Source organism: Neomonachus schauinslandi, chromosome 6 (assembly GCF_002201575.2).
Source record: "Neomonachus schauinslandi chromosome 6, ASM220157v2, whole genome shotgun sequence".
Classification (NCBI taxonomy): domain Eukaryota; kingdom Metazoa; phylum Chordata; class Mammalia; order Carnivora; family Phocidae; genus Neomonachus; species Neomonachus schauinslandi.
Genome location: NC_058408.1, coordinates 42910460 through 42982072, shown reverse-complemented (window position 1 = coordinate 42982072; position 71613 = coordinate 42910460). Strand labels below are relative to the sequence as shown.

The 71613-nt window shown below is 46.2% G+C and overlaps 1 protein-coding gene across 1 annotated transcript; it reads left to right on the top strand.

Moving 5' to 3' along the window:
- Positions 1 to 22043: 22043 nt before the first annotated feature.
- RGS8 (regulator of G protein signaling 8) lies at positions 22044 to 43305 on the top strand. The gene is made up of 5 exons (XM_021682575.2): positions 22044 to 22069; positions 24778 to 24879; positions 25719 to 25783; positions 41408 to 41574; positions 43007 to 43305. The coding sequence occupies exons 1-5, from the start codon at positions 22044 to 22046 to the stop codon at positions 43187 to 43189; spliced, it is 543 nt and encodes a 180-aa protein (XP_021538250.1). The 3' UTR covers positions 43190 to 43305.
- The last annotated feature ends 28308 nt before the right edge of the window (positions 43306 to 71613 follow it).

Sequence of the window (71613 nt, the reverse complement as noted above, 5' to 3'; positions counted from 1 at the left end):
AGACTAGGTTTGGAGCAACCACAATTGAAAAACAAAAGATGGGCTTATTAAGTCATCATTGAGAAACGCCTTGGGATGTCTATGAGTTATCTTCAGGACTAGCTGGTAGATTCTTAAATTAGATGGGTTTTGACAAAGGAATGAAGGCAGAGTAAGGAAAATGAAAACTAGAGAAGAAGCCAAGATTGTTTTGTTCCTGGGAGTATTCCTAGCAATGGTATCCTTAGCACAGTGCCTGGCCTATAGGAGGTGCTAAATAAACATATGTTGATTAAATTAATAAGTAAATCATCTCTCTTGTAGAGGTTCATTTGTTCATTCATTCATTCTTTCAACAAATTTTATATTGAGTATATATGGGTACAGGTTGCTCGTAAGTGAGTAGATGCAGGTGCACAAATCTATGGAAGTTTTGAAATTCCACATCTACCAGACACAGGTTGTATATAAGTGGTTTACCAAACATGTATCTTAAGCATGTGCACAACATGTACATTGCACTGTAGTGTGTTCTGCTGTTTATGTCCAATGTTTCATATCTAAAGGACAGGGTGCAGACTGGGAAATGTCTCTTCTGTTCAGGTAGTAACTATCTTATTCTTTCATTTGCTTCTGCATTGTTTAGTGACCACTTCTGTGTACTGGGCCATTCATGTTAGATATCAGTCTTGGAGAGAATGCTTTTTAAATGCCTATTTAAGAGTGATTGTAAGCAGCATTGCAGTTTCTCAAAATTGAGACTTTGTCCACAGAGTCCCCTCAGTAGGATTCCTGATCTCCATTAGCTGCGCCATTCTGAGTGTGCTGGAATGGAGGAAGATCATTTTCCCTCAGACTGTTCTGGGAAAATGTGAGTTGGCGGCTATTTGTTACAACATGTCCATTTTTGTGGTGCTGCAAATTTATCTCACTTGTATCTGCTGCAGTGATAAGGATCAGAGCCTGCTCTAGTATAGGCTTCCAGGTCAGGCTGGAAAAAGACTAACCCCTTTAGCAGAGGTTAGGAATGCTAAAATATCCCCTAGGTGTTCTACTACATAATTGTTTTGTATATGCAATGTTGTAGGCTAGTGGTTCCCAAATCAAGTCCATCCATAGGTGCCAAAGATAAATCACTGGTCACAGAGAAATGAAAGAAAAAAATAACACAGTGTAGTGTGTGTGTGTGTGTGTGTGCATGTGCGTACATGGGCATTTGCATGTGTTTAAATATTTCTTTATATTAATATTTACGTACCTAAATGTGGTGCAGGGTTGCCAACTGTACTTTTATGGGAAGAATTATCTTTCCTTCTGAGATTATGTCCTGTATGTTTTTGGCATTGAAATTATCTTTATTTTATAAAATGATGGCAATGGTAGATAACTTTTTAATGTTCTTATTTGGAAAAATAAAAGTTTGACGACTTTGTGGTTGCCATTTGGGAATTTTATAAACGTAACTGGGCCATGATTTACAGGTCTGGAAATCACTGAAATGCTACACTAGGGACTGTGATGGGCAAAGAAGGATGACTATTTGCTCTCCGAGAGTAAGCAATTCCTGTGGAAAAATTAGACAGTTCGGCAAAATCGCCTGCACAAAGTTAACTTCCAAAGCTGTGTTTGATAAGTGATAGGCGGGTAAATTAATATACCCATTATAGAACCACCCAGAAGCAAAGAAAGATTGTCCAAGGTTTCAGAAGAAACAAACACAAACTGACTTTCTCATAAAGCCTGGATTTCATTTAATTGCTTATGTCAGTTTTTGCTCTTTAATGTTAGAAATGAAGTTGGGGGGGGTGGTACAATAAAAATGACTGGTGTTCAGGGAATGGACCTTGAAGTACCCAGAATGAGCTTCAAAATCTGGGCTACTCTATGATGTATCAGTGAGCTTTTGCTGTGTAACAAAACATCCTAAAACTACTTGGCTTAAAACAACAACCATTTATTGAGGTCATGATGATGTAGGTCATTTGGGCAATCTTGGTTGGGCTGGCTTAGCTGATCTTGTTCATGTGTCCACAGTCAGCTGGTGGATTGGCTGGTGGCTGGATTATCTAGCACGACCTCACATGTCTGGCAGTTGACTGGCTGTTGGTTGGTACAACAGTGGTGACTAGGTCACATGTTTCTACTCAGTAAGCTAGTGTGGATTTCTTCACATGGAGGCTGCAGGATTCCAAGAGCAGGAAGAGACAGAAAACCCCAGTTCATAAGTGCTCCCCAAACCTCTACTTGTGTCCTATTCGCTCTTGTCTGATTGGTTAAAGCAAGTTACATGGCTGCATCTAGAATCAGTGCAGGAGAGAGTATCCAAGGGCGTGGGTACAGAGAGCTGTGAACAAACTGACAGCCATCACTTCCGCAGTCTACACTCCTGTGATAGATAATACCTGAGCAATGGTCTTATCAAATTACTAAACATCATTTGTCCAAACTCTTCCAAGGATTTATTCCAGATGAGCAGGAGAAATGTAGGACAAAATTGTAGAATTATGGAAACGGAAGAAAATGTATAGATAACCTAGCTTAGCCCTGTCATTTAATAGAAGAGGAAATGGAGACACAAAGAAGTTGGATGGCTTGCCCACAGAGAGCTAGTACTGATACATGTTTTAGACATCTAAGCCTATACTCTGGGAATTTAATCTTGGTTAAGAAAGAAAACTTCAGGGTGCCTGGGTGGCTCAGTCGGTAGAGCGTCTACCTTCGACTCAGGTCGTGATTCCAGGGTCCTGGGATCGAGTCCCACATCGGGCTCCCTGCTCAGCAGGGAGTCTGCATCTCCCTCTAACCCTACCCCCTCTTGTGCTCTCTGTCTTTCTCTGAAATAAATAAAATCTTAAAAAAAAAAAAAAGAAAACTCCATTTCATCTTTGATTTTTTGAACACATGGGATGATGTGAGAAAAGCAAAGTGAAACAAGATATAGTTTCTGCCTTCATGGAACTTACAGTCTAGTGGGAATATGCAGACAAGAAACCAGATAATTAAATACACACACACACACACACACACACGGGTAAGTACAGGATGTTATGAGGAATCAAGGGGGGGCATAAATCCTGAGAGAGAGGATGGGATATCTGCTAGTAGTCCAAGCTGCTTACATATAAACTCATTAATTTTTGTAACATCCCTATGAGGCAGGTGCTATGAGTATCCCTATTTTACAGGAAAGGAAATTGTGCCACAGAGAGGTTAAGTGATGTGCTCGAGGTCACAAAACCAGTAAGTGTCAGAACTGCAATTTGTATACAGAGTACCTTTTCTTAATGTACCAGAATCCATGTTCTTCATCATTTCCATCGGCTGCCTGTAAACATGGGGATAGAGGAGAAGTGGGTATAGTTGAAGGATCATTTAGACCTCCTACAGAATGATCTGGTTGAGAACAGAATTCCTGGATACATATAAATTCTATTCTCTACAAATAACCTTCAGATACGTGCAAGTTTCCAACTCTGTGAGTGATGCTCATGTGTGTGTTTGCACATGAACACATGCAGGCCTGTGCCCATACGCATCCAAGTACAGAGAGGGTTCAACTCTAACAGAGCTATATATAGATTGATCCAGAGGGTGAGGTTCAGCAGCTCTCTTTGCTCCTTTGATTAACTGTATCTATCCATTCTTCTATTCTGTTTTCTTCTTATTCAGAATCTACTTCTCCTACCCTGGGATAGGGTTATTTTGATTTTGTTTCTGTGTTTGTTTACTTTCTTTTTTCGGGTTGGTAGGCTCTGCTTTCTCATTGCCAGAGGCTCTCTTCTGCTAAAGGAGTTGTCCCCCTCTCTACTTTTCTTCTCTTAAGCCTTAAGTATTAATTGTGTTTCCTTTGACAGGTGATACTATATGGGAGAGCAAAGAAAGACTTCCTCAACAATGGCTAATCAATCAGAGAGATACGGCCACTTTTGCTAGAAGTAGAATATGCCTGGGATGGGGAGGGAGCCTAACAAATCATTTAAGACTGAGCTCAGACATTCACTTGTGGGGGGGTGTGTGTGTGTGCACACGAGTGCTTGCATTTGTGTGTGTGTGTGAGAATGACATACTCTACGGGAGATATTTAGACCTTACGCTTCACTGAAATGAGGAGGTTATCTAATTTCTGATGTTGGTTCTTCAATGATTTCTGTATGTCTACATTATGCAAAACATATCCTAACTATGACTAAGGACAGTTCCTTTATATTATTTTCTACTGCTGCCGTAACAAATGATCACATTCTAACAGTTCTGTAGGCTGGAAGTCTGACACAGGTCTCGCTGGGATAAAAGCAAGGTGTCCACAGGGCTTTGTTCCTTTCTAGAGGCTCTAGGGAAGGACCTGTTTCCTTGCTCTCTTGGGTTCTTTGGATCCATCCAGTTCCTTGCAGGGCAGGACTGAGGTCCCCTAGCCTTTGAAGCCAATTTTCAAATGAGAGATTGTAGGGTCATTCTCAACTCCTTCCCACCCTCCCCTGTTCTGGACTCCCCCCCATCCCTCACACCAGATCAAGTCCGGCTGATCCAACCATCCCAAGTCTCTGTCCTTTGTTCTTTCCTCTTGGGTACACTGTTTTATGTTGGTGCCCATCCTTTCGCTTGGGGATTTACAGCATAACATTGATTATCATTCCCTCTCCTCCAGTCCTTCACCATTCAGTGTCTTCTCAAAGCACAGGTCTGATCATGAAAATGACTTGACCAACATTCTTTCATTTAAAGTTTTTTACTATCTGGTCACAATGAGCCCCTTAAATCACATCCTCCACGGTGGCCTCCTATCCCACTTCACTTTCTGTTCCAGCCTCCCCAGAAAGAGCACTCACTATTCTGCAAACGTACCAGGCACCTCTAGACTCTGTGCCTTTGCCCAGGCTGTTCCTCTGTCTTGAGTTCTCTCCATTAAACTCAAGCTTGTCAAAATCCATGGGTCACCTTTAAAGGGCAGGTCAGATGAGACCTCCTTTGGGAGGACATATGTGATGGCTTAGGTGACTGTCTCTCTTTCCGCCTGGTGTCGCAGTGTCACTGAGTCTTTAGCTTACTTATCCATGTGTTAGAGTCACGTAGTTAAATCTCTCTCTCCTCTGGATCTCGTGAGATGTAAGTCAGTTGTCTTGTCGCCTTTGCATCCCCCCAACACACAGTAGGCTCAACGATGGCTTGCTGAATTGACCTGATTTTGTTGAACTGGTGTGACGTTTAATGCCTCAGTGAGATGGTGACCGTGACCGTCCGCAGAGGCGAGGCGGTGTGCCGACCATCCGCCACCCCTGAGGGGTCATCTGGGGCAGCACTCGTCAGGACTCTGGAGACAGGCCCGAAGAAGAGCACTAGCTTGCACCAGGGGTGGACAGCTCCCTAGAAGTTCGCAGCACACGGGTTCTCCACCCCCTCTGCCTCCAGTCCCCTCCCTCTGGAGAAGTCCCTTCTTTGAGTGCTCTCTTCCCCTCCTTAGCTGAGCTGGTTGCCTGTGCCCCAGCTAGCTGCAGCTTCCTTTGGTCTTCTTCGGCTTCCACTGTTTGTTTATTTTCTTCCCTGTCAGCCTCTTCCTCTGCTGTGCTTGTAAGTAGAGCCCGATGACAGTCAGCTCTGGGGCCTGTGTGGTGAACCCGCCACGTGTCAGTGGCAGGTCAAGTAGACTCTAGCATCAGATGCTCTGGGGTACCCCTCAGGCTCAGAAGCTTCCCCAGGCACTGGCCCAAGCTGCCCGGCAGATTTTGCTCCTGACCATCCAAACGGAACTTTACAGACAGAAGCATCAGTGACACACTCCATCCCCTCCCAGTGGGGGGGTGCTCCCCTTTGCTCCTGCTCTTGCCACCGCAGCCCCCTGGTCAGAGGTTGGGCAGATGATGGAGGGGACACTCAGACTTGCCTGCAGGGTAGAGTGACATATGACACCAAGTATTTAATGCATTATACTCTTTCATGCCAATTCTTTTTCTTTTCTTTGAGAAAGTTGGAGCTGTGCTTGATCTAAAGTGTCTAGCCATTCCAAATTCCTAAGGCAGGGTGGGCTTGTTGCTTGGTTATGGAACGGGGTGGGGGGGCAGGGGGGCGGGAGGGGGGACAGAGACAACCTTGAAGGCAGGCCAGGCATATGATGCTTCAGTCTTTCCTCCACAACACCTCATAAAGTGATGCTTCCAACCTGGTCTGTTTTTGAGCCAAAGCAGGTGATCCTCTCTCCCCCGTTCCAGTTACCCCACTTCACCTCCTTCCCCTCTGTGCAAGCCGGGGCTCTCCTCCCTCCCCACTTCCTGGCTCTGCCACCCTCTCTGTTCTCTGTCTCTCCCTGAATTCTCCAGAGCAGCCGGCCCCTCAGTGACGAGCTGTCAGCAGGAGAGCCACACAGGCAGTGCCATCCTGCTCGAGTCTTGAGTTTTGGGTCCTCCCCCGACTCTGCGACTCTGCCTCTGGGTGGCAGCGCTCATCATCTGTCAGAGTGCCCCTCTCCCTCCCTCCGCTTCCCCACCCCCTTCCTTTGCCGCTCGCTCTTTCCCTGTTCATGAGATGCAAAGCCCCGGCGAACAGAGCCAGCGGGAGCAGGGAGCGAGCGGCACTTTGCAGCAGCTGTGCTAGGGGCGCTAAGGTGAGGTGGGCTGTCCTCTGCCACCTTCTCCCATGTACCAGGAGGTGGCTGACTCTGTCACTCAGGGCCTCACCGAGCCATGCCCAGCTGGGGCCGGGGCCAGCCACACCTTCCCCGCTGCACTGCCCACTGCCAGACAGGTAAGAGAGAGCAGCTCCTTCCAGCAGGGCCTGGATGGGTCTCTGGACTGGCCATCCCCAGCCACAAGTCTTGTGAGAAGGGCAGGGCACCTCAGGGCAGAAAAGGCACTATCCTCTTGTCGTCCTCCTTCATTCTCTAACAGAGCTCTGCAGAGGGGGGCTAGCCTGTCACCCCTGCCAGGAGCAAGAGTGCTGGACTGTGCCCGTTCTTCCCACTTAGTGGGCCCTTAGCTGCAAAGGTTCTTTTTTTATTCTCCTTTCTCCTCAGTCCTAACTCCCCACGTCCCCTGAAACCTGTTTCCTGGCCCCCCTTGAGAGATGCGGTTTCTTCGCTCAGAGCCCTGCGGGAGCTCTGAAAATAATGTAGGTTTGATATCTGCACTGTGACACCGTCTCTTTTCGTTCCATTCACGTCTTTTCTGCTGCTGTTTCAAGTGGGTCACCTGCACAGCTGTCTGGCTGCCCACAGCATCTGTTTTGTTTTGTCAGCGTGCAGGTCTCCAGCGTTGCTGGTGACTAACACTGGTGACACATTTCGATGCAGAAGGACTCACCATCCCAATGAGTCGGAGGGAGATTAAAATACATGGGAGGTCACCAGTTTCTTCTGTGTGCCGTTCCCCCCCCCCCAGATTATGGAGGTAGAATTGATGAATAAAATTGTGATATGTTTAAAGTGTACAATGTGACAATCTGATACACAGATACATTGTGAAAGGCTCCCTCCCCCCCCCAGTCAAGTTAATATCCATTGGCAGGTTGCTGATTTCTTTTTTTTTTAATTAAAAATTTTTTTATTATTATATACAACACTGAAATAACATCATAGTTAAAATTTTGCTCACCTTCTGGATTGTTTTTCTTAGATGTATTCTTAAAACTAGACTTGCTGGGGCAAGGGTTTGTTTTTTTTTTTTTTTTTAACTGGGATATAATTGACATGTAACATTATATTAGTGTCATGTATTCACTATAATGATTTGATATACGGACATATTGCAAAGCGATCACCACAATAAATGTAGTTAACATCCATCACCACACGTAGCTACCAATTTTTTTTTTTAACAGGTCAGCAATTGCTAAGCAATGAGTTGAGGGCACAGTGCCACTTATAGGAGGTAATGAGTCCCTGGCATCAGCTGAATGGGTCCTTCTGAGGGCTGTCTCAGTAGTGACTTTTGGGAGGCGTAGAGGAGGAGAGTGGCTTTTCTCTTTCTGTGTTAGAGCCATTCACTCTCCATCCATTGTTTCACACACATACTGAAAATCTGGTTTTCAGGTCCTTGTAAGTCCTGATCTTGGGGTTTCAACCTAGTGACATAAGGAAAGCCTACCACAGCCTGCAACTTCGGTTATCTTTGGATTATTTGTTCCTACATATTTGGAAAACTTCAGGGTTTTTTTGGAAGATGGAGGGGGTGCTGGAAAGTGGGGCAGCAAGATAGCTGCTATCATGAGAGTCTATACATGTTTGGGGAAATCTCAAAGCTGTAAATGTGCAATGTGGTATTTATGATGCTATTGATGGCTGTTATTATTTTGGGAATGATAGCCGCATGAGCACTCAATCAATCCAGTAAACTAGTTTTTATTAACCGTTCGCTCTCTGCTCAATCCTCAGATTTCTTGGAGAAGGTCAATAGGACTAGGGTGAGCAGGGATTGGCATCTCTAGTGCCCCGTAGCCCCCCAGGGCTGGGCATCGGTAAGCTGCCCCTAGGGACCCGGTCCGACAGGCACTTTTTTCCTTTAATTTCACCCACTGCCTAACACACAAAGAATCTGAAAACTTTCTCATAATCGTTGTCTAGTTGAATTAAATAGATAGCCATTTCACAAATGCCAGGTACTCCCAGGGGATTGAGTGAGAGTGTGGATGGATGGCTGAACAAAACCCATTATACTTCCATTAAAAAAAAAAAAATCCTGCAAATGCAGATCTCAGTGATGAGTATGCAGCAGCAACTGAGTCTGTTGTAATGTGTGTAGAGTAGGGAAAACCCTGGGGGTCCTGGGTTCAAGTGTCCCTAGGGCCATTAGTGGAATTATCCTGGGCCCTTCACTCAGGGCTACTGAACAGCTTTGCTTTTGTGGTCTGTAAAATGGGCACAGGAACAAGCACCCAGCTTACCTCCAGAGGTGTTTGTGAGATAAACTAAAAGGAATAATGGTAGCTGCCAATGATCACAGTGTACCAGACAGCGTGGCTAGGTATTTTCCCTATGTTATGCTGTTTCATCTTCTCAATTTCCCGGAACAAACTGAGGCTCGTGGAGGCTAAGAAACTTGATCAGATTCGGCCAGAGAAGTGAAAGCAATTTGGAGGTTGTGATTGTGCCATATAAACGTGAGTTTTGTTGTGTGTAATGACTTTATGTCTTAGCATTTTTGTGCTGCCTATCCGATCCCAGGCTCTCTGTTTTGTGCTTTTTAATTTCCTCTTTGTCCAAACACCTCCATCTCCAGAGATGCTAGAACTGCTCCTTGCTCCCATCTGTGCCTCAGGGATCAGGATATTTTTCACTGTCCAGGCAGCGTCAGCCTTCTCAACAGGGCCTTTATTAGTGTGCTGTGTATGGAATTTCCAAACGGCTTTTGAATTTTTCGACCAAAAGTCCTAGAAGAAGAAGGCCTCAGAAAAGCCAAATGGCTTACGGCAGATTCCTACCTTCCTACCAGGCCTTGTCTCGCCCGCCAGGAAAAGTGTCAGAATTTGCTCAGCATCTTTGTGCATCAGAGTGCACCCACACAGCTCTGGCCCCACCCCCTGCCCCCAGTACAGACATTAATGTGCACCCCACACAGGCACAAAAGCGAGTCACCTCCTTTCCCTGAGGGCTCTGTGTAGGAGAGCTGTCCCTGGAGGTGGCCCGGACTCCGCTCCACTATTTCCTACCACTAAACCGCTGTGCCTGGAGCTGGAGCCCATCCCCGGTCTGATGGCCGTGGGGTTTCCTTTTCACGTGACTCTAAGTGGCTGGCCAGAATGGAGCTGGGAGGACATAAAAGCCATGGGCCGAAGTCATTGAAAATGGAAGATTAGCAAGAGCTTGTTTTATATTCAGAGGAGAGGAGAGGGCCGAAGCTGCTTTCTGCCCACAGCTGTAGACCCTGATGGCAAGTGGTAAAGCTTTTGTCACTGTCTAAGGAGGGGAAGAGATTGATAGCCAGCGCCCTGGCACTGCGAGATAGGAGAGAGCCACATTGCAATCGTGGCAGCCCCTCGTGCTGATACTGCAGCCCGAGGGCTTTGAAAACTAGGTCCTGCTGCTTCTGTCTCTCTGGCCTGCTGCCCCTTCCTCTGCAGCTTCCACCCCTGCCCCCATTTGGTGTTGGGTCCCTGCTTTCTATGACTCCAGTGCTGTCAATGTGACTTCATGGAGACTGAATAATGCACAATCCATGTTTGCTTATCTATCTCACTGAATTCTTACAATAAAACAGGAGGTTGGCATGGCCTTAGGAATTCTGATTTCATCGATTAGAAAGCAAGGCCTTCAGCCAAGATGACCCAGCCATGAATGGGCAGAGCTGGAACTTGAACCCTCGTCACTAGACATTGGAGCCTGTGCCATTTCTATGACTTCAAGCTGTCTCTCCCTGCCAGCATCCTGCTCTAAACATGGTCTCACTCACCTGTCTGCTGGCTGGTTCAGTTAGGTTCAACAAACATTTATGGAGCATCTTCTTGGTTCTACGCACTGTGCTCGATGTTGGAGATATAGAGACGAAAAATACGGCTTTCACATATGCAACGTGCATAGGTAATGTACTATGCCTGGTACGTTGCTTGGCACGTAGGAGATACCTAAATATTAGTTGAATAGGGGCGCCTGGGTGGCTCAGTCGTTAAGTGTCTGCCTTCGGCTCGGGTCATAATCCCAGGGTCTTGGGATCGAGCCCCACATCGGGCTCTCTGCTCGGCCGGGAGCCTGCTTCTCCCTCTCCCACTCCCCTTGCTTGTGTTCTCTCTCTCGCTGTGTCTCTCTCTGTCAAATAAATAAAATCTTAAAAAAAAAAATATTAGTTGAATAAGTGGATGAATGAATGAATGAATGAATGAATGAATGAAAACACTTTCCTGCTCTTGATGGCCTTAAGAGTCCAGTTAGGAGAAGGGACTTGCAGGCACCTAATCACGGCACGTTCTGATGTAGAGAAGCATGTCTGGATCACAGAGACCAAAGACACTGAGGACAAGAACCGGGGACCATGGAGCAGAACATGGAGCAGAGCAGTACTAGTAAGGATGGAGAGGAGGGGACAGATGTGAAAATTGCAAGGAGACTTAATCAGTATGATTTGGTAATTGGCTGACTATAGGAGATGAGAGAAAAGGAGTCCTGTCTAATTACTTCCTTATTTCCGGCTTGAGTTACTCAGTGGATGGTGGTGTCAGAAACTGAGACCAGGAATTGCAGAGGAAGAAGATTTGTATGTGTGTGTGAGGTGACATGGGGGATGGGAGTGGGGGGTAGAATGGGTCAGAAAAAGAAGGGACTAGGATGCGCTCAATTTTTAGATGTATTTGTATTTGTTGTGTCTGTGGGATACCTGAGGGGTATGTTCAGCAATCCATGGGACATAAAAATCTATATAATTGGAAGAGGGACCGGAATTAGTGGAAAATATTCAGAAATGGTCAGTATACCTGATGTAGTTGGGACTATGGGCAAGGATGAGATTGCTCAAGGAGTATTTAAGGAGAAAAGTGCAGGAAACCAAGGCTAGAGGGTAGGAGAATGTCAGCATTATAAGGTAGGCAGAGGAAGAGCCAGCAAAGGAGACCAACAGGAAGGCCAGTTAGGGAGCGTGTGAGGCTGAGGAGGTCAAGGGGGTGGAGGTACCTGAACTGAATGGTCACCATGGCAAGTGCAGGTAAGAGGTCCGTTGGACCGCTGAGCCTCACAATATAGAGGTTGCTCATCCAGCAAAATGGTAGGGATGGAGGCCAAAATTGTAAAGGTCTGATGAAGGGATAGGAAGGCGGGAAACAGGAAATGTTTTCAGGTAGTTTGCTGACAAAAGGAGGGCCCCCCCCACCAGGGAGAATTTTTTTTTTTAAATGAAAGTATTTTTATTTGTAAGTGTAGAATAACATGGGAGAAGGACAGAGTAAAAATAAAGGGTTGATAAAGTTGGGCAGGTGGGAAGGAGGGGCTCAAGGCAAGAGGAGGAAGGATTTACCTTCAGTAGACACATCTGTGAGTGGTGGGTAGGACATAAGCTTGTGTGTAAATGCAGATAGACTTGGAGGGGAGGAGACAGGGAAAGAGGTTGAGATATTTCATACTTGAGGCCGCGATTATCTTGGTGAAACAGGAGATCCGGCTAGGGATGTGTGAAGGATTGTGCTTGTTGCCCTCTCTTTCCCTATACTGTGGCTTTCTGCCCTTCAGCTGCTGGCCACTGGACTAGCTCACACTAGTTCATAAAAACCAAGTTTACTGTTTAAGTCTCTGGTTACAATAGGAATGGAGAAGGTTTGGGGAGGTAAGTGAACAGATCATCATTTGTATCTTCATCTGAGGTTGACTTATCGCCCTAGATTCTGGATGTGTGGGTGGGCAGCTCAGCAGTGGGAAGATAGGATGTAGTGGGATTCCACCCCTGGAGCTCTGGGCTGGAGTTCTGGCCATGCTTTAAGAAATGTGACCTTGGGGGGTGCCTGGGTGGCTCAGTTGGTTAGGCTTCTGCCTTCGGCTCATGTCATGATCCTGGGATCGAGCCCTGCATCAGGTTCCCTGCTCAAGGAGCCTGCTTCTTCCCCTCTTCCCTGCTCATGCTCTCTCTTGCTATCTCTGTCTCTCTCTCAAATAAATAAGTAAAATCTTAAAAAAAAAAAGTGTGATTTCTCAGGCAAATTCTTTAAAATTTAATTTCTGTAGGTGATATCTAAGAGTCATACCCATTCTAAATCTCTACGAATTTTGGCACCTGCTCCCTAGAAGTCAAATAAAAGGCTTTTCTGAAAATGGATTTATTCATGGGGAACAAAACTTACAATACAGGAAATCAATTCCCATTCAAATGGCCTCTTTCTATATTTCAGTTTCCTTGCACTAAAAGTTTACACTTTGTAGGCTCATTTTCCTGAAGCACATATTGTCAGTGGTCACACCGTTTATAACATTTTTATGCAGAATTTCAAATATACACAACTCAAGAGAATAGAACAATGAGCACCTGTGTACTACCTCCCGCTTCCCACCCTAGATGATTTTGAAGCAATTTCCAGATAGCATATCATTTCAACTCTAAATATGTCAGAATGTATCTCTAACTAATAAGTTGCTTAAAAAAATAACCTCAACATCAATATCACTCTAATATCAATACCTAATCAGTGCTCAAATTTCCCCAAATTGTCTCCTGATTTTTTTTATGGTTTTAAATTTGAATCAGGATCCAAAATCTATCTCACATACTGCATTTGGTTGATGTGTTTCTTTAAATATATAGATATATATCTAACACTGGTGACCACTGCCAGAGGGACAGTCCTGTAATTCCTATAATCCTATGACATCTCCTGATTTTGTGTCATTTTGCCCCATGTTGGTGTACCACTTAATTTTAGGAAGCCTAAGGAACAATTTCAGTTTAGACTCCAAAGTCTCTGAAGTTTAATTTTAAAATTCCTTCTAGACACACTTAAAAGGAGAAGTATAAAGATAGTAAAGAGAGAAGAGAGGTAGAAAAAAGAAAAGGCTGCTGTGAGTAGCAAGGAGACAAATGAAAGCTCGAGAAGAACAAAAGAGAATGAAAAAGGTCAGACACATGTCACCTCCTCTCCGCCTAGACTCCTAGACGTTTGAAAATCCTCACAAATGTGTTTCATTTTTGTGTCACCTCCGTTAGCAGGTAGTAAACATGCATCTTTAAATAATAACATTGTATTTATTTAGTGCCTTTTCCGGAGCAGTTTATCAAATAGCTGAGCAGATGTCATCCAAGTAATCCTCTATGTGAAGTAAGGAAGGAGTAGGAATTCTAATTCCCATTTTACAGATGACGAAGCAGATGAGATAGCTAATATTACTGGCTCACACTAAACACTCATTTGCCATTTGCTAAGCGTTGCGCGAATCCCTCAGTTAATATGTATAACAATCCTTTAACAAGCCTACGACATTGGTACTGTGATCTTCTTACCTGTGATGAAAATGACTCAAGGAGAGTAATATACCTATAGTTACAGATCTGGAAGATTACAGAGTGGGGATTGAAACTCAGCCTGGTCCAACCCACTCTTCTTTTTTCCAGGTCAGTCTACTTCCCACTAAATCAGCAATCTCTCTCTCTTTTTAAAAAAAAAAATTTGCATAGACTTGCTTGTTGGCAGAATTCCATTTAAAAGGAAGCTCAGAGCATCACCAAGCATAACACAGATTTTCCTCGACTTAGGATGGGGTTATGTCCTGATGAACTCATTATAAGTTGAAAATATCGTAAGTTGAAAATGCATTTAATACACCTAACCTACCAAACATCATAGCTCAGCCTAGGCTACCTGAAACATGCTCAGAACACTGACATTAGCTACTGTTGAGTAAAATCATCTAACATAAAAGCCTATTTTAAAATAAAGTGTTGCATATCTCATGTAACTTATTGAGTCCTGCCCTGAAAGTGGAAAACAGCATGGTTGTAAGTGCACAGGGTGGTTGTAAGCGTATCAGTGGTTGACTCTGGTGATCATGTGACTGACGGAGCTGTGGCTGCTGCCACAGAGCCGTATCAGGACAGAGCACCCTGATATCCCACATATCACCAGCCTGGGAAAAAGGGCAAAATGCAAAACTCAAAGTGTGGTTTCCACTTAATGCGTATCACTTTCTCACTGTGGTAAAATCAGACAATCATAAGGGAACCACCATAGGTGGAACCATCGTAAGTTGGTGACTGTCTGTGGTAGGGTAATACAGTGGACTAGAATTTGCAAGGCATTTTCATTCCCACAGACTTTTTCATTTCTTTCCTACAACCATTCTGAAAAATAGACAGGACAGGTAATTTGGGTTTTACAGAAGAAGGAATTGAAATTCAATGCTCTTCATTATGTTAGGGATCACATAGCTAACTAGTTAAGGTAGTTAGTGTCACAGAGCTAGTTAATGACAGAATTAGGACCAGAGGTCCTTTCTTCCCATTCCAGATCCTGTGCTTGTTCGGTTCTCTTTGCAAACCTCATGGGCTGACACCTTTGACTGCTGACTTCTTTCCACAACCCTTCTGATGTTTCTTGTGAGAAGTTGAGCAGGCTTATTACAAATTAAATATCCGGATGCTTGAACTGATGAGCAGGAAATGAGGCTGTTAATACTCAGAGGAATGAAATAGAGATGTATTTTTTTTTTTTTTTAGTAGAATTTTGGGCCGAGTGGCCTCTTTCTGTCCTTCCTTTCCCTGTGTCCTTCCAGTCTCCATGGAAACCCCAAATCAATGCAGCATATGTTGATTCATGTTTCTGCTGCTACTAGGAAGCTACAAAGTGGAAATTGCTTTTAAAAGATTTGTGGAAGAGCTCTAGCATGCTGACCAGAATTCAAATCTAATATCTGAATGACTGTTTTATGAAAAGCTTTTAATATGGTACTGTCTTAGGTGGTATGTTGATTAAATAAACACACAGCGGGCGTTTGGCAATAAACCTGCACCTCTACTAACATGGCTTTTAAAAATATTATATTGCAGACTTTAATTCCCTTTATCTTCAATTTAATTACATTTTTGTGGCCTGTGTGACAATGCCAGGTGCTCCTTTTCCTCTTGATTAATTCCACCCTGCCCTGACCGGGCTGTGGGGAACAATAGTTTGCAAATGCCTTAGGTACTCATGCTGCTGCCCCTGAGAGTCATTAGCATTAGACCGATTTCAGACTTGACCCGGAGACTGCAGAAGTCTAAAGTGCTTCCGCCATAAGGAATCCTCGGTGATTTTTCAGATTTTTTTCATGAACTCAAAATCAAATGCAGCTGACATTTATTAAACACCTGCTTCATACGAGGCAATGAGAATTGATAGCAAGGGGAGTAAGTCATAGAGTCTGTCTTTGTGGGACACGTAGTCATTTGGGAGGATCAGAAAACATAAATCACAAGGATAAACTACAGACTCCGTTACGGGCTGTCAGAGAGTCACACAGCAATGTGGTGGTGGTGTTAGGATGGAAGGATTCCTTCTGATTGAGGCCGTTCTGAAAAGCTTTGGAAAGGGGAATTTTTATCTTGCAGGTATTAGGTTTAGAGAAGCAACTGGGAGTTAAGAGGCAGATCCGGGGGCAAGGGTGGGGAACATTCTGGGCAGAGGGGGCAGCGGAGGAATCAGGCCTGTGTGTGTGCATGTGTGTATGCACAACGGGATATAAGCCTGGATAGGTAAAAGGGACCGAATTGTTAGAATGTCAGGCAGGACAAATCGCTACCATGAAGCCCATCAAAAATAACTATACACACCATTTATGGTACCTGTTCAGGGGGTAACTCTGGTAGTAGTATAGCAGTCCAGGAGGTTTATGGGGAATGGGGGAGGCAATGACATGGGGGCAGGAAGCTCAGTTACTTAGGACACCGTGGAAGAGGCATACGCCGTGGTGGGTGCCCAATAACCTCTGAATGGCAGTGTCAATGGATGGGGTGGATAAAGTTCAGAAATATTTCAGAAATATAATGAGAAGTTTTAAAGATCAATTCAACAAGGCAAAAGAGAAAAAGAAGCCAGAGATACCTATACTTACTACCTCGAGGGGCTAGGACAGAGTCATTTCATTAGCAAGCATAGGGAGCCCGGCAGGAAGGGAGGATTTGGAGGCAAAGGTGGTTGTTTCTGACACAGTTGCATCTGCAGAGTCTGAGAGGGATGGAGTTGTCTAGCTGTCCTCTGGAAAAGCCAGTCTGGAGCTCATGAGAGGCAGGGCTGAGCACCAATGCCGGAGAGACGCAGCGGCCCAGGCCTGGGAAGGTTGGGTTTCCCAGGAGGAGCAAACCGAGAATGGGAAGAGCTGAGAGGTGCAGGGCAGGCTGAGAAGGCAGAGCACAGCTTGTAATGCCTGTTTTCCTGGGAAAATCCACATGTCGCTGCCAGCGGAAACGTGCCGTGCCCAGTCTCCAGCCAGAAACTCAGAAGCAGTAACCAGAAAGGAATCCAGAGCTCTCTATTCCTGGGCTTATAGCCCTGGGACACAGAGTCCAAGTAGGTGAGTGCCTTCCTCACTAGTACTCCAGCCTGCTTGCCTCTGCCTATCTCTCTCCTTCAGGAAAGGAGACCATGCCAGAATGCTTACCCCCTCGGTTCTGCTTAATTCTCGCCGCCAGCCTCGCCCCCTCCCCCCGCCCCAACAGCCCCTGGAATTCCTTATGCACCTGCCTCTGCAGAAAGGAAGATTTAACATAGAGGCCTTCCCTGAGAGGGGGCCTGTACTAGGTCTGTGCTTCTCAAACTAGGGTGCTGTGTGGTTACGCTTTGGTGTTCAGGAATGTTTTGCTTTAAAAAAAAGTTTTAATTTTTTCTTTTTACTCCTGCTAGATGCATGTCCACACGCTCTTACCCCTCTGCTCTTTATATTCCTGCTCTTTCTTAAAATGTTATTAATAATTATATCTTTCCTTAAACATTTGGGTTGGCTTATTGACTTCCTAGGACTATATTATTTCTCCAAAGGCTAATTGAAGATTCTGATGCCTAGTTAATATTAGTCAGCCCCCACCAGAGACTTGGGCCCTTCCGCAGCCCTGCCCTATCTCCTCAGTGCCTTTAAATCCTGGATGCCACATGGGGCAGCATGAGACTCGGAGGGGGCCTTTATTTCACTATTTTAGCACTGAACGAGGAGTCCTGTGATGATGCCACCTTTGTGTTAAAGCAAGGGGCAGAGCAAGGGTTGAGAACAGGAAGCTTGGTATCAGGCACCAGCTCTGCCACTTGTAACTGATTTGTCTCTGTTTCTCCATCTGTAAAATGGGGATGATAAAGATGTCAGCCTTTTAAGTTTGTTACGAGAGTTACCAGTAGCGCAATGTTTAGCCCAGTACCTGGCACATACCGAGGGCTTGTTGGACAATGGCTGTGTGCATGGAATCTGGGAGGCTCCATCTTACCGTATAACCTAATCTTGGATTAGGGAAGTGCTTATCACTGGGCTTTTATTCCCAGTTTATCTGTGGACCTGTTTGGTATGGGGCAGTGTATCAAGAATATGTCCAGAAGCAAAGGATTCTCTTTATGCTTCAATTCTAAACCCTGGCTAGCACTGGCGTTCAAGGCAGGGAAACATTTCTTTTGTGTCTCATTTCATAACACTAAGTTCCGTCTACCTAACAGAGGCACACTGTGGACATTTTGCAAGAGAGACAATGAGTCACTGTGGAGGCAGCATCAGACTTTTTATTTCATCCTCTCGTCAGGCAACGTGGGGTTGCGGCAGACTCATGTCACTGGGAGAATAGAGGTTATGCCACCAATAGATCTGCCAGGAATTCTGGGTCCCGGCATGACGTGGTGGGAAGAGCTCTGCTATAAGAGTTCTAAGAAAACAAGTCTGGTCCCTGAGTTGCCTCAGTTTTCTCATCTGTAAGTCGGGGATAATAATATTCTCTCTGGCTATGGAATAGGGTTGTTGAGTCACAATACATGAACATGCTTTCTACATTATAGAAGGTTAAACAAATGCAATCTAATATTTTTAGTATCAAGCCATCACTTTCCATGGAGTTTTCTGCTGCTTCCAGCAAATGCCGCCTTCTGGGTGTCCAAAATGACTTATGGTAAAGGTTAGGTGCATTTGGAGCTAGTTCCTGAGTGGGAGCAGGAGACTGGAGTGGAATGGGGAGAAGGGAAGCTTTGTCCCAGGGCAGTGGTTTGCAAACTTTAGCATGCATCAGAATCACCTGGGAGGCTGGGCTCCATCCCCTGAGTATGATTCTATAGGTCTGGGGGTGGGGCCTGAGAGTTTGCATTTCTAACACATTCCCAGGTGATGCTGACCTTGCAGGTCCAAGGACCATACCCAGAGAACTACTGTACTAGGGCAAGAGGAAGAGACAGTCCTCCTTCTGGAGCTGAAACAGGCAGTGTGAAGATCTATATGGGTAAGGTCGTTTGGAAGAAAAAATTGCAGAAGACAGAAAAATTAGGGATAATGTGCCGATTGGGCAGAACAAAGGGAAAAGTCTCACTCCATAACAAATGCAAACGGGGAAGTCGCTAGGTGATGGATGAGGGAGAGAGGTGAATTTCCACTGTAGGAAAAACCAGGAGCACAGAGTTGGAAATCTACATGTTTTGAGGAGGCAGAGGAGGTGGAAATTTCTCATTAAGAAGTGAGGAGTGGTATGTTTGGTGCTGGGGGGTGGGAGTAGAGACAGACTGGGGGAGAAATGCCTCTGTCGAGTAAGGGGGACAGCTGAGATGTGGCAGAGGGGGTAATTTCAGGGCTGTGTGGTTTGGCTTGGTAGTGAAGCACAATAGAAATTGGGAGAAAGGGGGTGGAATTTAGATGTGTGACCTGCCCCGTAGCTTTCTTGCTCTCTGCATTTATCACATCACATCACACCCAGCAAGACAGCCCCCCTCCTCCTGGCTCATTAGGAGATTTGATTCGGCTTGGCTCCTGCTGTCAGCAGCTGTCTGGGGCAAGATCTTTATGCTCCCTGCTCCCTGAGCAGCAACCAGCCTTCAGCCAGCAGCAGAGCTCATTAGAAGAGGGCCCCCTGGACACTTGGTTTTCAGCTCATTGGTGGCTGGAAAGAGTTAATACCTACAGCTTCGCTGCCCCCTGCCCAGCCCCTGGGTGCAGAGGGAGGCAGCTTTGGGCTGTGGGGACTTCTCCCAGAGCTGCAGCCAGAGCAGCAAGGAAGCAGGTTAGTGAAGAGGAAGGTACGGGAGGAGTGCCAGGCGAGCTCTGCTCAGGGGCACCTCCTGCATCCTGCCAATGAGGATGGGCGTGCAGACTGTGCCCGGGAGCTGAGCCGCCGCCCGCTGGGTGTAGGCTGCTTCAGTATTTACTGGATGTGACAAGCAGAGAGAAGAGCTTTCAGCGGGGCCGCTTGCTGCCTGGCTCAAGTGGTGGGGAGGTGTGTTGTGCATGCATGCGTGTGTATATGTGTGTGTGCACGCACGAGTGTGCCTGTGCATTCATGCACACATGTTCTTCACCCATCAAGGATCTGACTGCTAAAAGAAAGATCTACTCTTTCCCCAGAACTCCTTAACCCGCAGCCTCTCTGACCACCCAGTTGGCAAAGACCCGCAGGCCATGAGGACTGGTCAAAGACAGTGAGTATTGCTTTTGCTTTTCTCTTTCCTCTTCAAGGTACCCATGTGGGCTGATTGCATTATCCATATTTAATTAACCTGCCTCTCCATGCATATTGATTGCTTTCTCTCCGCTGAGACTCTTAAAAATCTCTTCCCCTCTTTAAAAATCGTTTCTCTTCCCCTCTTTAAAAATCATTGCTCTTTGCTTTTAACCTTTGTTTTTTTTTTTTCCTTGAGTTCCCTCTTTCCATTATGTCCCATCCTGTCTGCCCCAGAGTCACCTGTCACTTGATGTCCACCTAACAGGGCACATTGCTATGGGCCTTCCTGGGCCCTGGGGACCCCAAACTCTGTCCCCTGGAAGTCAAGGGCCAGATGGAATTAGAGCCCCAAGGTGCTGGGATGAATGAGGAAGCAGGGGCCAGAATCTCCTGCAGATTCTGATTGAATTGAAGTCAAGGCTAAGTGAAGGGAGGGTGGAAGGTCTGGGGGACAGTGGTGGGCAGTGCTGGATTTGGGAGGGAGAGAGGCAGGCATGGAAGCAGTCCCGGCAAGCCAGGGTGAGCTAGCAGTGGGAACGGGAAGAGCGACAAGGCAGTGACTGCAGGCCTGGTAATACCTGCCCCAAATGACCTTGCCTGCTCCATCTGTGGGGGAGTCATCCCTGGTTCTGTTCAGCACCAGCGTAATGAAGGCCCCTGGCACGGGGTTCCCCTCCTCCGGGCGGTAGACCATAAGCAAGAGAAAATGAGGCATAGGTGCCCCAAACAGTGATTTCTCGCAGCTGGAAGAGAACCTTAAAGCTGGGAAGGGCTTCGATTTCCTGACTCCTGGGCAGGCAGGTAGATGCACCATTAGGACAAAGATTAAGGAATTGTTCCTACTGTTAGGGAACACAGTCTAAGCCCAGTCTCCTGGAGGATGAGCTTTGATACAAAGTCTAGCTATTTTTTTTTTTTAATTTTAACAAAGCAATCTTTTAATTTTATGAATTTTGGTATTATTAGAGAAGGTGTTTTTTAAAAGAAGTATTTGTGAAATATTCCGTGTAATACCAAAATAATTTAAACAGAGTAGATCCAGTAGGGGCCTTATCTATCCAAATTAGGTTTCTTTTAAAATGGATTCTATGTTTGGTGTCAGGGTTCCCCAGGGAAGCCCTTTACGGATAGGCTGCTCTCTTCACGTGATTCTTCCTATCATTTCTGTGGGAACAAAGGGTTTGAAGCACTGAGAAGGGGACCCTCAGGAGAGAGAGATGATCAGTCAACAAGCCCTCAACCTCAGTATCCCCTTTCCAGACTTTCTCCCCACTTCAGGTCTGGAATGGGCCAGTCCCAGGTTGAGGAAGGTCGGGTGGCCTCCATCTGGGCAAGAGAGAGTGGCTTGCATATTCATTTCTTCAGTTTGTGCCTGCGATCCTGCAAAGGAGCAGGCCTGTGCAGTGACAGGGGCCTGACTAGTCTCCCTTGGAGTTACTCCACCCTTCCCCCTGCTCACACCCTCCCAAAGCTCCAGGACTCCAGGACAGGTTCCCTGAGAGGCAGGCCAGAATCAGAAGAGCAGCCAGTCAAGGAATTCTGGAGCAAGTGCTGACCCCCCCTTCCCCCACCATCCCTGGCTGGCTGGTCACTTGGGCCCCACTGCAATAAGACAAAGAGCAGTAATTTTTGGCTTGCCAGGCCCGAGCCTTCCTCCCCTGGGGCAATGTGCCCCACTTCACTGTCATGGCCAGTGTTTGGGGAAATAGGAGCTCCTGACCAACAGGCAGCAATGCGAATACAGCCAGCAATTTGTCCCAGGTCATCCTTAGCTGGTCATCCTTCATCAGGACAAGCAGGCATTTGTGGGGAAGGGGCTGTGTTGGGGGAGGCCCTCTGTCAGAGGAAAGCCATCCAAGAGGATTTGTAGCACAGTCAGATAAGAGAGGGCTGCTCCCCTCTTACAGCAGATTCTTTGATTTTAGGTGAGAGGACGTGAAAGGGTAAATCCCTGTGCCCCGCAGTCCTATCTCCCGCCCTGACGTCCCTGCACACCGGCCAGAGGGTTAACCGTAAGCGCGTGCCTGTATGGCCGCTTTACTGATGCCACGCAGGTAATGACGCTCACCTGTCTCCCCGCCCCTGCCCTTCCCCCTCTCTGCCCCTTCCCACCCCCCTGCTGTGTGAGCCTGCCCGGCCTTCGACTCCCATGGGTGGTCCGTCCCCTCAGGCCATTGGTGTGGACGGTGCTCTCCTTTCTGGGGTGCTTCTTGCAAAGTCGTGGCCTTGCAAGCAGGACCTACCTCAGTGCCAAACCCTCTCATTGACTGGCGGGACTCATGGGGTGGGACTGTGCATGAGCTTGCATCGAACCATTTAGGGACCTCTATACGGTCCTGGCACAGGAAAGAAAGATAAGGGCAAGCTTACTTCTTTTTACTTTTGTTGCCTCGTTCCCTCCCTCCCTCCCTCCCTCCTTCCTTCCTCCTTCTTCCCTCCCTCCCTCCCTTCCTCCTCCCTCTTTCCCCTCCCTCCCTCCTTCCCCTCCCTCCCTCCTTCCCTCCCTCCTTCCTCCTTCTTCCCTCCCTCCCTCCCTTCCTCCTCCTTCCTTCCCCTCCCTCCCTCCTCCCCTCCCTCCCTCCTTCCTTCCTTTTTAAGTAACTTTAACCTTTGACTCTCACTTCTGCTTCCATTATTTCAAACCTAACTAACAAGGTTATAATTCAGATCTCAGCTAGACCAGATGGAAAATCAAAACCATTGGGCCCCAAAGAATATTTTGTGGAAGATTTCTGGAAACTATTGGGGAGAACCACTGTTGTCTCGGTAACGAGTATACCCTTTACATTTAAAGGGTTTAGCCCCTGCTAAACGTTGTTAGATGGCTTGTGTGGATTTGCCATTTTTTTGAAGTCCTCTTAATTGCTCTTGGGGGCATCGACCTGACTATTCTGTGATTGATGATCCTGGGGCACCGAGGAGTGAACTGACTCACTGGAAGTTGGGTTTTGGCCTTGGTGCAGCCCAAGCAAGACCTTTCCTTGAATTCATGGAATGTGGTGCCTCTAAGGCCCTTAATCAGTTACTCGCGTGGCCTGGGGGCAGAGCACCCTGTGATTTATAAGAGTGAGTGGACATAGGATGCTCACCATCGCAGGAGAGATAATAGCTATCGCCAATGTTTCAAAACGCCACAAAATTGATGGCTTCATCATGCGCCTGGCAGAGATAAGAGGTGGGGGCACAGGACGTGCAGGCCCAGTTTTCTGCAGGAGAGGGGATATATCTGGGAACTTGGATGTTCCAGCTTTAAAAGGCTCTTGGAGATGGGCTGTGGAATACAAATGTTGTCAATCCTTGCCAAATATAATACCATCCCACTAGATTTGTTGGATAAGATTTCTGTGAATAACTAGCTTGGGTCAGGGATGGATGCCCATTTGGAGTGAAAGGAAGAGATTGAATTGGACGGCCTCTAGCGTCTCTGCCCAGGCCCGGGATTCACAAATCAGGGGAAGGGAAAGCCAGGCTAGAAGGACTTCCTTTCCACGTGGAGAATAACATCTCTGGGACTATTTCTGTGGCACATTGTTACCAGCGTGCACGTGGCAGTGCCCTTTTATAAGTCACTCTTTGGTCCTGATTGGATTACAGCCAACCCTTCCCACTTCCCTTTGCTCTCCATGTGAGGAGCTGCCATGGGTTAAAGGTCAGGGGTCAGTAAACTTACTCTGTCAGGGGCCAGAGAGTAAATATTTTGAGTTCTATGGGCCATACAGTCTGTGTTGCAACCACCCAACTCGGCCCTGGTGCTCGAAAGCAGCTTTAGACAATATGTAAATAATGGGTGTTGTTGTGTTCCAATAAAACTTTATTTACACAAACAGGCATCTCTCAGGGACACAGTTTGCTGATCTGTGGTTAAAGGTAAAAAGGGGCTAATGTTGGACGTTGGAGAGAGACATTAGTGTAATTCCTCATCGGACCTTCCATAACAGATAACATGTAAATGTCTGGTCCTTAGGAAAATAAAAAATATGAGAATTTTAAACATACATGCTAAAGTTTTAAACAGGTTGATTAAGAGAAGCCAAAATACAAATAGGAATATGAGAGCTTAGTTAAGTAACTAAAAGAATGGAGAAAGGGGCCCTGGTTCTTAGCTGCTGATTGTACCAGCTGCTCTGGCCCTCACCTGCAGGTGTTGGTCCTGGCTGGTCCGTAGCCATTCATGAATCTGTATCCCCAGGTTTGGGGGATGAGTGGGGAGCACCTGAGTCAGAATTAATTTGCCTGGAAGCTTCATTTGTGCTTGGAGGTTCTGTGATACGCACCCCTGTATTATGCAAGCAACCCTCTACTCTCCGTGCGTGCGTGTGTGTGGGTACCTCTTCTGGGGCTTTGCAATTAGGAGCTGCGGCTGTCTTGCCCTCCTGATGGGAGAGCAAAATGTGGATTGTTATTTTGTCTTCACTGTATTTCCTTTCCCTACAGAGAATCTTAATTTAGAAATTCTTCCAAGATAATGACCTTCATTGACTTACTATCAACTTGCATGTTCGCTTTGAAAGAGCATTAAGCCTCTAGGGGTAGGGTACTTATTACTATGCCAGGAGTCAAGTTAGGGAGTGAGTATATATATCCCTTGATCTTCTAGGTATTTCTCCTCTTGTTCATGAAATCTTTAGGGGCCCCCTGGGGAAGGATGGGGGGTCAGGGGAGGCAGTGCGGGCTCCTGCAGCAGAGTTTCCGGTGCCCTTTATAGAGCTGACAGCTATGATCATGACAGTTCCCCGTCCTTCTGCCCCTGTGCTTCTTGCAGGAACAAAGGGATGAGGACCCGCCTGGGATGCCTGTCTCACAAGTCAGACTCGTGTAGCGATTTCACAGCTATTCTTCCCGACAAACCCAACCGTGCTCTAAAGTGAGTAGTTTGGCCACACGGCATTCCCAGGGTGCTCACCGTGGGGCACCCACCACTGAGCTGTAGGACCTGTTCTCTAGTGAGTTGTTGACCAGATGAGCCGAGGGACAATAAATTCCTGCCACTTGGCGGCTCCTTTTACATCCTTGAGTGCATGGATGTGAATTTTCCTTTTCAGAATGTGTGACCTAACTCAGAATAGGGACCCTCTTTTTACTTTTCAGAAAACCGTATTATCCACCACTCTTATAAAGCTGTGGTGAAGGATGCTTCTTGGTTCTACTTAGTTGTCAGTCTGAGCTCTCAGTTTGGAAACAAACACTCAAATGTGTTCTAAAACTCTGCTTAGGTTCAGATAATTTGGATTCAGTGCCTATACTGGGCAACTACTGGGTTCAATGATGTCATAGATGCACCTCATTTAACCCTCACAGGGTTTGGGGATGTGGGCATCGTGATCCCCATTGCAGAGGTGAAGAGATTAGGGTCATGGTAAAATATGGAGTCGGGAGCTCAGCCTACTTTTTCTGACGCTAAGGCCAGATTCTTTCCATTGTTATCTTGACAACTTTATATCCTGCGCTTATTTAGCTTGGTTCTTTAGACTGAAAGCCAATATACAAATACACTGAATTCCAGTACTGAGGTTTGCCATCAGTTAGTTAAGAATGTACACACTTACAGCAACAGACTTGCAGGAATCCAGGTGGTTTTCATTTGCATCCCACCCCCCGCCCGCCATTGTTCTGATTTGTTTCCCCGAGCAAATCTCAGTGGTTGCTGATGGAGAAGGAGGGTCATTTCAGAAATATTCAAGAGAGATGTTTCTTCTTTCCTAGGAGACTATCCACAGAAGAAGCCACGAGGTGGGCAGATTCCTTTGACGTGCTTCTGTCCCATAAGTGTAAGTAGAATTCAGGTTTCGTCATGTTGCGGCAAATCATCCATTTAGCAAAAGAGGCACCAAATGCCCACCATGATGCAGGTACTACGCCAGGTGCCCCAGACAGCTCCAGTCCCTGCGCTCACAGAGCCTCCTGCTTAGGGGAGTATATAGATAACAAGACGTAATTTAAATGTAGTGGGAAGAGGGCCTTCTTTTCTGTGTTCTGGGTTGAAAGGATGGTCCCAAGAAGCCTTCATGTTTTCGGCAGTTTTAGCAAGAAAGAATTTAGTTTAGGGAGTTGGAGTGATGGGCTCAGTGGGAATGACAGTCTAGTGTCCATCCTAGATCTTGTTTATAAAATTAAATGACCTTCCCCGCCAAGTCGCTGCAGAGTCTTGGTTTACTTATCCATCAAATGAATATTGTGTGCATTTTGTTAGTCGCTTGAGTTGGCAGAGTTTTGTGTTTTCTTGTTTTTTATTTTGGGGGTTTACTACCCCGGCTGTATCACACTCCTCAGTTTCTGGCTGGGTGTGGGTTTTACTAGAATGCATTTCTGCTGTCTCTCCTCTTCTGTTTTCCCATACCCACCCCCCCAAAAAAATTGCAGAAATAATCATGCATATTTCCCTGTGGGAAGGACACCTTGACGCCGGCCAAACTGTGTAGCTCTGGTTGGTAGTCAGACCTGTGTTCTTGATTTTGACCCAGCTCAGCTACTAGACAATTGAGTGGCCTTGATGGACTCCCCCAATCTTCAGATGTCTTTAGAGGTGATTTTTCTTTCAGCTGGTTGAGCACTTCCCTCTGACTAGGCCCCTGATCCTAATAAACTGGTTACTAAATGCTCTTGAATAGATTTTAAAATGAAATGCAAAATCTAAGAATAAGCATATATTTGTAGCATGTAGTTTTGTGAGACAAATAGTCATTTTAGCGTTCTATGGATTACACTTAGGAAGGAAAACAAGGCAGCAGAGATACAGTGTGTGTGACATATGGCTTATGTCACAAACAGCAAGCTTATGTGGTGAATTTGCCAAGGTAATGGCATATGTACAGTGATAGTTAGGATTCGACAGTAAGGCTTGTTCTTTTTTTTTTTTTTTTTTAAAGATTTTATTTATTCATTTGAGACACAGAGATACAGAGAGAGAGAGAGCATGAGCAGGGGGAGAGGCAGGGGGAGAGGGAGAAGCAGACTCCCGGCTGAGCCAGGAGCCTGATGTGGGGCTCGATCCCAGGACCCTGGGATCGTGACCTGAGCTGAAGGCAGACGCTTAACCATCTGAGCCACCCAGGTGCCCCAGGCTTGTTCTTTATGAGGCCATTTTGACTTGTTTTCTGGAGTCACAATAGGCTAAACAAACGTCACTATTAACTTACACCTTCTTTTCTGGCTGCATTTGCTTCAAGGTCATCTTGGAGTTTGGTTTCTATTTCAGCCTCATGACTGACTCACTTAGTTCAAGTCCCTGAGGCTGTTTCCTCATTCCGAAATGGTGATAGAAATACCTGTGTGCTACCTGTCACCTGGGTCAGGGAATCTTCATAAGAGGACACCTTTAGATGATTTGGGGTTCTCTACTTAAAGGTATTTTGAAAGAATATGGTGGTATTTTTTTTTAAATGATGCTTTTATTTATTGAATGCAAAATAAACGTGCCTTAAGAATAGGTTTGCAAATTTCACCACCAATTATTAATGCTGAGCCATTACAGACAGAGTTTATGGTGGTTCAATTAACGGATGCGATCTCAGGGTATATTTGGATTGCTGCAGTGGCAAGACCTGGAGATTTAAGAGCTTCCATGTTATTTGATTCAATGACTTTTAGATCTGAAGATGCTTGCTTCTGCTTCTATGGGGGATGGCTTCGGTTTCCAGGAATGCAGTAACACTTTTCTGAGATGGGGATTCCACTAAGGGATTACAAGCTGACACCAGATTGCTTCTTTGTCAGACCACTGCAGAATGAACTGTAAAGTTCTGTGATCCTTCTTGGAGTCTGATGTTCTGTTTTGATTTCTGTTTAGTACAGAAATAAAAAGCCAATGGAGTAAATGTCTTTGAGAAGAAAGAGGCCTGTATTCATGGGTCACTGGCAGAATTGCAAGGTTTTAGAGCTTGACCGACTCCTCCCTGGGAGGCGACAGAGCCAGGTTACCTTGAAGGGTGTTGACAACTTTCTTAAAGTCTAATTAATTTGGGCTAATATTGTGACTCAATTAGGGCTGATTAATCTTTTCCAAAGGGATTGCATGTGTGCTGGTCCCTTAGGAGGGACAGCAGTTGATCAGAGGTGTGCAGGGCTTTCAATTAAGATAGCAAAATGTCCTAAAAAGTAAAGAAAGGAGAATCACTGAATGAGCTTCCGGAAAAAAATGTGCATTAGTCTAGAAACCACCCCCCTGGTAATCCTCTATACCTAGGAAACTGTCCTCCCTGAGTTTTCTATTTCGGATAATTCAGATAATTATTTTTGTTCCCATTCTCAATTTATAGAGCATCTTTACCCTCCCTGCTCTGCCTGGCTGTTTTGGGCACTCATTTATTTAAAGAAAGGTGTACTAAGTGTTCATGATGTTTGAAGTCTGTGCTAAGCAGCTGGTTGGGGGCGAGGGCACCAAGATGAACAGGACAGTACCTCCCAGGTGGAGAGTGCAGCCTTCGGAGACATGGACATGCATACAAATCACATAAGAAATAATACAGTGTGCTGCCTACAGACGAGGGAGCTTCAAGATTTCAAATAGAATCCTGACATTCGGTGTTCCTCTTCAATTCCATTCTGTCAGTATTAGAAGTCCTCACTGACCTGACAGCAGCAGGTCTGCTTTGGGTTTAGAGCATGGTTTCCACTTAATTGGAGAACATGCTTCTGTACAATTAAGTTACGAACATTAGCTGGTTGTCAGACCTGCGTAAGGACGATTTTAACTCACTTCTGCTTCCAAATAGCTGGGTAGCCTTAACGGAATCCCTCAATCTCTTGGAAAATCTGGTTCTTTCTTTTTTCTTTTTTTTTTTTTTAAAGATTTTATTTATTTATTTATTTGAGAGAGAGAGAGAGAGAGAAACAGCATGAGAGGGGATAGGGTCAGAGGGAGAAGCAGGCCTCCCGCAGAGCAGGGAGCCCGATGTGGGACTCGATCCCAGGACTCTGGGATCATGACCTGAGCCGAAGGCAGTCGCTTAACCAACTGAGCCACCCAGGCGCCCGGAAAATCTGGTTCTTCATCTATGCACTGAAGGATCTGGAAGAGGATGTCTCAGACACTGGGGATCCAGTCCTACCCTCTTGTTCTAGGATGCTGAGACTGGCCATTAGCAAACACCTAGGCAGGTGGTTTGAGTCAGCGCTGCTTGCAGGGTTATGTAAAACGCCTTCAAAACTGAAATGGTTCAAGCAACCAAATGAGGGGCTAAAGCACTTGTGTTATGAGGCTTTCTCTCCTTGACAGGGTCCCGCTGTGTAGGCAGCACTTCTCAGGTTCAAACCTCAGGAAAAGAAGAAAGCAACTTTACTTTTTAAACTTAAGAGGGAAAAGAAATCTGGAAAGTAAATATTTGGAGCAGTTTGGTTTCCAATCACATTTGCTTACAAGGATAAAGCTGAAGAAGCATGCACGGAGGTCTGGGGGATAGATACCTGCTGAGGGTTTTTTTTTTTTAAACTAAGAAATGAAAAATAAAATTAAAATTGCTGATGACTTTATTAGCTAATAAAGGATTTCTTTTTTTTTAAGATTATTTATTTATTTATTTGACAGAGAGAGAGAGAGCACAAGCAGGGGGAGCGGCAGGCAGAGGGAGAGGGAGAAGCAGACTCCCCGCTGAGCAGGGAGCCAGACATGGGGCTCGGTTCCAGGACCCTGGGATCCTGACCTGACCTGAAGGCAGACGCTTAACCAACTGAGCCACCCAGGCGCCCCAGCGAAGGATTTATTTTATTTTATTTTATTTTTTATTTTATTATGTTAGTCACCATACATTACATTATTAGCTTTTGATGTAGTGTTCCATGATTCATTGTTTGCGTATAACACCCAGTGCTCCATGCAATACGTGCCCTCTTTAATACCCATCACTGGGCTAACCCATCCCCCTACTCCCCTCTAGAACCCTCAGTTTGTTTCCAAAGGATTTCTAATGTGGGTTAATTTGGCATCTTTTTCCTGCTCACTCAGGGACAGTTAGACTTGGTGTCTGTGAGCTGTGCACCTAGGCTGCCCCCGAGGGTGTGTGTGTGTGCATGTGTGTGTGTGTGCACACACCCAGAAGACTTCCTGTCTCTGCAGCTCATACCCAGGAGAGTGAAGGCTCCCAGCTTGTGGGAAATTTTTCCTGACGGGTTGGGGGAGAGCGTGCACAAAACTGTATGTCTTTTGCTTTGATTTCCTCATGATGTTCAGGCATATGCTTGTTATTTGTCCAGCTTTTAGTGGGACATTCAGTCCTGAGCTCTAAATCAGTTCAAACTCTGATTCTCCTTCCTTCCTTCCTTCTTTCCTTCCTCCTTCCTTCCTTTGTGGGATTTTTTTTTTTTTTTGAGGGGGACATAAAAGTTGGATTCATTCCAGTTTTAAGGGGACAGTGTAGACAGGGTTCCTTCTCCTTCCTTTTCCTTTTTTCAGCCTGATCCCACACCTGGATGACAGAGCACCTCACCCTGGGCATCCATTTGGTCCTTGGCTTTGTTTCATTGTTTGCACAGAGTGTGGAGGGTCTATGCTGACCTGTCCCCGCCAGGCCCAGAGAATGCCAGGTTAGTGGACTAGTACAATTGAAAGCTCTTTTGCATTCACAGAGTTAGTATCCATCTCTGAGAAAAGGAGACCAATAAAGAAGCTTTTAGTTTTTTAAAATTAGCCCCTCTGGGATAATGATTGAGATATAGGAAAATACAATGACTTGATCTGGTCACACAGCAACCAAGCAGAAAACCCAAAACAAGTAAAAACATGAAAGTTTTTATTAGCTAAAATTTAGTTTTTAGATCTAGTTTTTAAATCTAGTTTTTAAAGCTAATGAAATTCCTTAATTATTCATCCAAACGGTCCTTAGCTTTAGAATGTACAGTTTAACTATCCGGTTCCCATTTATTGCCTCGCCCTCCCCACATCCTTCTCCAAGCCAAAAAATCCTAGAACAGTGTTACTCCAAGTGTGATCCAAAGAAGGCAGCACCAGCAGCTGCTGGGCACTTGGAAGAGATGAAAATTCTGGAGTTCTGTCTCAGACCTACTGGGTCAGTATCTCTGGGGGGTGGGGTGCAGTAATTTTTCCTCAAGCCCTCCAGTAATATTTATGCCCACCAAAGCTTGAGAAGCACTGCTCTAAAACATAGGGAAGTAAAGCATGGATCTGGAGCATCTTGGGAGGCAGGTGGCCTGTGCTTTCCAAGAAACCCACTGAACACTGCATTACAGCCTTCCAATGTCCCTTCGATGGTATGACGTCCATGGATCACCGATGCCAGCTACCTAGCAGGTATAGTGGACGCTGTTCGCAGTAAATAAACATATACAGCAAGTGCGTTTTCTGGATAAATGGAGGCTAAGGGTTAGAAAGAGATATGGGAAGTCGACACGGATCGAAAAGAAGCTTTTCTTCCTCCTTGCTAACCTGTCTGCATTGCTATCATTTTTACTTGCACCCAGGAATATGGGTGCATTTAGCCTTTCTACAAGGAGTGCCTGGAATAGATAATTCTATTATAAAGAATCCAAGCCTGCTGCAAAGCGTTTGAATGAAAAGCAATTGGATGGGCCTCCAACACCCATTCCATTGCTTGCTAGCTATGTGACCTCCAGCCAGTTACATCACCTCTCTAAACCTTGCTTTCCTCATCTGTAAAAGGGGAGTAAGACTTGCCTTGCACAGTTGTTTTGAGAATTAATTGTGATTGTGGTTGTGAAATGCTGAGCATGAGAACGTGAGATGGGGGTGCTCCATAGAGGAGAACGATTTGGATTATTTTTGCTGTAATACAACATTCAGTTCACTGAGAAAACATGGATTTCACACTTCCTGTATGCTAGAGATGACATCAGCTTCTTTCCACAGGCAGCTGAAGGCTGAACGCAAGGGTTGAGTGGGGACTGTATTAGAATCGCAAGGGGGCTTATTCAAATTCCATAATACCTCACCCTCCTTTGCCTCATGAGCTTTTGGCACCCCTCCCTCATCCCTTCCCAACTTCCCCTCAGGGACTGTGAGAGACTCCCTCTGGGGATTTGGTTTTCAAAAGGCCTGCAGGCGAATCTGATATATTCCCTCTTTGAGCTTCCCAGCAGTGTTCCTATATCAGGCTAGTTAGACAAATATTCCTGGACATTTAGAATCTTTTAGGTGAGGGACTGGTGCACCTGGAGTTTTATAATATTTCTCTGGTATTGAAGGAGTCATTTGTGAATGCTTTTACCCTACCAGGGACCCTTCTCTTTTGTCTTCCCTTAAATAGAAAACTCCTTGCTAATTTCTCATGATAGTTGACCCAGCTTCTGCTTGATGAAATAGTAAAGAACATTGGAATGGGAGTTGTAAGACCCAGGCTGTCCGCAGTCTGCTGCTACCATGTCCTAGGAATAAGAAGCCACTCAACCTTAGAGCCTCACCATTCCCTTGTGTCCAGTTTAGGGCTTGATCCTAGGGTCTCTCATGTCCCTTCTGGCTCAAAGAGTCTAACAACTGTCAGGTCCTACTACTATTGTAACATACCATCTTGCTGTATGTATACTAACAAAGTGAAGATCATTGAAGAAAATTATGTTAATCACAAGACTGAAGTATAATTAGCATGGCAGTTGCTTCCAATAAATGTCAGTAACTGGAAATGGTTTATTCTCTAAATAATCTCCTTACCTAAACCTTGCTAAGCCCGTTATTTGTTTTAAAAAACCTGTATTTTACAGATAACGCACACAAAAAAGACTTTGATCCTACTGCTGTTCTCATCACAAATTTCAAAGTGGTGAACTCAGTTGTGAATGAAAGAGATTTTTGACTTCACCATTAGTATATGTATCCTGGATTTTATAAATATATTTTCCTTTCCTATCCAATGTCTGACCTTGGAACCCATTCACCAGTTTATTTTTTTCCTATTGATGAGGGATGCAAGAGGGCTCTGGTCTTTGGGACAGCACTTTAGTAAACAGAGAGGTTCCCCCTGCCCCCCCAAAAAATCTTTCTTGTGATCTGGTATGTTTCCAAGCCTGGGAAATGAGTGAGGCTCAAGCCCACCCACATGCCAGCTGTATCAGGGCTCCTGGACCTTGAACTGTTACCTAAGCCACCCTCCCTGCTGCACCAGCTGCACTGCTCATTCATAGTGACCCAATTTCTTTTCTTATGTAAGCACCCTGCATCACAGAACCAAGCAGGAGAGTGCCGGTGGGCAGCAGCATGTGTGGCCATGGGGATGTTCTTGTAGATTCTGTGCATGCTCAGGGGGATGCCCGGATTCTGCCGAGTGTTCTAGGAATCCTGGACATAAGCCTTTCCCTTCCTGCGACTGGACGGATACTAATTAAAAAAAAATGTGTAATGTTCATAGAGCCTTGACTTCTTAGCATGCCATACAAAGAAAACCAAAGTGAACTGAAAAAATGAAACTAAAAAAAAAAAAGGCAGATCCTTCTGTTTCTCTTCCATCTTCCTGAACTGTTTACCACCTACCACCTTTAAGTGACCAGGATTGTTCGGGGGAATTAGGTGTGTTTACTCTGCATGATTACTCTACAGGTATAATGGTCCCGAAGACGCACAGAGCCCTCACTGAGGGTTGGGCCCTGTGTGTATTAACTCCACCTCACCCCAAAAGCCCCATGGAGCAGGTCCTATTAGGATCTACATTTCACAGATGAGGGAACTGAGGCACAGAGTGTTTAAGCATGGTGCCCAAGGTGGTGCTGAGCTAGTTACATGTCCAAGCCAGGACAGAAGAGCTTTAGGACAGAATCCCAGGCAGAATAGTATGAGGGATCAGAGAGAAGTCACTCCTTCCAGCTTCTTGAAATCTGTGGAGGTACTAAAGGGGGGCCTCCAGTTCCCTAGGTACCTGGGAAGGAGCAGGGTCTGGGGTACACAGGGGCCCAGGCAGAGGAGCACCGCTAATGCAAAGCAGGTCCCACTGAGAGATGCCAGTAAATGCTCATGAGCCTTTCAGAAATAAATGGACATCCTTCATTTTAACCAAACCCAGTTTATGGACAAGCAGAAGGGAAGGAGAGGGTCCTGGTAGAGAGAAGGAAGGGGGAAGAGGGAAGGAGGGGCAAAAAGGGACGGAGGACAGAAGAAAAGGATGAGGGGCTGAGAAAGATGCTGAAGAGTCAGAGAGAGGACCAGGCAGAAAGTTTGCTGGGAAGAGGTGGGAGGGGTTAGAAGGAGGAGGAAAGGATATAGCTGGGAAGAAAAGCATCTGTTCTGGTCCCATACAATTCCTTTGCTGGGTCCCCTAAGCAGGAAAGGTGGGCCAGGTCTGGGCCAGGTGGGCTGTATACAAAGGCAGCTGGTGCTGTCTGCTCTGGGAAGGGGAGGGTCTCCTCCAGCCTCAGGGGGCCTTCCACCCCCTTCTCACTTCCATTGTTCTCAGGTGAAGTTTTTGTTTGCACGGTGAACCTCACCCCAGCCTTGTTCAGAGGCAGCCTTGGGAATATGGCAGGGTGGGAAGAGATTGGGACCAAGAGGGGTGGGTGAGCAGAGGACGAGGGCTGTGGACAGGCACAGTCTGTGTGGGGCTTTGTGAGCTTTTTCTTTGCCACAGTCTGTTCTCTAGATGCTGCTTCTTAGGTCCGGACCTCCCTAGGCCTTCTCCCCCCAGGTTCCCCATCTCACCTCCCTAGGCCTTCTCCCCCTCACTTCCCCATCTCACCTCCCTAGGCCTTCTCCCCCCAACTTCTGATCTCTCCTCAAGCTCTTCTTTTGAAATCCCTGACAAATTTTAAGTGCCATATTTTGCTTTGGTCCCCCTCCCACTCTCTCTGAAGCCGACTCTGGAAATTCAGGTGATTGCATCTTGGGTTGAGGCCGCCTGAAAGAGCTCAACGTCTTTACAAGGTCACTTAGCCACACTTTGTTACAGTGTCCCCAGGCTACCACTGGGGAATGTGCCAGTCTGCTCTTTAGGATGGCCCTGTGCCTCAGGGAGGTGGCCGTGCTGCAGGAGAGAAGAGAGTTTAGACAGATTCCAGGTTACTGGGAGCACCTCATGGCCTCAGTTGTCACCACAGATAAGGTGATGGCAGGTGTCCTCCTGCAGGAGAACCTCCAGCTCTGTGAGCTAGACATCTCATTTGCCCTAGTACTTTCAGTGTGATTGCTTGATCTGGGGTTTTTGTCCATCCGTCCTTTGGAGGGAGAGCTAACATGAGGCTCTCCGATCACGAGAGGAGACACAGGCAGAGTGGGCTCTGAAGTCACACAGATGTGGGTGCGAATCCACTGTCCACCTCTTACTGGCCGAGTGACCCCACACATTGAACTTAAACTCTCCAAGTCTCACTTTCCCTCTTTGTGAAATGAGCTTCCATAAGAGCTAACATGTATTGACTGCTGGATCGCCTCATTTCGTCCTCATAACAATCTGGGGCAGCAAGTCCCAGTATTATTCCCATTTTACAGATGAGATGCAGCAGGCTTCAAGATGTTAGGACCCTTTTCTGAGGTTGCACAGATTCAGACCCAGGCTGTCTGACTCCAGGACCTCTGCCTTGACAATAGGGTGGGTGTGAAGATTGAATGAGTTGATATATGTAGATTGGACAACACAGAACTGGGCCCAGGGTAAGTCCTCAGTGTGTGGTGGTGACGATGTTCCTGCGGGGGAGGTGGGAAACAGTTGGCTGAGAGCTGAGTCTGACGCAGGCCTGAGTTGCAAAAGGAGTGCAGAGCAGAGCGATCTTACGCAGGGAGAGTTAATTGGATCCATCCCTCTCACTTTACAGTTGAGGATGCTGAGACCCAGGGAAGTTGAATGTGTTGTCCAAGGTCACAGAGCTAATTATGGGCCTGACTCTGATCAGAACAGATGCTCCCAACTGGGACAGTGGTGCTTCTGTCCCAGGTGGACGGGCAGGGTTCCGTAGGCTGCCTCAGTGAAGCCAACAGGCGATCATGAGCTGGGTATGAGTTTACCACACATTTTATATCAAATCCCCATCCCCGCCTGAGTCAGTCTCAATTGCTTCCAATGTCATTCAGTTGAATTCTGTTGCCCATGTCCATCCTTGTCTCTAGGTTGTTCTGCTACTCCAAGATACTCCTCTGCCTTCCACAGTGACTTTCGATTTCTCCCCACCTCATCTGTTGCCATCATTTCTGGAAACATCACCATCTGTGGAGTTACTCATGGCCCCCTTGTCTTGGGCTGAGATGGCACTCCCCTCCCTGCCCCTCCAGCCATTGCTGGTGTAGGCTTCCTCTAGGCCCTGCCATCTTGCCGAGCCAGGGACTGGACCACTGACTCATGTAAGAACACTGGCTTTGTAGTTTGGCATCCATGCCACTTACTAACCCTGTGACCTTGGGCAAGTGATCTCACTTCTCTAAGCTTCCTTTATCTCTCTACAAAATGGCAGTAGTTCAGGACCTATGCTCTAACTTTGCCATATGGAGCAAATGCTGGTGGTTCATAGAGCATCTAATGTGGTGCCTGGCCCAAAGTAAGTGCGCATTCAGGGCCTGCAGTGGTCCATTTTCAAAATTCCTTCTCTAACGTCAACCTTTTTTTTTTTTTTTAACCTCATGGTTATCCTTCTCCTCTTTTCCTATGTTCCAACGTTTAGATCCTAAATCCTTGCTGTTCTCCGGGTTCAAGCTTCGTCTGCCAACTAGAACTGATGGTCCTTTCTTTGAACGATGGGTGCATCCTCAGAGTTAAAAGTTCTTGCTCCCTTCCTGGTGCCTCATAACCATGTTCAGGAGCTGGAACCTAGGACCTCACAAGTCTTTGCCTATTTCTTACCCTATTCCTGCTTATTTTTCCAAAGTACCTATTCCAAACCCTTCCCAAACCCCTGTATCACACACTGGACTTATAATATTCAACTAATTATTTTAAATTATTGCTCAAAGTCTGTGACACTGGACTAGCTTTTGAGTTCTGTGAGGTGGTGACTTCATCTGATTTACTCATGCCATATCCTCACAGCCTAGCACGTGGAGGAAGCCTGCCTTCATGGGGACTTCACCCCAAATTAATGAAGATCAAAGCTGTTCAGCCTTATACATCTCAAAGATGCCCCTTCCCTGGCCAGTTCTTTCTATCCTCACCCACCCCACTTTCTTTTTCTCTACTTTTGACTTTAAGGGAGAAAAGTTCTCCTACTCCTTCTTGGTCCCCCTCCTTCTCTAGGATTTGTCTTCACCAGATATATTCTTTTGATTCTTTAATCTTTCTCTTCCCTTGGTCTTTTCCTTCTGCCTGCAAATACATCTAAAAAAGATCTTGCTTTAGAGTCATATGGACCTGGTAGCAAAACTTGGTTCCCCTTGCCAGCTGTGGAACTGGGACACATCTTCGACTTCTGTAAGTAAGTCTTAATGTCTTCGTTTGGAAAACCAGAGTGCTACTATCTATGTATCAGCATTGTTGTGAAAATAAATTGAGCTGGTGTTTGCAAAATCCCCAGCAAAAAATATGGCATGTAGTAAATAAATAAAATTTTATGCCCCAAATCCTAAATAAATACATAAAAATAAAACCCTGCCATCCCTAGGTCCCACCATCTTCTCCAGCTAAAATCAGACAGGAATTCCTTCATTTTCCTGCACCCAAACTAGAAATTTCCCTGTATCCACATGCAGCCCTTTCTCTTCCGCTCCATCATAATTCTCTTCTCAGGCTTATTTCTGCAACATTTTATCAGTTACACTCTTTCTGTCCTTCAATTTCAACTCCTTCTAGTCAAGCAGTCTTTTCTGATTAGATCAGCATTCAAACATACTCAAGACCATCTTACCAAAAACAAAACAAAACAAAACAAAAAACAAAACACACAATAACAACAAAGCCAGAAAACCCCAAGCCCTTCTTTCCTGACCTCTGATTTCCTTCCAGTTATGCTGTCTGATCTCTCTCCTCCCCTTCTTGCAAGAAACATCTAAATGAACTATTTCTGCTTCCTCTCCTCTCTTTCACCCCCACGTTCACCCCAGGGCCCCCATCACACCACTAAAGCTGCAGCTGCCCATGGTCGCTGAATCTCATCACTGAATCCAACAACCGCCTCTCGGACCGTAGCTAGCTTGATCTCTGGGTAGCACTGGCCACATGGCCGCTTTCTCCTCCTCAAAACCTTCGCTTCCCTGGGTTTTTGCAGTGCTGTATTATCCTTCTGTCTCTCTGGCTCTTTCACAGGATTCTTGATGTATCTTATAAGTAGGCTCAATAATTGTTTACGTGATTATTATTATTAAACACTAGTCTTCCTGAGCTATTTCTAATTACTCAAACATTCTTAATTATTGGCCTTCGCTGGTGTGGCTCTCCCTTCCTACAATTCTCTTCTCCATCCCCCCTTCCCTTCTTTCAGTTAGCTTCCTGCTCCTCCTACTTTACATCTCAGCTTAGAAGCTTCTCCGTCCTTCTTAGGGCCTTAGGTCTGGCTGAGGCATCCCTGCTGAGTGCTTTCACAGCAACCTATGCTTACCCTGCCATCCCACTTATTGTGTATATCGGAACTACCAAATTATACTTTCTTGGCTCAAACGGCCCTTTCACTGCAAGTTCTGAGGGCTTAGCTGTGCCTGTTTTTAGCACATCTTGAAGACTGTCTGGGTCCCTTAATGGGTGTATGAATGAGCGAGTGAATGAATGGAGGAGGCATTATTGCTATGTTGGGTTGGGAGTTAGTATACTTTGTATTTTTAATGCTACACAGTATTACCTGCGTGAACTCCGTCAAGCCTGATCTCCAAGCATCAGCTTCTTCCCCTGTAACATTGGGAGAAGTACAGCAACATTCCTGAGAGCACCTTGCAGGTGTTCTCTCTTTTTCAATCCACACAAAGGCCCAACAAAGCTGAGACTTCAGTGAAGGGAGATAATGTCTGTCTCTTGTCTCGCATGAGGTCGGAGAGTTTCCCTAGCAGGGTTATCTTCACCAATGCCATCAAGGGAGGCAGAAAGGTAATTTTCTTTATCTGTAACTGGATTCAGTTTTTTCTCGATGGAAAACAACACAAAATCTAACACAAACAACAAACTTCAGCTTTGCCATTCAAAGGATTTGGTCTCTTCCAGTTTAAGAACAAGAGGCCCTTCCAAGTGACTCTTCCAAGCCACTTTGCATTTACTCTTTTAGATAAATGCACAGTGTTTTAGGGTTCTCCCCCTGCCCTTTCCTTCCCAATCCCTGCCCACAGGAGAAGGCTTTTGGCCTGTGGTCCTCATGTCCCCCCTGCATCCACCGATAGCATCCATGGCTCTTGCCATGTGTGGACCAGTCACTGCTCAGAGACCACCTTACTGGACCAGCTCCACCTTGGCTCTCATGGGCACTGAGTCTCTTTGGAGGCTTCCACAGCTCCAAATGGTATTCCAGCCAACCTCTGCCTGTGGCCTCTGCTACAGGGGCCCTTTCTGCAAGCAGTGGCAATCTCCTGGCAGGGGCCCTTTCTGCAAGCAGTGGCAATCTCCTGGCAGGCAGGCTAGCTCTCAGATCTGAGTTCCTCAGAGCCTGGGGAAACCTCTGGGTTACCTCTAAAAGAACTTGGTGGAGACAAGGTGTGGCAAAAAAGAGCATCCACAAGGGATTTTATGGGTAGATTTTATGACCTATTTTGTACATTGGTAGTTTAAAAAAAATCGTTAAAATGAATGAATGATTCTCTGGCCATTTCTCTGTCTAATCTTCGTCATGTTAGTGCTTCCTGCTCTCTTTGATTCTCATTTTATCTTTGGTTTCTACTCCCTCCTCTCAGGGTTTTAAACCCAATGTAAGAATGAGGGTGCGTGGGGCCCTGAGCCAAACTCTCATAGGAGTTTAAACACTACTCTCCTCTTCCTTCCCTGGCACAGGAGCAATTTTATTTCCATCCTGCCTGACGGGAAACAGCCTTACATCATGTTCTGCTTTCTCCATACTCCTTATCTTAGAGGACCATATGTCTTGTCTTACGGTGATCATATGTTCTGGATTTTGTCTATGGTGGCCGTGGTTTATGCCCATTGTCTCTGTGTAATTAATAGGCATGCCCCCCATTGACTCTCAAAAACGTACTGGCTCGGGGGGTAGTTTTCATGGCTACCCTACTTTTGTTAAACACTTTAAATTCAGGCCTCCAAACTTAGATTTCTTTTCGATTTGGGAATTCCATCAAAACCCTTTTCTCTCAAGTTCCTGGCTCTGGCAACTAAAAGTCTTGGTTTTTTATGACAGTTGTTCCAGTGTAGGACATTACAACATCTATTTTGAAAGACAAAGATACCCAATGACTTTTTAATTAGAAATGAAAATGTCTCACAAAAGTAAAAACAAACATTTAAATATGTTGATAGCAGGGCGCCACCAATCCGTGGGATGATCCTGGGCGGCACGTTGTCCTGGTGCACACTGGTGGGCCTCAGATGCTCAGGTGATCCACTCTCTCAGAATTAAGAACTGTTGACATATTGTCCTTTTAACAAGTTTTAGAAAAGAAAGAAAACATTCTGGTCAGAGTCATTTTTAACCAATGCAGTCACCTCATTCTAGGCTGTGTCTGCCCATTCCCTGAGGACAGTTTGTAGAAAGATATAGCTCTAATTTGAGTGGAGGAGAGTGTTTTGAGGGTTAAGATAATTTATAAAATATATCTTAATATAAAAACATTAACTGAATGTATAGGCTATCAGTGGATGTTGTTTTCCAAATCTACATGGTAACCCTGCTCATCTTATTCTGATTGGAAACTCTGTTTGGCAATATGCATGACATGGATTTAAAAAAAATGAAAAGGTGTGTTCATAATTAAATCATTTGGGAGAAAAATTATAATTAATCTTAATTAAACCATGTAATTTGATAAGCAAGATATTTTAAAATAAAGTATCCACAGGCTAAACCATTAAAACACAGGGCCTCAAAGGCTTTTAGAAGAGGCTGGGAACCCTGTGAAGGTAATAGAATGGCTTTAGTGACTGAATTTCAGTGTTTACTTTCAGACGTTCTTCTGGTAGTAGTGAAGGATTTGCCCTGAGGCATTAACACCCTCCTGTAGTTTGTCTTGTAACAGATTGTTGTTTCAGGGTGGTTAACTTGGATTAGGGTAGGGAATGCATTACAAGTATTACTTTGGCCTCATTAGAAACACAGGTTCACCAGTGGACTCAGGGGACAGCGGACTCTGCACTAGGGGACAGGCAGTGACCCCCGAAGGCTGATGAAGAGTGACCAGGGCTTCTCATAATCATTATTACTATGGCTTCCTCAACATTTCTCCCTCACATTGCTACAGTCCTTGAGCGGGAGCAGAGCTTGCCTCTGAGTGTACTTGTGTGTTTAGGAGAGAGTCTTCAAGAGGATGTGGGGCACTGGGGGTTGGACAGTCTGGGCTGGTTTCACATTATTGCTGCCTTTCTCTCTTGCTTCTATAGTTCATGAGCTTAATTAAGCCTCTTCCTCTCTCTCTTCCTCCCCACCCACCACATCCACAGATGGGGTGGCTGCATTCCGTGCCTTCTTGAAGACGGAGTTCAGCGAGGAGAACCTGGAATTCTGGCTGGCGTGTGAGGAGTTCAAGAAGACCAGGTCAACTGCAAAGCTGGTCTCCAAGGCCCATAGGATCTTTGAAGAGTTTGTGGATGTGCAGGCTCCGAGGGAGGTGTGTTGGCAGTGGCGAGTCTTGTAAGACCTCTATCCATGGCTCCTGGCTCACATCACTCTCCTTGTGGGGGTTCAAGCCAGTCTTGATGGGTACTGTCTTTGAACGGAGCCTTACCTCTCTGATGGCTCTTAATGAAAAAAAAAAAAAAAAAAAGGATCACTTTTAAGGTCAGAGCCCAGGGCTTCTAAAAAAGAGCTCTATTAGGAATGTTTTAGCTGTCAAAAATGCGCCTGCAGGACCTGTGTTCCTATAGGGATTCTGCAAGGGTAGATGCCATTGAATCCATGTTAGTTTTCCTAGTGGAAGGCAGCATGGCTTAATGGGATGAGCATCCACTTTGGAATCTTGTTACTAGCTGTGTGATCTTGGCCAAGTCTGCTAGTCTCTCTGAATCACATTTTCCCCAGTGTAAAAGTGTATAATATCCCCTACTTTTCAAGACTACTCTGAGTATTAGAGATAAAGCACCTATTCAACATCTGTCACTGCTGCTTTTTTTTTTTTAAGATTTTGTTTATTTATTTATTTGACAGAAAGAGACACAGTGAGAGAGGGAACACAAGCAGGGGGAGTGGGAGAGGGAGAAGCAGGCTTCCTGCTGAGCAGGGAGCCCAACATGGGGCTCGATCCCAGGACCCTGAGATCATGACCTGAGCTGAAGGCAGACACTTAACGACTGAGCCACCCAGGCACCCCCTGTCACTGCTTCTTAATGGGTCATTACAGTCATTTATATTATCTTATTATAACTTAGTATCATTACAATAATAAAATGAATTGCTATGCTGAGTTATAAAGCAGAATTTTACTTGGGATGGTTTTATAGAAGAAAAATATTTGCTATCTATGATTGCTATCTATCTATAATTCAGTGCATTATATACTTAGAACTCTTCAATTATCCTTTGACTTGGGATGTAGGAGATCTTTGGCCAGTGGCCAGGACATTGTAGGCTCCTTATAATGCTGCTTGGAAGAGAGATGTCCATTATAACCATGGTCTCTCTTCCGGGGACATTTGTTTCCCTAGTAGGTAGGGCAAGCTTTCTTTACGGAATCCACATTAATACTTACCTTCAGTCTCACCCTTTGCCTGATACGGTGAAGACCCCTGGCTTAGGAGTTAAGTGATTAGGGTTTTGCCTTGACTCTGTTACTATCTTTCCATAATACTTTAGACCAGCTTTTCAGTATCTCCTTTCTTCAGTGTCCTTATCTGTAAATTGGGGTGAGGTATATCTGGTCTTCAGACCTCACAGGATTCTTGTTGGGATCAAAAGGGATGACCTCCAGGAAAACAGTTTGAAAAGCATGAATCAGCTGACATATATAAGATACTGTCATTAATAATTATTACATAGCTAGGAACAGTTGCCAGGCACCTTGGCCCTTGAGGGCCTGTGACCATGCTCTCTGTTTGTGTCTCCAGGTAAACATAGACTTCCAGACCCGAGAAGCCACGAGGAAGAACATGCAGGAGCCATCCCTGACTTGCTTTGACCAAGCCCAGGGAAAAGTACACAGCCTCATGGAGAAAGACTCTTATCCCAGGTTCCTGAGGTCCAAAATGTACTTAGATTTGCTGTCCCAAAGCCAGAGGAGGCTCAGTTAGACCTCAGATGGGGACTCTTGGAGATCACTGGCTTTTCCCCTCCCTTTGCTGCCAAGACCATATTCTAACGTGAAATGTGATAGGTGTTCAAAAAGCAATGGCATTTAGGTTGGGAGCCTGGGAATGAGAAATGGATGAAAGGCCATTCCAAAGTAAGATCCAGTCACCAGAGCTTGGACTCTATTCCATTTATCCATGTTTGTGTTTCGGTTAGTGGTAGAACCTTGCTGCTATTACCCTTCTTCTGGGTCAGCGACTTGCCCTCCATAATGCCTTGGGTCATCTCCACTGAGAAGGCAGATTTGCTAGCTGGGCTAATGTGTAAATAATGCAAATGCAATTTCCGCCACTTCCATACCCTCCTCAGTTAAGATTCCTGACTCTAACTTGTACTATACCCCTGTGAGGAAGAGCTAGAAGACTCTGGCTCATGTTTGTGATTTGCTGTCACAATGTAATGGCCAGTCCTGCGTGCTGGGACCTCACAATGTAGGAGAGAGGTCTCTGGGGAATCCCAGGTTTCTAGCACTGTCATTAACAGGTGGCCCTGGGAGAAGGGGCAAACTCCATGAGGTTGGCTATTTTTTCCATTTCCACTGGACCAGTATGAAAAGCTGTGATCACTGCCCATCTTAGCCTAGGAAATTCACAAGACTTTTTTTACCCTCGCAATTCCAGGAAGGGTCTTGGGAGATAACTTTCATGACTTCTGATGTGGAGCTGCTTTTAAGAAAGATACAGCTTGCAAATCTTCCTCGATTCTACCAAGAAGTATTCCGGAAGTCAAATGACCAGGGAACATAGCACCAGTAGACTTTTGTGCAATGGGGCACCATATATCCTTTCTGTTGCTTACTGTATTCTCTGCCCTCACCTCCCTGTGGCATCACACATCACTGATCTCTTAGAATGACAGACAGCTTGACAAAGGGAGGTGAATTCCCCTAGCATGGACAGCTCTCATGGTGCCTAATACTTTCCTTGTCTCTCCCTGTCCCCCCTTCCATGCAGGTCATGTAATTATGATGGGGGAGAATGGGAACTTAGGCTGTAACTCTTCAGCTTGCTTCCTGGGAGCATGCTTTCTTAGAAAGGTCTCTCTCATGAGGGCCACCTTGGCTATTCAGCAACTTCTTTCTTGATCTCTGACCTTTTGGGATTGAACATGGAACAGGAGGTGAGGCTAAGATCACTGTGAACATCTGGCTGTGGAGAATCTTCCTAAAATGCTTTCATGGTACCCTGAGGCTGCTTTTGGAACTGTGTCAGGAAACTCTTCCTTAGAGGATGAGCATAAAGCACTCTAGCTGCCTGAGAAAAAGTGGACTTTGGCACAAGTTTGCAGTGCCTGGGATGTGAATCCTCAGCAGAGAGACCGGAAAGTGGAAGAGGAGTCTGGAAGAAGCTGGTCTCCAGGTGGACCAAATCATAGAGAATGTGGTGGAGGTACTACTGAGATAATTCACAGCCAGTGCATTTGGATTCATTGCAGATCTCCAAAACTTTCAGCTTCACTAAATGAAAGAGCTATGATTAGGCACAAGCTCTGGAGTTTAGGTGATTGAGAACTGGGCTGCATTCTCCCCTTGTGGGGTGATGGGCCTCTTTAGATACACGTGCTGGGATTCCAGCATTTGCATTCCTGTCTGGTAACTTTGTGAATCTCTTCCTTCTTTGGCTGCAGCTAGACAAGGTCAAGGAGGCTCTTGAGTCTCACTGGTGTTAGGGTCCATTGCCCTGCCACAACACATTATATCTGTAAGCAAGGGTTGGTGAGTCTGTCTGAAACATCAGAGAGAGAGAGAACACATGCCTCCTAGCCCTCACACTGAAGCATCCTGTGAAATCTCATGTTCAAGAACTCTGAAACCTCAAATGGGTGTTCCTAGTTAGATCGGGTAGTATTCCCCTGCCCCCACGGGTAAAAAACCATTCTTAGCTAAAGCTGCCAGAATTAATTTAATGATCAAATTTTTGAACAGGGTATTTTAAACATTGTTTACATATGAAACGTGCATCTGCTGCCAACTCTACTGTCGAATATGAAGTGCATGTAAATTGGAAGAGCACAGAGTTATGGAAAAATGAAATGTTTAAGAGGGGCCTTTTTACCACTTCCACTATCCCCAGGAGAAGTCTGCACAAGAGTGTTGGGCAGTGGCCTCACCTGAGGCCTGGAGTTCTTGCCAACCGTTTGTGGAATGAAGGCTGCAGATGGTGGTGTCATGGCGCTGGGTGACTTCCTCCCACGCTGGGGAGGTGTGAAGGACCAAGCTTGGGTATCATGAATTTTGCCGCTATGGGAGGGCATGTGGGCGTGTGTCTGTGTGTAGAGGAATGTGATAGCTATATTTATGGTACTCCCGTGGAGTGTCTGCATGCGTGCGTGTGTATGTGACCATTGTGAGCATGAGGCCAGTACCCCACAGAGATGGTCTTCCCATGGGGTGGAGCTGTCCTCACACCCTTTCTGTCCTGCTTCCCACAAAAGGCACAGAGCTCTCTGCTCTGATGCCTATGTTCAGGCACTTAGGTCATGCCAAGCCAGATTTTGGTCTGTGATGAAACAAAGAGAAATGTTTACAACACCTAGAGCAATATCAAAGCATACCTCATCCCTGACCTTCCATGTCTCCTAGTCCTACCCTCTCTCCTAGTTCCTCTTCTACGGACCCTCGTCCGCCTCACTAGGTGGGCATCTGCAGGTGCCACTTCTTCCATGTAAGGTCTTCCTTTGGTCCTCAGGCCGGGCTCGTGCTGTGGACTGCCTTCCAGGCTCGAGGCTTGCTCTGGGCCTGGGCCCTTTGAAGACCCAGGGAAGCCAGGGCAGTGGGCCAGGCAGAGCTGCGATTCTTAGGATTGCTCTTCACCCCGCAAGTGGCCTTTTGGCCCTACTTGAGTGTCAACCTGTTTTTAGGCTGGTGTGAGATTACCTGTTGCCTTCGGCAAACCAAATAGAACCTAATCAATGACAACCATTCATAGCCCCAGGGCGCCCATGGGGTGAGCATGCTCAGCATCCTCTGAGCGTGCCCAGGGCTTACTGGGAGAGCCTGTTACAAGTGCTAATTCCCAGGTGGCACACCCAGAGATGCTGATCCAAAAGACCTGGGGGGGGGGGCACCCAGAAATGCACAGCATCCCAGGTGGCACAGCATCCCAGGTGGCACACCCAGAGATGCTGATCCAAAAGACCTGGGGGGCGGGCACCCAGAAAACTGCATTTTTAATATGTTCCCATGGAGTAGTAGGCTTTGAAAGAAGATGGTCTGAGACAGTGGCTCCTAGCATTGGCTTCTCCTTGGAATCACCTGGGGAGTTTTCAGACCTCAATGTCCTGGTCCTACCCCAGAGCACCTTGGGGCTGGGACCCAAGACAGCAGTCATTTTTAAAGCACCCCCGGTGATTGCCCATGCGGATGAGATTAGGAAGCACCGGCCTGGGGAGTGAGGAGGAGTATGGCTGAGTTTACCCAGCGGCAGGGCCTAGGGGGCTGGAGCACACCCAGAGGCGAACTGGCACAATAACCAGGAACCTGCCGGCCCTGAGTCAGACTCTGGGTGCCCCTTTGAGATAATGTTTCTGCCCCAGCTGCATGGGGCGTGAGGCAGTGGGTAGGCCGATGGTGGGCAGCTCTGGAGGGTATTTGATTCAGAGAGGCTTTGTCATGCATCCGAGTCTCATTCGTAGTGCTTCCTCCAAGCTGGCCTCCTGGGCTTCTCCCTCGTTTGTGTGTGTTCATGCACTCTGTGTTTGGCCATTTGCATTAGCTTGTGCCTCTGTGTCCAAGGCCTTGTGACAGGGTAGCTGGAACTCAGGTGATGGGCGAAGGGTGTGTCCCATCCTGGGAATATCATGCACTTCGGGACTTTCTTTTCCAAGGCCACAGTGGGGTTTCAGTTCCTGCTCTAAGCCCTCACGATTCCCTCTTTGGTCTCAGGCTGGATGGGCAGCTGGAAGGTTCCTAGTTGATTTTCTTCTCTGGTGCTCCCCCCAGAATTTGTGCTCTGAACAAACCAAAGCTGGGAAATGGTGTTCTGCCCAGGCTGCAGGCCCAGCCTCTGGGTGCAGGGAGGGCCTGGGTGCTTTTCTTCAGCAGGGCCGAGGTGTCCCCATAGCCCGGGCCCTGGACTGTGAGGGAAAGACCTGAACCCATTGTGTTGAGAGCTGGGGGACGGTAGGAGTGGGGAAGACTGAAGAGGAAGGAACAGGGTGGGAAAGACAAGCAGCTGACATGGCGTCTGCTTTTCCACCAAGCAGAAGGGACAGGTGAAAAGCGGCACATTCAGAGGCAAGATGGCTCTCATCGACATGAGTGCCCGGAACTCTCCAGACCCTGTCTGTGCCTACTCCCAAGCAAAGCAGAGGAATTTCATTTTCCATCTGACACTGTCCTGCAGTCGGCTGAGCGTCAGCCCTCTTTAAATATGTGTCTCTCCGGGTTGGAAGCAAGAGAGGCAGCAAAGTCACCCCTGCTGTTGAGAACCTGTGCTGCTTGGCATGAGATCGTGGAGGAAGAAGCCAAGAGCAGAAATGTCTTCCTGTGCCCGTGGCCTCTCAGGACCCCACAGGGTGCTGTGGACCGATATGGGAGACTGCAAGACGGCACCACTGGCCTTCCCAGGCGTGGGGTCCAGGCCCTCTCAATAAACTGTGCCCTTGTTGGTTGTTACTCCCGTTGGACCCTTCTGCGGCCTTCCCTCTGCCGCGTGCGGGAAAGGGTGGCTGGGCTCAGCGTGCCCCCCAGCCACGGCAGCATAGCTCAGTCCCACGGCGTGCACAGGAGATTTGTAGCAGCTCATCTGCCATATAAACCGCTTGGCTGGTGGAGTCCTCATTGAGTTGTTTCATTACTGTGCAAAGTGGAATAATGTCATTCACCTTTGCTATAAACAAGGCTGTGAGAACATAATAAACAGAACCTGAACGCGCTGCCCTTCACTCTCTGCCCACATTTCTGGCCAGCTGACTCTTTATGAGGAAACGCTTCACATAACACATGGCCTCCCCCCAGGGGGCACGTGGCTTCACCAGGCAAGGACTGGCACAGGGTGGGCCATGGGGAAAGGCAGCCACGTGGGTGGAATTGGGGTGGCAAGGGTTTGGGGTTGTGCGGGGGTGGAGAGTGACTGGGCAATGAGGGTGGCTTTGGAACTGTAACGTGCTATACAAATATGAGGTGGTGTTTTTATTAGTACCACCTACTGCTTGAAATGCAGGGGGAGAAAAGGCTGAGGGATGGTTTATATATTTGTTCAGCTGGAGCAATCTGAAAATGGAGTGGGTTGATCCTGCTTATGACTGCACTTCACTTTTTACAGTCAGCGTGTCCCTGAAAAGTGTGCTTTAGTCATCAAATCTTTGAGTGTCTCTGGTGATCGGGTCCCGTGGAGAGGGCTGAAGGAGAATAAGGTGTAGTGTCTGCTCATCAAAGCTCATTTGTCAGGTGTGGGGATAAGATAGAGATATATAAAATCTTAATAATAATCTTAATAATCCAAATAATTAAAATGCACAAGAGAAGGTCTATCTTTAAAGGAAAGCTGATGTTTCTTCAAAGGTGAATGCTTTGGGTTAAATGAAAAAGCCTTCTGTGACGCAAATGATGGCTTCCAAATTCCAGTTTGGTGGACTGGGCTATGAGTGGTAGCAGCCTGGGCTGGTGCAGACAGGACGCTGTTGTTGGGGAGGGCGGGTGACTGGTTCCTCTCTTTCCAGCCTCTCCCTTCCACGGCCCCCACCCCTATTGCCACTTGGGTTTCTGTCCCTTCCAGGACTGAGAAGAGTGGAGAAGGAGGACAGGGAAGGGAGCAAGGGGATCCTACCTGACATGCATGCCTTCTGGGATAGGCCTCAGGCTCTCTGGGCCTGGGAGAACTTCCTGGGTTCATTGGAGAAGTCTCTGAGGAGTCCTCCCCTCTTACCCCCAGCTCCCCCCAAACAGGCCGAATGCCTTCCTACTCTGGCTGGTGGCTTGCCCCGTCCTGGGAAGTGCCCGAACTTCTCACTGCTGCCATCTGTTTGTCCCTCCAGGACACCCTTTTGGAGAGCTCCTCAGATGACCCCATGCCAGTCTTTTGGTCTCAGAGCTCCACAGCTGACCCATTGGAAGCATCTGGGTCTTCCTCGCCCTAGAATTACAAGACGGCAGCTGCTCTGTCTGTGTTCTGCTGCCAGGGCGCCCAGCCAGCCCATAGCTCATGGTTTTGATTTTCCAGGCTGGGGTCAGGTTTCCAAGCCTCCCTTTCCGAGGGACCCACTGTACCCGCTCTCCCTGGGAGTGAGGTGAGAGGCAGGCCCCTAGCCCCATGGGAGGGGGGCTGGACTCACTCTATGCTAAAAGCTCTCTCCAAAAACCCTCACAAATTCTCTCTAGCCCCTGACCTTTTCCTCTGTGGGACGGGTTTTGAATGCCCCTCACTGGTTTTCTACTCCCTCCCTGCGGTGTTTGCTTGGTCTGGAACCCTTTGGATCCAAGATCTGTCTCCGAGGCCTTGACAAAGCCTCTTTCAGAGGAAAACACTTAACACTGTGCTGAGCATCTCATTAACACGCAGTAAATGTGGGAAAAACAAGCAAAATCCCTTCTGGTCCTATTGTCTACATCAACAAAGTGGCCAGAGGAAAACAAAAGAGAAGTCATTGATAGAACTCCCTCTTGTGGTTGCATTTCTTAGTTGAGGTCTGTCCTTGTCCCCTGTCCAGGAGGTATGGGACAAAGCCATTCTGAAGGCTAGAAGGAAAATGTGGGGACCCGTCAGTGGGTGCTGCCTTCCCTGTCCACGACTGATTCTAGAGCACAGAGGAGAGACCAGGTCCCTGCCCCACATCACAGTGGCTGCGTGCCCGGCCACGGAAAGAGAAAACCACAAGCCTGCGAGAACTGTCTTTGCGGTTCCATCAGCACGCTCTTCCTGCTAATTTGGGCTCTGATGCTAGACTGCCCGAGTTTGAATCCCAGCTGTTAACTCTTACACGTGGTCTGAGCCTAGGGAAGTTATTTCCCTGTGCCTCAGTCTTCTCATCTGAAAAACTAAAATAAGAACAGAGTCAACCAGTTGGGGCTGTTGTGCAGACGATGTACATAGTAGGCCCACAGCAGGTGCAAGCTGCGGTCTCCTCTCTCACCGGGCTCACCAGGACTCAAAGGAGCACCTCCATTCAGAGCTCACTTGCTTCTTGGTGGAAGCAAAAGGACACCACTCAAAGCAAGTGATGTTACGTGATCAGTGTCTCCTCCTTCCCCGCTAAACCATCAACGTCCCGAAGACTGTTTGCTTTCTTTGTTCCCTACTCCAGTCCGTAGATATTTCTTGAAATCCAAGAATATTATATCTACAAATGTTTTTGAACAGCCCTTAGAGATTAGGCACTTGGGTAGGCTGGAGGCGGAGGCCAGAAATCTACCACCAGGGCCCTCGGAGAACTTACTTCGATCTCCCAGGAACTCAACCCTTCACAACTTTGGCACAAGGCTTACCAAATGAGTGCTACAGAAAGTGAGGCCATACTAATAGAAAACGCTTAGGAGCCAGGCACTTTGTAGAGCAATTTAGATGCTCCATCTAGTCGAAACCCCACAACAATGCTTTGAGGTAGGGCATTGATTTGCTGGGCCTCCCATCACAAATACAGCAGATTAAACAACAGACGTGTATTCCATCCCCAATCTGCAGTCCAAGATCAAGGTGCAGGCAAGATTAAGTTCTTCTGAGGCCTCTCTCCTTCGCTTGTAGAAGGCTACCTTCTTGCTGTGTCCTCACATGGCCTTTCCCCGGTGACCTTGCCCCCCTGTTCTCTTCCTCTTCTTGTAAAAACACCTGTCGGGTTGGATTCGGGCTTACCCCAACAGCCTCATTTTAATTTAATCACCTCTCTGAAGGCCTATCTCCCAGTTGAGTCACATTCTGAAATATGGGGGGTTAGGGTGTCAACATATGAATCTGGGGGAGACACAGTTCAGCCCATAACAGGTAGATACCGTTTTGGGGTTATTATCCCCCCTATACAGATGAAGAATCTGAAGCAGGAGAGCTCAAACACCAAAGGCAAGGGCATGCAACCTGTGGGTGGCAGAATCAGATTTAGAAGCCCAGCTCCGCGAATCCAGAACGGGTGCTCTCAACCCCTGCTTCGCTGTGGACTAGAAAGGAATGCAGGGCTGGGGTGGGGTGCATAGGTGCAGGGGAGGGGAGGGGGTGCCGGAGCGGAGCTGCCCCTGGAGTGGGAAGGATGCATGTCAATGCCAATGCAGGCCGAGGTAGAGGTGAGGGGAGGTGTGGAAACGGGGGTCAGTTCTTTATCTTTTGCTCGCTCAAAAATCCAGGCTCCTGGAGAAGCTGAAGGCCTGGTGGAAAATGATGGTGGCTGACACGCACTGCAAAGCCGGCCGGAAATTGGATTAGCCGATTATCTGCCCGAGCTGTTCCCGAGCTGGGCGTTCAGGAGCGGTTGCGCTAGTTTGTTCCGTTTCTGCCCCGCTCTTGTATTCTGTCTCCATTAGGACAGAGATCAGTCCACTGCCATCTCGCTCAGCACGTTCTTCCGGGGGAGGCTGAGTCACGGCCCCGCCCCCAACCCCGGACAAGTGTGGTCTCTGTCTCCCGAAGCTGCAGGGGGCGAGCACGTCCATGCTCCAGGCATGCCCTTCCCGCAGAGGGAGAAATAGCTCCAACTCCTCAGGCACTAAGACCCGTCTTGCAGGTACCCAAAGGGGCAGGGGCTCTCCTCTTAAACACGTGGTAGGAAAGAACATGGGGATTCAGATGCCTGAGACTGAATCCTGAAACTGTTACTTATTCTGGGTGTTTGACCCTGGGGAAGGAACTTGGCCTCTCCTAGTCTCAGGTTTCCTATTAGCAAAAGGGGGATAATAGTTCCCACATTTCCAGGCAAGGCGGCTGTGAGGATTGGGGAGGAGCTGGGCAAAGCACCTGGGCAGGAGCTGGTCTGTGTAGGTGTCCCCAAAATAGTAGCCACAACTAGTGGAGATCCAGACTCTGGTTGTAGACATCCCAGAGCCTGTCCTGGGGCGGTTGGCAAGTGTATCACAGTAGGTCGAATGTAAGCTTCATTTGAAAAATGGGACCTCTGTCACTAGGACCAAAACAAGGTGCCTTTCATTCAGCAGGGTGCTCTGCCCTAGCCAGGGTATTAGGACCCCTCCTTACATGCCCTATGACCTAAATAGAACAGGGATCACTCTCACTTGTCATGCAGGCTTTCCAATGAGACACACAAAATGCAAACAAATTAACTGAACTTTGAATTGGCAGAGTCTAAAAACAAAATCCTGTGTCTTGCAAAACCAGATCAACTGCTCGGCACTTTTGGTATGTTCTGACCTAGTTTATTGTGGAGCCAGAGTTAGACTTTTGACTTGTAGCCTTTGGAGAAACACGGGAAACATAACTGATGGTGGTCATTCTCACTCAAGGTGCAGAGTACTAAGTGGCTCTGGAGTAGGTCAAATGGAGCCCGCCTCGAATACAGAATGGCAGTGTGTTATGTTTGCTGGGATGTTAAGGGAAGTTATCTTAATCCCATGCTTTAAAAATGAAATGGTCAGGGTTTTCCAGTAGGTGCTTTCTCAGGTCAGTTGTAACCAATAGTGAGGATGATTTAAATCCACAACTCTGCAGGACCTAGGTTGGCAGCGGTCCTGAGAAATGGCAAGGAAGGGGTGAGGAGCTAGGAAAGGAGCTTCTAGGACCTTCTACATCATAATCACATTCAAATCACAGAATCCCCCAGATGGTAGCGTGCTGAGTAGGGCAAACTTCCTCTCTCTGCATGGAAGGGAGAAAGGGAGTTGAGTCCTGGGGAGATGAATAGACAGCAATTACCCAGGAGAATATAGTGGTTCGCTTTCCTGACTCAGGGCTGGCAGTTGCTAAGAGAAAGGGGTCTTGCAAGAGAAGAGGGGAGGTAGTGCCTGTGGGCAGCCAGGGGAGCTGTGGGACTCAGCCCCTCCCCCTGGCAAATGGCCCTTTTCAGGCAGCTCTGTGGAGGGACTTGTCTCAGCCAGGAGGAAACATTCTCACGCAGAGGGGTGGCATCTGGGCCTGCTTTGTAGCCACGGAGACAGTCTTGCTGTGTCGAGGGAGCAGCTGTTGGCCACCTGCTCACCAGCCTGGGTTAAGCCCTCTTTTGAGGAGCGAGGGAGCCTGGCCTCTAGAATAAAGGATGTGTTCAGCACTGCCTGCCTGGGCCATTAGCTTTGGGAGGTGAGCCGTGAGCGGGGTGCCGCGGCCCGGGTGCTTGTCACGTGCCCCACCCTGCCCCACCTCAGGTCCCACACACAGGGCCGCTCCACACCCTGGCAGCTGGCCTGTCTGCCAGCCTTTTTTTGTCTTGGTAGCACCTGCCCCTGCTTCCACTTCCCTGTCCCCGGGGAAGCATCTGTCCCGGAGCCAGACAGGCGAGTCGCAGGCCAGGCAGAGGCCGGCCAGGCTGGGCTGCTGTGGAGAGATTCGGGGGGTTCGGCCTACTGCCCTTGCCCTTCCACGGGGACCAGCCCAGCTTACCCTCCCAGGCCCCACCTTTGGGGGGAGTGGTGGTTGGGGGGAGTCGGTGGAGGGGGGCTTGGCGGGGATAGGGGAGCAGGGAGATACTCTTTAAAGCTGTAGGAAAAAATCTTTATGTACACATCCACAACCCATCAAGAAAGAGAGGAAAGAAATAGACAAGGTGAGGAAATAGAACACGTCTGATAATCATCGAATTGGAGCAGAGAACTTGATGGGGGCTTGCAGTTTTCGATGGAAGCATCACTGCTATTTGTGAAGTGCAGACTATAAGCCCATGTTCTACAAACACGTTCTTTCCCCCCTCATCATCACGAGGCAAGGCTATCCCTATTTTTGCTTTTTTTTCTTATTGATATATTATTGACATCTAACATTTTATTAGTTGCAGGTGTACACCCTCATGATTTGCTATTCGTATATATTGCAAAATGGTCACCGCAGGAAGTCTAGTTAACACGCATCACCTCACATAGTGATAAGTTTCTCTTCTTGTGATGAGAACTTTTAAGATCTACTCTCTTAGCAACTTTCAGACACAGAGTACAGTATTGTTAATTATAGTCACCCTGCTGCACAGGACATCTCCGGGACTGACTGACTTTATAACTGGAACTTACAAACATCCTATTGTTCAATCCTCACCACAGCCTGAGGGAACAGGCATTATTGTCCCATTTACAGAAAGGTACATGTGGCCCTCAGGGGTTATTGCCATGTCTCCAGGCGAATGGCGGGTTGGGATTGCAGACCGAACTTGGCCGATGAGCACCGAGCTCTTGGCCATGGCCTTCCATCACTTCCTGGGGCTGGGCTTTGCCTTCCGGGAGAAAAGACCTCTCTAGGTCACCTCTTCTATGGGAGAGCTAAGCCATTTATTTAACTTTTCATCTGTCATTCATTTTCTTCCTCTTTTAACCCAGAGTATAAGCAAGGGCAAGAGTCAAGTCTGAACCTTCTCGGAAGGCAGTCTCTGCTGTCTAGGGCTCTTATCTGATGCACAGTGAACGCCTGGATGCTCCCCGATGATCCAAGGTAACATGGGGCTGTCCTTCCTGTGCATAGATATCCCTGGCCCTCTAACTATAGGGCTTCGATATTAGTTTTTCCAATTCCAATCTCCCTTAAAACGGATTGCAAATTCCATTAGAAGGTGAAGGAGTGGGTGAGGGCAGGTCTGTGGCCTTGGGAAAGAGTGAGGCCTCTGTCCAGAGGAACAGGATCTGCGCCTGGGGGCCCTCTGGGGAGGGGTTTTATAGGCCCTGCCATTACTTAAATATACACAGATCTGGGAATCCTATAAGCCTGAGGCCAGCGAACAGCTGCTCTGCCAAGGGCGTATTTGCCTGGTAATTCTCATTTTTATTTGAATGCCCACCTGCCCCATCACTGACATCAGAGCACAGCTGCAGGTCCTGTTTTCCCTTCCTGTCGCCTCTGCCTGTGGTGTGGCCTTGCACTCAGGATGATTAAATAGCTCTGTGGGTGGCCTCACTCTGTAGTGTGTGTGCCTGGGGTGGAGGGGGCAGGCGGGGCCAGGGCGGCTGAGGATTGAGGCTGCCCATCAGGAAGGACAGGGGAGGCTCTGGCGAGGTTGTGTGCGCCGTGGGGGAGGATGGCGCTGGGCAGGGGCAGAGTCTGGGAGCACCTTATGTGGTAGGGGGGAGGAGGTACGCTGGGAACGGGCTGCTTCTGAAACCCAGAAAGCTTTGCCCCTTCAGTAACTAAGCAGCCAGCTCTGGGGATTAAAGGGCAAGTGGCTTCATCCAGAACCAGGGCTGGCTGGAGGTTCTTCCAACCTCTGGAGCTTCCCAAGCCCAGCACAGGCCCAAGCCATGAGGACAGGTATGCAAAGTACTGAAAACATTCAGTAATTATAAGTTCTAGTCTCAAGATAAGATGATAAAGTGTAAGGTTTCCTTGTTATTCCAATTGCCCCCTACATCCCCTCTCCCCAGTACTTCCTTGCCTCTGTTCTTCATGGCAGTCCTGGATTCAAATCCTGGATCTGGTTATTTACTCGTTGTGTGATCTTGAACAGTTTCCTTAACCTCTCTGAGCCTCAGTTTCCATATCTGTAAAATGGGCCCAGCTATTTCCATTCCTAGATATATAAACCTCAAAAATATTTTTATAGACGGACACAAAAAGAAGTGCCCAAGACTGTTCTTAGTGGCGCTAAGTAGCAACAGTAGCACTTAGTAACAATAGCAAAAGACCGGACACCACACGAAAGGCTCTCAAAAGAAGAGTGGATAAATTGTGGCCCATTCACACAACGGAATTCATAGAGCTGTGAAAATGGATGGTCTCCGGTGATACAGTAGCAACAGTATGGATGAATCTTGGCAAAATAATGTTAAGCTAAAAAAGCAAGTCCTTTTATTAAAATTTAAATATAATCAAAATAAACAATATATTTTAAGGTTTCCATATATATACAATAAAACTAAAAAAGAACAAAGAAATGATTGGGGGTGGGGTTGGCCTGTTGTAAGGGGAGGTAGGGAAGGATTTTTCTTAATCACCTAGATAAAATTATTTATTTTGTAATTTCGGGAGATTACGGACCGGACGGTTGAAGCCAGTCTTAATAGCTTCTTATGAAAATTAACTACAGGAGAGGGCTGGTACGTTATTTTAATTTGTGACAATATAGGGAAGGAACACATGAGTAGAGGTAAATTACCATTAGTGTTCTTATTCTTGGGTCAGATGTAGATTCAAGGGTGTTCATCAGATCACTAAAATAAATGACTGAAAAAAAATAATTAAGACCCAAGCATGGACCAATAAGGATAGTATGAATGAATAAAGTATTATAAAGATTAGTTCAGTTTTGTGCACCGAAGTGCATTAAAAATATGATTGCAGACATTACAGGATTGCATTAAATGAGGCAATGTTCATAACAACCTACTAAAGCACTGTCTGGCATCCAGTAGGTACTCAAGAAATCAAGTTAATCTCTCAATTTTCCCAGCCAACCATGGACCTGATCTTGCTTCCCATAAATCAGGATCCTTAGTGCTTTAGTCCTTTAGGGATGGATCCTAAGTCACTCATTAATTTCCTTCTGCTTCCTTCCTCCCTCCCACTACTCTCCTCTCCCTCACTAGAGCAAAGGAAGCTCACCTATCCTGTGGGACAGAGGGATGGGGACAGTATGTATGAGAAGCCTTTGAGACTGTTACGTTCTCCCAGGAAACGGTTGCTTTCCTACATGTCCTGCATTATATCAGTGGATGGAAAGAACAAGACACAACTCCCGAGCCTGGGCAGCTTCTGCAGGTGAAATGAACACATGGCCATGCTGCTGGTGTTCAGAGAGGTGAGAGCCCGATGTGGTCTGTAATATTCTAGGAGGATGCTGGGGGAGGTGGTCTGGCTTTGCACCCGGAGCGGCATCTGTAGTCTAATGGAAAGAACAATGGACTTGGACCTGGGGCTATAAACTTAGGTTAGAAACCTGACCTTTCCCCTTGCTGGCTGTAGGTGGGCAAGTCCCTCAGCCTCACTGAGCCCTGCTTTCCTCATCTGTACTATGCAACTGGGAATAGAAATTAAACACACACACACACACACACACACACACACAATACAAGGCCTACCTGACACGCAGCAGGCATCCGAAAACTGTTTGCTGAATCTGAAAGCTCTCCAGAGCTCCAGGTTTCCTCCAGGGGATTGATAGACTCAACTCCAGTTAGAGTGAAAATGCCTAATTCAGATTTGACAAGAAAGTGTCATCTTGAATCTCAGTGCTGTTAAGGTTGGTGGAAGAGCTGGGTGACATCTGTCATGGGGTTGGAAGTAGTCCCCTGATTTCTATCCCTGCATCCCAAGCCTCCTATCTGTGGGAACAGAATACCTGGAGAAGATGTGGCAATCACACGTACTGACCCCTTTTCTCAGCTCTTGTGTCAGATAGAACTAAGGAAAGGAGACAACCACAGCAAGCCTGGAAAGGAAAAGAAGTCACTGGAAAGCAATCCTGGAAAACCCTAATGGTGATGGAAGTTGGGCAGATGGTTTGGGGGTGCGGGTGATTTCACAACCCATGGATCTTTCAAAAATCATCAGACTTGACCTGAAAGCTACCTCCTCTTCCCTCAAAAAAGTGACTTAGTCCAGCCCAGCAGCATGATTAGGTCTAGATCTATGAGACAGACTGGAAGCCCGGGGTGAACTCTGTACTTATTTTCAAAAGATATAACAGTCATGATGTGTTAGGCATGGTGCTGAGCTTCTTATATACTTAAGAAAAAATCCTCACAGTATCTAACCATCGAAACGTCTCCAACTATTCATTTTCTAGGTGTGAAACAGACTTGGGACAGTTTCTTAGGTCAGATGGGGTTACCCCGAGATCAATAGTGAAAGTGTGGGGGCGGAAACCAGGCATTGGGGTGGAGGTGGGTGCCACAGACAGGAAGCGAGGGCATCCTGTATTTTAGGTCACACCTGCCTGTCTAGAGACGGGGGTGGTGGCTGCGGATTTTGACCAGAGCGCAGTTATGAGACCCAGAAGGGAGACCCTGGAGGCTCCTAGTGTCCCCACCGGAAATATGTCCCCCCATTGCCATTACTGACCTTCTCACACCACCCATCCTGCCTCACCATGTGGAAACTGGAGGGTGAAGAGCATTTGACTGGGATAAAGACCTTTGTCTGAAGGGATAAACCTTGGTGAGATCTTGAGCATCAGTGGGAATTTTGGGGAAAGGGGGGGACTTGAAAAAGGGCCCTTTCAGTGTCCTCATCACTCCAAGGGCTCAGAATCTGTCCAACTTGAAAACGTGACCAGCCTCCTCACTCCTGGTACCCTCCCAAATATTTGAAACTCTGGGGTATTTGCCTTTTTTTTTTACATTTAGGAGCTCTTTTTTTTTTTTTTTTGAGGTAAGGTATATGAAGGTGTTTTATAAATAGTAAAAGGTTACATAAGTGTAAGGCAATGCTTTTCTTACTGCTTCCTATGGAGCTTGCTGCAGGCAGAGGCCTCTGATCTCATTCCCACTGGGAGCCTTTCTCCCCTCATAGGAGCCTGGCCCAGATTTGAAGCCCAGGAGTACATATTATGTAAGATTTGGCTAAACTGAATGGAGCCTCTCTCTCCATTTCAAATTTGGTTAGGTTTATTTCAATTAAAAATTTGTATTAAGTGTTCACAAGGTGCCCAGGCATTGTGCATAGCTGAGGACGTAACGGAGAGTAAAAGATTGCATAGTTCCTGTATTCAAGGAATTTACAGTCCAGTGGAGCGGCCAGAAAGAAAAAAAGAAGAAAGCAAGACAAAATGGAAATCTTTTGGTTAAATTAAGTTTTAATTAAAACCCCAGTATAGGAGCGCCTGGGTGGCTCAGTCGGTTAAGCGTCTTTTCGGCTCGGGTCATGATCTCGGGGTCCTGGGATTGAGATCGGGCTCTGTGCTCAGCTGGAGGGTCCACCTCTGTCTCTCTCTGCCCCTACCTCCTCCCCACTTGTGCTCTCTCTCTCTCTCAAATGAATAAATAAAATCTTAAAAAAAAAAAAAGTACATAAAATGAAGATGGAAGCCTGCTTTGACTCAGGTGGAGACATAGGAAGGAGGAAGCAAAGGAGGTAGAAAGTCTGGGTCAAGTTGGCTAGACCTCACCATTTCCCCTCCAGGCCTTTCTAGGGTTTCTCAGAGGCCAGTTCAAAAAGCATAAGCCTTCTAGAAGAAAACAGGAGAATAGTTTTCTGGCTTGAAGACAGGGAAAGGCTTCTTAGAACACAAAAAAACGCTAAGCATAAAAGGGGAAAATGATAAATGAGATTATATAAAAATTTAAAACTTCTGTTCATCAAACGACACTGTTAAAATAAACAGGGAAGCCAGGCTGGGAGAAGATATTTACAATACATACATTAGACAATAAACTTGTAGCCAGAATATGTAAAGAACTGCTATAACCCAATGCAAATCAAAGAACAATTTTAAAAATTGGTCAAAGACTCACATAGACACTTCACAAAAGGATGCATATTAATGGCCAATAAACCAAATTAAAAAAAACTGGTTGACACCATCAGTCATTAGGAAAATGCAAATCAGTTTGCCAACAGCTAACTTTGTAAATAGTTGTGCCAGCATTTGAGACAGCTTTGCGTCCTTAACAGTTGGATGGATTCCCAAGAGCCTCTTCATATTTTAGTTATAAAACATTTTCTTATATTCTTTCTCTGCCTCCAGATTATTTTTATCCACAGCACTGAACCCATGAAGGTACAGCTAGATTTTTTTATAGATGTCAATGGTTATATAATCTTTCACTTGTGGCCTCTGAAGCCTCTTTTCTAAGTTCACAAATGACATATTAATATTTCTCTTTGCCAAGGATCGATCTCTCAATGGGCTGCAGTCCCCACCCTCTGTAAACACAGAAACCCACGTGACTATTAGCATAGTGTCATAATGATTCTCCCTTGCCCATAAACAGCTGCACTTGTGAAGGACAAATGACAACCCAAAAGAGGGCTCAGAGACCCCTGTCCAGAGCTCTAAGAGCTAGGGACTAGGGAACATTTGGAAAAATTATGCCAAAACCAACAGTGAGGATACATTGCACACCCACTAGAATACGTGAAATGAAAATCCTAATCACAAGGGTTGGCAAGGATGTGGAATAACTGGAATTCTTACATAGTGCTGGTGGGAACATAAGATGGTACAAAGTACTTTGGAAAGCAGTTTGACAGTTTCTTTAACACTAAATATTGATCTACCCTGTGGCCTGGCCACTCCACTCACAGGTCTCAAAACATGTCCACAAAAAGACATGTACACAGACATTCATAACAGCTGTATACACAATAGGCAAAAACTTGAAACAACCCAGATAAACAGGACAATGGATAAGCAAATCATGGTCTATCAATTCATAGAAAACACTATTCAGCAATGAAAAGGAATGTACTACTGATAAACATAACTCAAAAAGGAAGCCAGATACAAAACACTGCATTCTGTATGATTCCATTTATGTGAAATTCCACAACAGGCAAACTCATCTATGATAAAACAACAACAATAACAGCAAAAACAGAAAAGTAAGTACCTGGTTGCGGATGGGGTGGGATGGTAGCAATGAAACTGTTTGTGAGAACAACTCAGAAACAACTAGGAGAATAAGAAACAGCAAAATAAACTTTAGCTTGGTGAAACTAGATAACATCTACAACCCACAATAATATATGGAGACAGCAGATGGAGAGATGACAAATGACTTACGAGAGGATGGAGGTCAAACCTGACCCCAAAAGGATAAGGTGAAAGGATGCGGTTGTTGACTGACAAGAGGCAAGTTCATTGGCCTGCAGAATCCCAGAAAGGCTCAGGTACCAGAGGAATCAGGAGGGAGAAGGAGGGGTGGATGCTGTAGCAGGACTGTTTGAGAACCTGGTGAGAAGTATTCACTACACCCTCTCCACTACTTCCCTAAGACACAATCATTATGAACCCACAAAGCCCTTCTTTTACTTTTCTGCAAACCTGTACCCTTCTCAAGGCTTAGAGTCGGAGAAATCTAAAGCCAGGAAGATCTGCAGGCTACTTCTGTTTTCCCACTCTGTACAATACTTCCTTGACAAAAGAAGGTATAGAGTCAGGTATTTGCTTGAAGAAAGGAAGGGAAAGAGGACATCTTAGGCAGTGAAAAAAACCCCTCAGATTAGTATTGTCAAATATCATCTAGCTACACACATGTGGTACATTATACATCTTCTAGTATTATGCCTTATGCAGTTTTCTACCATAAATGAATCTGTGAGGTAGTGCAGATGCTATTATTCCCCATCTTACTGATAAGGGAAACTGAGGCACAGAAGAATTACATGACTTGTCCAAGGTCACACAACTTGTTACTATCTATTCAGAACAAGAGCCCTGGTCCCTTGGTTCCAGGATCAGTATTCCTCCACTATTCAGTGGTAATTGCTACCCCTTTTCAAATTTATGAGTGGGCAGACAAAAAGGAGAATATGCTGTGATTCCCTTTATATGCAACCCTAGAAAATGTAATCTAATCCTTAGAGACAGAGGGCAGATCAGTGGCTGCCTGGGGACAGGAGAGCAGGGCCAAGTGGGAAGCAGAGATCACAGAGGGACTTGAAGAAATTTGCGGGGGTAATAGAGGGCTCACTGAGCTTTTGTTTTGTTTTTAAAGATTTTATATTTATTTAGAGAGAGAGAGAGCACGAGGGGTGGAGGGGCAGAGGCACAAACAGACTCCCTGCTGAGCATGGAGCAGGGCTCCATCCCAGGACCCTGGGATCATGATCTGAGCCAAAGTGAGACACTTAACTGACTGAGCCACCCAGGCACCCCGATTGCTCACTCTTTTATTGTGATGATTTCACTGGCATTTACATATGTCAAAACATCAGATTTTATACTTTAAATATGTACACTTTATTGTGTGTTGATTATCCCACAATAAAGCTGTTTGAAAAAATATGGGCAGAAATGAATCAGTTGCAGGGAGGCCCTACGTTTATCATTTCCACTTTTCGAGCCTCTACAAAACATCAAAAAACATGCTAGACTTACAGAATAATATAGACTCTGCCTTTGTAGAGATATTCAAAAAAGAGAGCCAACATTTACTGAGCATCTGTTACGGACTGCTTATTCTTGTCCCCTCCCCCAAATTTGTATGTTGAAACTCTAACCCCCAGTGGGATGGTATTAGGAGGTAAGGGCTTTGGGAGATGATAGGTAAAGATGAAGTCAGGAGGGTGGAGCCCCCATGATTATGTTAGTGTCCTTATGAGAAGAAGAAGAGACCAAGGTACTCACTCTCTCCACCATGTGAGGACACAATGAGAAGGTGGCTCTCTACAACCCAGGAGTCCGGCTCTCTGCACAGTATCCATACCATGATCTTGGACTTCCCAGTCTCCAGAATTGTGAGAAATAAATGTTTGTTGTTTAAGCCACCTGGTTTATGATATTTTTGTTAACTAAGAAACATCTAATGTATTATCTGAGATTTTTCACTGAACCCTATGTGATGGCCATTACCATCATACCCATCATATTGGTAAGAAATGCTCAAGCCAGTAATAGTTGGTGTTTCAGGGAGTCAATAACTAACAGTCCTTTTCCCCACTCACTTCCTGAGTTCTGAACTCTGTCTGACTCGGGAGTCAGGCATACAATGATGAAAATATCAACTTTATTACTGATAAAAGCTGGTTTGGAAGGCTTGGCTGAGAGGTGCTGCCAAATGGGTCTGCTAATAGGCTTTCTTGAACTGAACTGAACTCTGAAATTGCAAGCTTCCTCTGGGGCCCCACTAAACTTAGATTAGAGTAGGGGTTGCAGGCTTTCTGGAGACAAGCCACTTTGGGCATGCCCGCTTCCTTTTCCCAAACTCACAGACCAGTGTGTTGCTACTTCCATGGGTAGGACTGAGTAAATTGGGGAACAAGTTGGGGACAGAAGCTACAAATACAACAAAACACAAGGAATCAGAAAAAAGTATACCCCCAACAGTCAAGAGGGATTCAGACACAGGTCTACATTCCAAAGCATTTACCATTTCAATGGGTTTCATCCTAAAAATTGTGTGCAAAAATAATTTCTGTGCACTAGGTCCTAAATTAAACGGACTAATTTCTTTTCCTTTTTTTTTTTTTTAAAGATTTATTTATTTATTTATTTGACATAGAGAGACACAGCCAGAGAGGGACCACAAGCAGGGGGAGTGGGAGAGAAAGAAGCAGACTTCCCGAGGAGCAGGGAGCCTGATGCGGGGCTCCATCCCAGGACCCTGGGATCATGACCTGAGCTGAAAGCAGACGCTTAAGGACTGAGCCACCCAGGCGCCCCAAAATGGACTAATTTCTGTGCATCTATTCTGCACAGGTGAGCCCATGATGAGGCAGACTAAGATAAATGCCATGGCCCTTGTCCTCAGGGAGTTCAAGTCCTGATCAGCCATTCTTAAGTTACAGCTTTGGCCTCAACTTGCCTCTTCAGTATGTCTTCCACTGATCCAGTTTGTGCCTCATCTTACCACAAACAGGACTACTACATGTGGCCCCAGTACACAGAGCTCAAACCCTTTGCCTTTATTATGCTATTCCTTTTGCCTGGAATCCAGTTCAATATAGTTTTTGAGCATCTTCTGTGTTAGGACTGCAGGAGATGGAGCTACAAAGAGGAATCCTCTCTGGCTACTGGATATTGCAAAGCTTGGTCTTTCAATGTCTAAACTCTATCCATCTTTCCAGGTCCACTTCCTTTAGGAAGCCTTCTCAGGTTTCCCAACCAGGTGTGATCTCTGATCTTTGGTTCTTTGGCATATTTGAATTGTAGCTTTGAGTGGTGCTTCTAACTGCTCATCAGTGACTCCTCAGCCATACCTACCAAGGGGACACAATGGAAACACTCAATTCCATGACTCATGTCCATAGCAGAATCCTTGAAAAGCTGGTCTTTCATTCCTTTGTCCCAAAATTTTGCTGCCTAGCTTACAATGGGCAGAAGAGGACATGTTAATGGGTGGCAAGGCTACCACTTATTAGCCTGCACCTGAATCTTGCTTTGTCACCTCCTCCTCTAATTCACCTTTGCCTTAGTAGCTGCTGACACTCCTTTCACCTTCCGGTTGTTGTGGTTACTGGTCCTCTTTGCCTTCCCGTCAGTCCTCTCACCTCTGCCTCTGTACTTCAAGCGTGAATGAACCTCAGCCAGATGGCCTTGACTTCTCCCACAGCCCACAGTCTCTGTCCACTCTTTCAGCCCATTCCATAGTCCAAGGTCCAAGTCCATCCCAGGAAGCAAAGCTGCTCTGGCCCGGGGCCAGAGCCAGATTCTATCTCAATGCAACCCTAGGGTCTCCTTTAGGTTTTTCCAGGTTTAGACTTACCAAATGTCTCACCAGACCAGGGAATATGGTCATATCTTTTTTTTTCTTCCTGCCTGTACAGGAGCAAGGAGTGGGAGGACCTCTTCTATTACTAAAGAATTTTGGTTTGCAAAATAAACTCAACTCAAACCAGCATTAATAAAGGGAGGGGAGGGGTTGGCCAGAGTATTCAGGAATCCCATGGAATCTAGACAGGGATGTAACCTGGTTGGGATCAGAAACAATGAACAAAACCTCAGGAACCCAGAAGCCCTGTCTCTCTTCCCACTTTGGTTTCTCTCTGTGTATCTGCCACACTCTTTTCTCTGCTTGCATACTGTTTTTCTGTTTCCTAGTTCTCAGTTCCCATGGCAAAAAAATTGCCAGTAGCTTTCATGTTTATATATGAGTCCTGACACAAAGAAATCAAGAGAGAAAACATTCTATCTCTCAGTCTTGGGTCCGAAATCCCCAAGTAAGAGCCTGATTGGCTCAGCTTGATTTGAGTGTGTTTCCTGGATCAAGGAGGCAAGAAGGCAGGACACAGCAGCTTCCGCTGCTACTGTGTGGAGGCAAGAGGGGAAGGAGAAATTCCTAGAGAAAGAGGTACTGAAAAGTGTCTAAAGGGGCATCTAAAAAGTGTCTCCTAGACCCTTCTATGGAGTGGAGCACATATCGACAGCCACTGTCTCTAGGAAACAAGTCCCCCCATCCTGCATCCAGCTACTGGTCACTATTGCTGGTAATATCCTTATTTATAGGTGTTCCCTCTTCCCCAATCCCTAACCCTCCTTAAGCTCCTAGAGGGCAGGGACACTCTTAGAGCTCTTTGTAATCCACACACCCCCAACACACACACACACACACACACACACACGCACATTGCTTATCCAGCGCCTGCACTCAGCTGATTCACCTGGTGGCTGCTGAGAGAATACTGAGATGTACCAATAATTGTTCTGAGCCCCTTATACATTAACTCATTTAATCCTTGAAATAATCCTACGAGGTAGAAACATTTGAGGAGACCGAGGAGGGTAAGTAACTTGCCCAAAATGACACAGCTAGTAGGTGGTAGAGCCAGGATTCAAAGCCAGGCAGTGTGATGCTCAGGTTTGGACTCCTAACCTGCAGACCCTACTACCTTTCCAGGAATGTTTGGTGAGTTTCTACCTTGCTTCTCAGGTTTTTTCAAGTGAGCCACATCTGTATATGCACACAGGCCGCAGTGTCTCTGGATAAGATGAAAAAGTAGAAGTCAGGAATTAATTGGCCCTCCTTCCTTAGGTGGAATGACCTCTCTCTTTTATGTCCACACCTTACCTATGTATAGGTAGGACCTGTAATTCTTTTCTCTACTGATCTGTTTATATGTCTGTTTTGCATACATGACCAGTGGGGTTCATTTTTAATATTTACTTAATATACTTTTTATTTTAAATAAAAGTATTCCTGGGTAATTAGTTTTAAGTTATATATGTAGAAAAAAAACATAATAAAAATTAGCTATTTCTTATTCCTCTCTCTCTGCCCTACTTCCTTTTCCAAAGAGAAAATCACTTTCAACTCTAAGTTACTCATCTGGTATGTCCCCTACATTTCCAACTCACAGAGTGTGCTGCTTGCTTACCAATTTTAGACATTAGTCATAAACTTCCTATAATGGTAATGAGGATTTTAAATTCATGTACATTCCCTCCTTCTCTTCTTCTAGCCCTCCCCTATTTCTGGTTAACAATGCTTTTGTTATCATAATTGTATAAATATTGTTTACTATTAAACCAATTAATGTATTTTAATTACATATCAATTCTTGCACATATTTTTTTGTTTTTCCTGGGGTTAATAATTGCCTCTAATTTTCCTTTGTTTAGTTTTATATCAACACTTGACTAAGTTCTCTCACATACTCCCATAGCTCTGTGAAACACTGCTCAATAACATTTCCACATAGTTAAGCCTGTCAGATATCCCACACCCAGATGGCTCTCCTGGAGTTCTCTGACTCCCTGATTAGAGATTGGTTGAGCTTTCTGCTATCTAGCTGTTGTAACCCTTTTCTTTGCCAACTTCCTGAGAATTCCTTTCACTTCTCTCGTCCCCTAATTCTTGTCTCCCACCTATCCTCTGTTTTTATTTTGACAGAGCATATTTTCCAGTAGTAGCTTTCTAAGGAAGAGTACACTGAAGGTAATTTTTTTGAGACTTTTCTGACTGAGAATCTAATTCTCTGCCTATTCTTGATTTGGGTGGTACAGAATTCCAGGTTGAAAATGGTTTTCACTTAGAATTTTGGAGGCATTACTATTGTCTTCCATTTTCAATATTGTGATTGAGAAGACTGATGTCGTCCTGATTCCTACTCAACATTTTTGGTCTGTTCCCCAGTCCCCCTCACTGTGTTCTCTCAACTTTTAGGATCTCCTTTTTGTTTCAGGGTTCTGAATTTACAGTGATGCAGGGCTTGATGTGAGTCAATATGAACATTCAATATGAACACGTGATAGGCTTTGTCAATTTGGAGATTTATGCTTGACTTTGGGGAAAATTTGCTTATATTATTTCTTTGATAATTTCTTTCCCACTGTTTTCTCTGTCTCCCTCTTCCCCCCTTGCATTTCTTTTAGTTAGAAATAAGGCTCCTAGGCTTTATCCTCTAATTCATTTTTTTTGCTATCATATTTTTAATTTCCAAGAGCTTGTACTTTTTCTCCGATTATTTTTTTGCAAAACAGAACTCTGTTCTTGTTTCACAAATGCAATATTTTCTCCTATTTCTCTAAGGATATTAATGATGGATTTTGTTTTGTTTTAGTTTGTTTATTTTTTATTCTGTTCCCTCCATTGTTTCTGTTTCTCTCAGGTTCCTTTTTGCCATTTGTTTTAGTCTCTTTAATGTTTGAGATTTTGCTCTAAGGTCTGGCAATCCTTGGTTGTTCACTCATATTTAAGAGCAAAGCACTAAGAGTGTCATTGGAAGCTCTGTGTGCATGAGCAGGGCTTTTAGAACACTGTTTTTTTGTGGTTTTTTTTCCCCATGGGGAGCCCCAAATGTCGGCATCTATAAGTCTCCTTTATGGAGGAGTTTTGTCTTACTATTCAAAAGAGATTCCTCTGGGGCTGGGGCAGGAAGGAGTAAACAGCTTCTTGGTGATCAAAGCAGAGGGGGCCTGTGATCTCTTTTCCAGGGTTGTCTCCAGGGAGCAGCAAGATGCTAGAAAGGAAGGGCTGGGAGGGCAAGGGGTCCATAAGACAATACTGTAAAAGGTTCCTGTTCAGCAAAATAAGTAACACAGTAGCAGGGGGCTGCTGGACCTGATCACAGATAAGGATTATAACTGTCTGAGCAGAAACCTGAGTGGACACAGGATCAAAGATCAGAGGGCCACTCATTCCCACTACTTCATGCCTTGGTGCTATAGAAAGCTTCATAACACTGATACCAGTTTGCGGAGAGGTACCTTAGATAGATCTGATTCTTATTTTGTTTTTTGCTTCTCAAGCAGTCTGTGGAATGGATGCTCAAATTCAAAAGATTACGTTAAGCTATAAGAAGTAAAGAAAATAGTTAATGGACTGGGATTCATAGCTGATATGTATATATTTGCATATAAACTAATGCCAAGTGTACCAAACAATACTGACCTAAAATAAATTCCTAGGCCTCAAGTGCAAGAGTTCTGGATAGGCTTCTGTTGGCTCCCTGGCTGCCCTCAGCTTCTACATGGCAAGTCTACGTCTACCTACATCCATCATTGCAGGAGGCTGCAGAATGTGTCTTCCTGCTTGCACATCATCAGGGGATTGCCAACCCTCCAATGGGAAAGGCAAATGAATGCAGTTGAAACCACTAACATTTCTGGAGAGAATTTTAGTCCTTTCGCTTAAATATCACACGTGTGTGTGCACACAGGTACACATAGGTGCACACATGGAGTAGGTTCCTAACTCAAGTATTCAGGGTACAGATGGGGGAACCAAGCTCATTTCCAGGCTGATTCCTGCCCTGGGGTCTCCAGGCAGAGCCCCTAGTGCCTCTAGAGATATAATCACAGTCCCAGGTGTCTGGGGCAGCTGGGGGCTTGCTCTGTTTCTTACATAGTTTGATCGTTCCCGAAAGTCAAGGTGGAGAACAGAGATGGTGTCAGGGCATGGAGGCCCACAGGAGGATGGCAATGGGACTGCACTCCCTCCTGAGCACTAGTGAGGAGCCGTCCTCCCTCCTCTCCCCCATCTCCCCGGGAGTCCTCGTGCTGAGGCAATGTGTCACCATATTTTCAGCAATTCCGCTAAGTTGTGTCTCGGAGAAGTGAAAGACAAATCTCCAGAGGTTTGCGTGTTTGATTCACACCTAGCACGGCAGCTGTCTGCTACCAGGGGAAATACCTCTGTGCAGATTTCCAGCAGTAGCCAGAGACTAAGTCTTCAACCTTACAGTCATTTTGCTTGTCCTGTTGTTGAGGCCTTGGGGAAAAGTGTGAATGAGGCACTGCCCCCGCTCCTCGCTAGGAATGATTCGGGCACTAGCACTTTGGGAAAATAGAACCCTGGCCAGGGGTGGGGGGCACTTAGCCAGCAGTGGCAATAGCCTCCTCATCATACCCATAGGGGAGAGGCTGCTCTCTTAATAGATGCATACTGATGGCATTCTAATAATACTCTGTGCTTATCTCAAAGGACCTTAACCAGAGAGCCTCATTAAAATCTCATGACAGCCTCATGAAATATACAAAAGATTCTGTGCTCTGTGTGTCAAAGAGAGAAACTGAGTCCTGAATGACTGGCTGTGTGACCCACGATTAACCTGTAACAAAAAGCTCCAGAAATCCCTATTTATTCTCATCACCTCTCTCTTTCTTTCTTCATTGTCTTTGAGCAAATTACCCATTTAACAGTACGGTTTATTACTAGACCGCTAAGTATGTACATAGAATCTGATGCATTAAAGCCAAGAAAAAAAAAAAGTCCAATTCATAATACAAATGTCTTAGGGGATGATCTTTCTTATGCAGGAGCAATTTTTTCACTTTAAGATGATTCCCCTTGGACGTCCATTAATGATAAGCTTTCCTGGTACATTTAAATATTGGCTGATGGATCTTTTCACAGAAAAGTAGAAAAGGCAGAGGGGGATGCTATTTGAAGCTGAAGTACCTGGCTGTCAAGGAGCAGTGAGGAGCAGCCGGAGATGAACAATGATTTCTGAAACGATGGTGTAAGCCAATGAGTATATAGAATTGAGTCACAAAAATGCAACTCACACACAGTTTCAGGGCCATATGCATTTTATGAACGTGAGCCTCGCCTATGGCGGTATAAACCCAGAAGTGTAGAACCCCAGGGGGCTTTATGGAGCCTTGGTGGGGTGAGGCTCAGGGGGGTGGAGGGGTCTGCCTTGACAAAGAAGACACCAGAGATCCCTGCCAAATGGCCTTACAGAGCTTGGCTACCTGAAAGGCTGGGACAGCTGCAGTCCTGGAGTATCAAGAGGGCCATAGGTGATTGGCAGGTAAAGGTCCTAAATCCAGATGGAGTTTATTGTTCCCTCCCCCCATGTATGATGTCCTGGATTCAGAAGCAGGGGATCACTTAGTGCTGAAAATTTGCCTGAATTTTAATGCCCTTGGGAGGCAGCATGTACTCCTGAGAACATAATAGAGCTGCATTCAACTATGGGCTCAGCCACTTCCTGGACAGGATTTCTCACTTCTCCCAGCCTTAGATTCTGCATCTGAAAATGGAGACAGTACCTAACTACCTTGCAAAGAGGTGATAAGCCTTAGAGATGATGTCTGTGAAGGATTTGCACCGAACAGGCACTCAAAATTGGTAGCTATTAGTTTTCTTGGAAGAGAGGCTGAAATCCCAATAGGGGGAAAGAGAAAGGCTGTCCCTGCCACACAGGGTTGGGAGAGGACTTCAATAAAGAGCGGATGGAGAGTCAACACCCCCTCACGCCTCCCCCTCCCCTTGCCTTAAGTGCAGGCCTGCACACATCCAGCAGCACTGGGGCCAGGCCTGGCCGGCACAGCTTGGAACTTTGCATCAGAAGCAGCATGGTGCCAATTAGGTACACCCCTCTGGGACCTTGAGTCAGGAGCTGGTGATGCAAAAAAATGAGGTGGTGGAGAATCCACTTTGGGGCTAGCGGGCAGCAGCATCCGGTTTCCAGGGCGGCAAAGCCGGCCGCGGGGTCTGGGGAGTCCCAGCTGTGGTTGTGGAGCGGGCTGAGGCATCTGGTACCTGCTGGTACCTGCTGGGTGTTCATCAGAGTGGTTTTGTGGAGGGATTTTTGGCTGCTGAGACTCCCTTTGTTCTTATCTGTGTTCTGAGACTGCCTGAAAATTCTTCGGGTTACCCCGAACTGCCTTCAAAAATTTTTTTTTCTCTTTAAGTCAGAGAAAGTTCATTTCTGTCCTTAGCAACAGGAACTTGACTCGTATACCTTTCCAAACCCCTCAACTTAAAGTAGTTCCCCCTGTTTCTGTTTCCTTGATTGTGTTAGTCACTATTGGCAATTATTTTTCCCAATTTGCTATTTGTTCATGACCTGTTTTCCTTCCCTGAACGCAAGCTGCCTGAGGGACCTCCTCCCCATCCTCACGGGGGGGGCCCCTCGACTGCTAGGCACTGAAGTCTGCCCATGTTTTTTTTTGCATAAGCATCCCCACCTTAAGCATTCACAGCCTGGGAAGTCAAGCTTTTCTGAAACCAGTGAGTCATGGAGCCCCTCCCCCAGAGGCCCCTCACTGACTTCCCCCAGCCTGCTGCGGCTAGTGGGACAGCCACGTTTTCCACAAAGAGCTGGTCCTTGGCGGGTCCCAGGGCCTTGGAGGATACAGGAGCATCAGGGCAAAGCATTTCATCCGGACGGATGGAGCTGGGGCTGGGCAGCCACCCAAAACACTGCATTCCTGGATGACAGCTTTTCTCTGGAATCAACGCATGACTTTTTCCATGGTCTCGGTCTTCCGGCTCAGGGGGCTGGGTGCCACATGAGCCAATTTCTCTGTGTGTGTG

Excerpts from the sequence above, each read along its gene's own strand:
- RGS8 (XM_021682575.2), top strand. The coding sequence starts at position 22,044 with ATGGCCGCTTTACTGATGCCACGCAG. Across the intron at positions 22,070-24,777 it reads GCTTTACTGATGCCACGCAG|GAACAAAGGGATGAGGACCC; the intron begins GTAATGACGCTC and ends TGCTTCTTGCAG. Across the intron at positions 41,575-43,006 it reads ATGTGCAGGCTCCGAGGGAG|GTAAACATAGACTTCCAGAC; the intron begins GTGTGTTGGCAG and ends TTGTGTCTCCAG.